This window comes from Taudactylus pleione, unplaced genomic scaffold (assembly GCF_031769625.1).
Source record: "Taudactylus pleione unplaced genomic scaffold, aTauple2 ptg000556l, whole genome shotgun sequence".
Classification (NCBI taxonomy): Eukaryota; Metazoa; Chordata; class Amphibia; order Anura; family Myobatrachidae; genus Taudactylus; species Taudactylus pleione.
This window is the reverse complement of record NW_028284958.1, coordinates 8720008-8792096: the sequence shown is the minus strand read 5'-3', so window position 1 is coordinate 8792096 and position 72089 is coordinate 8720008.

Here is a 72089-nt window from a genome sequence, read left to right as displayed (position 1 = left end):
GTGCCAGGACTATATGTAGTGCTTCATCACTTTTACTGACTGTGGTTTGCAAAGCATTGGATCACAGATGAGAGGGTTATGTATACCTTACCAGATTTTCATTCCCACCAATCAACTAGTTGGCTGGTTGGACAGATAATCCTTAGATGTGTGGCCAGCTTTAGACTTAGGGGCATATGTATCAAAGCTTGATGTGAGATAATATTGTGAGATATATATCACCAACCAATCAGCATCTAACTTACATTTTGCAGGCTGTGTTTAAGAAATGATTGTTTGGAGCTGATTGGTTGGTGATATATATTTCACAATTTTATCTCACATCAAGCTTTGATACATATGCCCCTAAATCATGTTAAAATAATCTGCCATTGCCCCTTATACTTCTTATCCAATAAATGCTATTTACCAGCTGTCTTAATACTGTTTTCTCTGAGAAAGATGAGTGGAGAGTTGCCACAAATAAGCACTTGTTGAGTACAACAGTGAAGCAAAGGGCAGTAGAGTCATCTGTTTATTTACAGAGGGAGATTCTGAATTACTGGGGGTATGAATCCTTGGCTCAGGAACTATTGCAGAAGGATAACTAGATGGCTATCTAAATTTCAATATTAAGCATGAATCCTGGAAGTTTACCTCGTCCTTCTACAATTTAGAAAATAGCAGCAACAAATAAAAAAATATTAATTAAAATGCAGCTTCAGATTTTCTAGTTAATTAATTATCAGCCATCAAAAGCAACAGAAATGGGCATATGCAAGCTTTGTTTTCTCAGTATTCGACTTCTGTCAATGTGAGTCAACATTTGTTGAATCTAGGCCATCTCAGCTTTCTGTTTAATATAAAAGGGTTTATCTGATGTTTGGTAAAAGAGGAACACAAAGATAAACTCTTATAAACTACAAAGACAGACTCTGCCCGAACAGGTGAGTGTTTATCAAGTTCCACTGACTGTTCCTCTGCCTGGGAAAGACAATGTTTATTAAGGGAAATATATAAACCTATCACATGTGTTTTAAATACTTTCCCTATCAAGTCAACAGATGCACATAATGCTATTTAGTTTAAATGTAATTTTAGATCAAAATAATTAAATCACTCAAATAGATGCAAATAGGGGTATGTGGGGTGGCTACTGGTGTCTAAGGTCAAAATGAGTGTGTGATACCCCTGGCTTCTTATTGAAACCTATGTACCTTGTAATGCTGGAGGCTGACACTTGGTGGCACTGTAGAGTGCAAGAGAAGCATTCAGGCAAGTGGGAAAAGACTTGTGGATTGCACATGCTTAAGCTGGCTACACATCTAAAGATTATCTGTCCAACCAGCCAACTAGTTGATTGGTTGGAATGAAAATCTGGTAAGGCATACAATCAGCAATTTGCTCCCAAACGCTGGAAAATGGACCAAAACTGTTGTTTGAACAAATAGTTTAGATCAAACATTTAAAAAACTTGTCTGAATGACCATTTTAATCTGTTTTCTAGCATTTAGGAGCAAATTGCTGATCATCATTTACTCCTATACGTTACCAGATTTTCATTCCGACCAATCAACAAGTTGGCTGGTTGGATGTAAGTTGGTCTAGTGTGTGGCCAGCTTTAGTGTGAGTTGAGAGACACTGGAGAGCAGGGGTGAGGTGCCACAGGTCTGACTGAGGAGAAATTGCAAGTGACGTTGCTGGAGTTGTGCCGGAATATAGAGCCACTATGTACCCACTGTGTGAAGCATTGAGGACTGCAACTGAGTCCCGGCAGTGTAGCAGAGAGAGAGGCAGTGTGTTGTTCAGTGTGGCAGCACTCTGGCCGTGGAGGATCCACGGAGGCTGATAGACTACTGAGTCTTGCTAATTGCTGGAAAGAGACACAAAATGCTATGTGCTGGAGGAAGTAGTACACTCAGGACTGAGATACATAACTGCTAGCCTGCTGAAAATACTTGTGCTCTGAGGTCTGAGATATATCTAGGTGCTAGACAGCTGAAGATATCCCTTTTCTATTTGTGAAGTATGAACAGCATTAGATTCTTACTGATTCCCTATTGTGGATTACAAATACATGCATGTAATAGGACAGTGACCACCTAACAAAAGAGTACTCCAATGAAAAGAACTCTTTACCTGATTCAGAGGTACACACAGGTGTGTGCATCTTTATGCTAATATCGTGACCAATTCTGTTCTTACTGAGACGTTCACAGGCAGCGGCTCTAATACATCTCGATGCGACCCAATGCTTGTTGCAGTATCAAAGCTTGCACCAACCAAATGGCATATGCAATCTTTCCGTCTGACCATAGTATCCTGTGCCAGTGTTACTGCATCTTTAAACATGCCCACATCTGGCTAGCCACCCCCATTACCTCCCAGGAACGCCCATTGAAATACTCGGCTCTTGCATACAATTCGGTCTGCGTCTCTCACACATATGCAGTAATCCCAACATTAGCCAACTGGCATTTCCTGCAGTTAGTGTGCACCTCGGAATCAGGCCCTCTGTGTACACCTGCAAGTAAATGACTGACCAGTCTGGGATGTTTATGGTCTTTTGCATAATAATATAAAATATTCTATTTTGCTATTTTATTATATGTGAAAGTTACTGCGTATATTCAGTATATAGAGTAATGTGTTGAAGTAGTTTAAAAAAATAAATTTTCTACCTAATAATAGTTAAAGAGGTGCTGCAGCACCCGAAGTTAAGCAGTGTACCTGGTTGCCAAGAGAAACAGTGTCGGTTATTCATCATTGTATTGGTAGGAAATGAATGCATATTTATAATTAGCTCATCTGTGGTGCATTGTAAATCATTTGCATAGTGATAATTACTTTCTACTTATTTGCTGCTTATTCTTTTTTGTGTGAAGTCCAATGTCATGTGTATGCTTATAGTTATTTCTGCAAACCATATACATGGTCCTACGTCTTCTTACCCCCTTTAATACATTTGCCAGATTATTCTGCTTATCAAGGTTATCACATATAAGGGTTTATTTACTAAGCAGTGTTAGGAGACAGAGTGAAAATTGATAAGGTGCCAGCCAATCAGCTCCCAACTGTCATTTTTCAAACACAGCCTGTGACATGGCAGTTAGGAGCTGATTGGCTGGCACCTTTATCACTTTTCACTCTGTCTCCTAACACTGCTTAGTAAATAGACCCCTAAGTAATTTTACTGTGTGCAAGCCTAGCCTCTATGCTGTAATGTGGGAAGGAAAGCCAGTGGAGTGATTGCCTACCAGAAAAGGGAAGGTCCACTGGAGCTGCCATCTCTACTGCATGGTTCCTTATATACAGGGGTTTTAGTTAAGTTCATGCCAGCCACCCGTAGCAATCCTGTCATTGTGGATAATCTCTATCCGCTTGTCCCCAGTTCTCTTCAGCCTCATCTCCCCTTGTATCTATCCTGCCTCATGCTCTCGTGTTTCTGCGGCTTCAGCCATGCAGTGTCATTCCAGATACCCCGGTGTTTCTCTAGCTCTGGCCTGCCTCCTTCTGTCTCCCTAGCCTCCCAATGTTTCTCCAGCTCAAGCCAGCCTCCCTCTGTCTCTTCAGCACCCTAGTGTCTCTCCAGCTCCAGACAGACCCTTTCTGTGTCTCTAGCATCTATTGTCTCTCCATCCAGCATACTTCTGTCTTTCCAGCCTCCAAGTGTCTCTCCAGCCTTCCAGTATCTCTTCAGTTTCAGCCAGGCCCATCTCACTCTCTAGGCCTCCAGTGTCTGTCCAGATCCAGCCAGTGCTCTTCTGTCTCTCCAGCACTGCAGTGTCTCTCCAGCTCCAACCAGCCCTGTAGTGTCTCTCCAGCTCCAGCCCCCACATCCCTCTGGCTCCAGCCCACAGACCCTTACCCTCTTCTGGATCTTCAAGCTGCTCCTCTTTGCACCACAGCACATCTGCCTTTCAGCAGGGCAACGTGGCATCATGACATCACAAGCGCCATGTTGCAAATCTTCTGGCACCGCCAGTGGTTGGTGCAGTAAAGTTTTTTTGTTTACTGTGACCTCACAGATGGATCCATCTATAACCGCTTCCTGCACTGCTGCTTTGATCAGCAGGGCACAGGCAGCGGTTATAGATGAATTTATCTATGTGCCCCTTGTAACCCTCTTTCAGCTCTCGTGACAGCTGGCTCCTGGAGGCCACTGCCTCCATTGCATCCGGGAGTTCCACCACTGTATGTATACCTAAGTTATCTGTGCCCACACTTCCACCTTGCGGTACCACAGGTGCTCCTCAGACTTCAAATTCTAGAAGACACCAAAATTTTCTTTCTAGGTCGATGAATTTTCACATCAGCAGCCTATTGCAAAGGTTTAGCAAGCTTGACATGTAGATTAATAACTGGTATAAATGAGAATTGTGAATAAGTAAGTGAAATCTTGGCCAAATTTTCTGTAGATCAGGTTTTATTGCAGAAGGTGAAAAGGGCGGTGGTACAATCTTCCAGTACCACATTTGCTTTGCCATTCTATGGATTTTTATACTTTAATCTATCTTTAAACTCTACGTTTAATATAAATATATTCTCTTTAGAAACGTAACATATAATTTTGACTGCAGGAGAAATGTGATTACAGTGTGCAGTGTAGTAGCTGTTTAACGCTCAATTTTCAAATGTTTTCAATTCCAGAAACAAGCAGTGATCTGTTATGTGATGCAGGAAGACACAAATACCTTTTATGTCAATTAACCTCCTGGTTGTTTATAATGTACAATGTACAATGGGCCTGATTCAGCAAGGATCACTGATGCAATTTCTGCTGTGAAAGTATGCTAATAATTGCAATCGCAGAGCAGTCGCATGGACAACATGCAGACGCCCACTTCCCCTCTCGCACATCCGTAACACCTTGCAATCCAGCCAAAACATCGGTAACATTGAAGTACAACAGAGCCACTCGCACATTTAAGGCAGGTCTGACCCTACCACTAACTTGCTGACCTTCCTGCACGCAGTGAGAGCTCAAGCTGTGCATGCCATCGCAGTGGCTAATTTATGCATTCATGCAACGGCGTTCAAACGCACTGGCACGCCTGCATTTCTCCGACCAGCCCCCCCATCACCACCCCCAAACGGTGTTTCCTGTCAATCACTCGGCAATGGGTCAGCATAGTCACTGCGATCACAGTTCCAATCGCAGTGAAGCATTCGCACATGCGCACTGCAATACATACACATGCGCCGTACACAACAATCGACTGTCTACTTTAGCAGTTGCAATCCTTGCTGAATCAGACCCAGTGTACAGTTATCTGTCTTTATTAAAGGACTAGCAACAGTAACCTGGACACTAAAGAATAATGATAGGATTTACAGTTTGTAAGTTATATACTTGACTGATGTGCTCTAATTTTGGTAAATATATGTTAGATGTGCACAAAATTGTACAATTTGGGAGCCATACAATCCTATCTAGCTCTCAGCAGGATCTTCAAAGAGACAAAGAAGATGTATATCCATTGGCAATAACAGAAATGAATGCCAAAAGCTAAGCACATTGTGGCTGATGCAGCATTGAACTAAGGGCCTGATTCAGAGCCGCTCGCTAGCAAGCAGCTGCTCGTTGCAGACGATGTTCGCTAATGTGCACATGCGTGTAGTTCGCAGTTCGCATGCGCAAACTAGTACGAGCAATCGGAATTTGCGCGCTCGCTCTGCCATGACTGCCCAGTGGAATGAGTGACAGGAGAGGCCATTTGAGGGTGGTTACATGGCAGGGCAGTAGTAACGGGGGAGTGGAGTTGCGGACGTAGGCATTTCAGAGGCGTGGTTGATTTTTACACTGAACTGCTCGCAGTGCTTGCGGTAGGGTACAGTCAACCACAAGTGCTGCGGTCAGATCCGATGGTTCCCGATGTTCTGATAGTTGTATATACTTCCTGGAGATGACGTATTATTTATTATTATTACCAGTTATTTATATAGCGCATACATATTACGCAGAGCTTTACAGAGAATAGTTGACCATTCACATCAGTCCCTGCCCCAGTGGAGCTTACAATCTATATTCCCTATCACATGCACACACACATACACACTATGTTTTTATGTTTGGAGCCAATTAACCTACCAGTATATTTTTGGAGTGTGGGAGGAAACCGGAGTACCCGGAGGAAACCCACGCAAGCACAGGGAGAATATACAAACTCCACACGGTTAGGCCCGTGGTGGGAATCGAACCCATGACCTCAGTGCTGTGAGGCAGTAACGCTAACCATTACACCGTCTGTGCTGCCCCCACATATGCTAGTGGGCGTATGCTAGTGGGCGGCTAAAGACAGGTTGGTGGGCGGCTATAAACACAAAGTGATCACTCGCCAAGACATAGTGGGCATGCTTATATCTTTGCTGTGTGAGCGGATGCCTTGATGTCACTTAGCTGAATTTCCATACGCTGGGAGCGAGCGGCCGCATCTAGCGAGCGGATCTGAAGCAGGTCCTAAGTCTATTTGCATGTTTTTAGTTTGCATATGCTCCAGAACTAATGCAAACTGATGATGAAGACAGTTTTGAAAAATAGTGTATTAAGAGTGGTGGTCTAGTAGCAGAGATGTGTACAACTCACGGGTTGGGTATGGCATCCCAATGGTCAGAATCCTAACGGTCGGAAAGCTGGCAGCTAAATCCCAATGGTGAAAATGCAGACGATTTTCAGTACGTATTCTCAGGCTAGCCCTAAACTCAAACCTAACCCCCTGCCCCCCGCAGCAGCCTAACCCTAACCCTCCTCTTTGGCACCCTAACCCTCCCCTCCTGCAGCCTAACCTCAACCATCACCTCCCACAGCCTAACCCTCCCGTCCCACAACATAACCCTAATACTTACCGTTTGAGGTTGTCAGTATTTCGGGATAGTGCACATCGGGATTCTGACTGTTGAGAAGCTGAACACTTCACCAACTCACTATATGGGTGAATGTACAAATGTAGTAATGCAGGACAAGTTACGGCCCAGTTACATTCAACTCCCATTGTCTACCCGGCTCCTGAGATTTGCCCAGTGGCTATATTAGTGTAGATAAAACTCATGGTGGCCAATGCAGTCACAGATGGAGCAAAACCAAATGAAGAGACAAAAGAAGAGACAGAAGCGAGGAATGCGGTGATGACTTCACATATAGATGCTAAGATAGATTGCCAATGTTTTATAAAGCATTATAAAGTATTATTATAAAGTATCGTATTATAAAGCTTTACTTCTCAGTAATATTACAGAAGGGACTGTGGTCTATTTACTGACTGACTAACAGCCTGTAGCGCAGCTTGGTTAAACCAGTGATAGATTTTAGCAACACCGGAATTACCAATCTGTGGCTCTTTTTGGTGCCCCAGAGAAAACCCTGCACCACATCTAGGGATTCTCTCATACACCGCCAGCCTAATGCTGCCCGGAAGGGTCGCAGTATGTTGCATGCTGGCCGCACATGAGGACTGTAATTTGATTTGGGGGCGTGAAGCAAAGCCTTCCAAATTTACAGGTTCCCCTTTGTCTCTATATTCATGCATTAAGCTGTCCCCATAGATGCCTATAGGGACAGTGGGAAGCGGCACTTAATATGGGAGATGACATTTCTTCCCTGGTGACCCTTTAGTAAGTCGAGATGAGTTGAGAAAAGCCCTTTCTCTAGTAAAAACACAGGAGAAAGGAGTTTTCTCTGGTTAATAAACAGACCCCTATGGCTACTGATCTCCTTTTGTTTTCTGTATGCTAGTGTCAGGGACCTCAGCCAGTATCCCTAACTGGGGGTGCAACTCTGCTATAGATAGAGCACTGTAATTTGAATACCTTGCTTATTTTACTGCCATCACCAATGGTACTTGCTTAAAAAGGGGCTACCGGTCCCCTAACTTTATAACACAATTGCGCAAGCTTGGCAACCTGATTCCCACTCAGTTAATCAGTCGCCCCCTGCTTCTGCAATTTACACATTTATAGTGTAACCTCTATCCCAATTGTGCAGGCTCGACATCACAGATGACCACACAGTTCACCAAGACACATCCTGATTCTAGCACTAACACTAGATATAGCGTAGCCCTAGCAGTCTAATAATCTATTCAAAGACTGGTGTTTGGAGCATATATGAAATAAACTAATAAAGTATACTTTATTTACAAATGAGTACAATGCTTAGTTAAAAAGAATGTTACAAAGTACATACATGTATTACAAACTACAAACATAAAGGAAAAACTTACTAAATAACACGCAGCTTATCTATCTGGAAGGAACGGTGAGAAATGCAGGATAAACGTCAACGTGACATTGATCCCTCAGTTTGAACCAAGAAGAAAGGGTTCTCAAACCTTTTATGAGCTTTCTTCCCCTCTTGTGGTGTCACCACCCAATATTTGCTGACTGGCTGACAAGCTAATTAAAACTGGGGGATCCCAGCATTACCCAAGTAACATTTTAACCTATATACAAATAATTGTGCATAACTTCCCCTGTACAAGGATTACCTATAATATGGGGTGTTCACAGTAATCCTCCTTATTTTAGCTGTGGGATTGTTGAGATGTTCCATATCTTGGAAACAATACATTGATTGCAGCAATGTGTATATTATTCGCCAAGTTCGAAGTTATCATTGAGCCACCTTAAATATGAAATGTCTTTAATCTGGCTATATCTAATTACACCTTAAAGCCAGACTGAAGACACTTTTGATTGGCTACTCTTTGTTTTAAAGCCCCCTTCCCCCTCAAAGGGGCTGTGCAATCTACATGTCCTGGTGACAAAGTTACCATAATTGAATGAACATATTATAGATTGGAATGGGATTGAAATGCCAGCGTCAGCCCGACAGGAGGAAATCCCGACAGCGGCAGGTAAGTTACCTAACCATCCCCTCTCCCCCCCCTAACCCTCTCTTAGGAGTGCCTAACCCTAACACTCCCGGGGTGGTGCCTAACCCTAAGTCCCCCCAGGGGTGCCTAAACCTACCCCCTCCCCTGCACCCTAAACCTAACCCTCCCCCCCTAACCTCGCCCCAGCAGCACCTAACTCTAACCCCCCCTTCCTCTAGCCCAACCTTAACCCTCCCTGGGGGGGGGTGTCTAAGTCACCCTGGGGTTGCCTAAACCTATCCCCCCCGCGTGACAAAGTGCTATGGACGGCCGGACTCACCTCGAACGGTCCGGCGTCCTTCAGGACTCCGGCGTCGGGATGAAGATAGGAGTCAGTATTTCGACGCCTATCTCCTGTCCCTTGCCAGTCTTCTGCTGTCAGGATATAGACCAGCAGCATTTAGTCCGCCGGTCTAATAACTACATCCCATATAGATTGGCTCTATCCCAGACAAATCTGCTCAGGATTTCCTGACTTTGTAACAAACTAGTGGAAAACTTGGCCTGGCTCTTAATTCAGTCAGCTGGGCTATTATGCCACAGGATACACAACCTAATAAGAGCAGTCAGATTTCCTGCTCTCAAATCCCGTACAGTCAGCAAACCAGTTCCTCTTTGACTTTTAATTAACCAACTATCTACACATGAAAGCTATAACTCGCCATATCATAATATCTATATTTTTCTACAGCTAGCATTCAACAAGCACTACCAAATTACATTTATTATCTGTGTAGTACATAAAATAGAACGACGTTAAGGATAAGGGTTAGATATACTCTAGAATTAATTTCTACTACAGTGTAGTGTAAGTGGATGGTTTTTGTCATCTTGATTCCCATCTTTTCACAGGTCAGTAAACTCTCTGCCGGTTTCCTGCAGTCCTTTGACACTTAGAACCCCTTCTACTTTCTATGGATGGTATCAATCTCAGCTTATTTATTTTCTCTGCTTTCTTCACAGCTGTTGTTATTTCACAGTTTCTTTTCCCAACTTCTCTAGCTGACACATCAGAGGGCACAGCAGTGTGAGTTCTGTCACAAATGATTAAAGTTCACTGGTTTCTACAAGGATTTTACCAACAGGGCAGAACTCTGTGCTCCAGCTGAAGGACTAATGAACAAATACTAATGATACCAGTTTTCTTTTCCCTCTCTTTACCAAGAGCTCTACATAGAATCCCCTCTTGACTTGGCTTATTTATACTTTTGTAACCTAAGGCATTTCTCAACTTTGCTTTTTGTCAGTTAAACTGATAATAATTTTACTAATTTGCATAGCATTGTGCTAACCTCAATTTTTATGTAACAGAAAACAAGTTGGTTTTGTCTATTACTTACATAAACATCTTTTAAGGTTGATTTGGTGCTGAAAAACAAGAATCAAAGGAAGAACAACAAAATCTTCCATTAAACTTTCCTTTGTTACTTATACCCCTTTTACACCAGAGCAAAAACCTGGGTTTTTGCTGGGTCTACCCGGGTCGCAGCTCAGTGTAAAAGGGTCCCTGAAAAATAACCTGGGTCAAGTGAACCTGCAATCCAACCCAGGTAGCTACCAGGGTTGGACCCAGGATGGACCCAGGTAATGGTGCAGTGTAAATGGTGCAACCCAGGTTATCTGACCTGTATCATGCCTAAAATGAGCGGATTGGTGGTTGTCGAGCATTCACCTCCCACTTTTTATGACCTCACAGGTTTAGCAAGGCAGACCTGAGTTCAGTGTGAACAGGGCTAACCTGGGAGTAACCAAGATCAAAGGTGCAGTGTAAATGGGTCTGACCAGGGTTGGAACCATGTCCAAAAACCCAGGTCGGACCTGGGTTTTTGGTGGAAAAGAGGTATTATTCACTGTCATTGTAAAATTACCACCAGCTAGTTTTCCCGTTAATAATCTGTAGTTTAGGAATGATTTTCCCCATTTTTTACCCTTACTTTTAACAAATTTATATATTTTTTGCCAAAAAAAATGTTAGTGTATTAATTGATAGTTTCAGTGTAGTCATAATTGTTTAGTAACTGGGTCTGATTCAGAAATAGACACAAATCCCATCGTGACTGCGATTCCATACGCAGCGGACTTGTGAAAATATTCTAAAACTTATTTGAGAAAGACACAGTTGCAATTGCCATGTTTTGATGGACATTTTAATGTCTGATGGTATTCAATGGTGAAATGCTTTGTGCACAGCGGCGGATTAGAGACATAGCCGGTGGGTGTCACAGTAGGAAGCTCATCGGCTGCGGCATTGCAGTCACACTGCACAAGAAGACGCAGTCACCACTGCATTAGTGTCCACCTCTGAGCCAGTCCCAAATTACCAACCAGTCAGCTTCTACAGTAACTGTCAGGCTGTAACAGGCTGTGCTTGAAAAATCTTAGTTAGAAGCTGATTGGTTGATACTTTATGCCTCTCTAAAGCTGGGTACACACTGAACGATGTGTGTACCCAGCAACCTCATCAGCCATAGACCCGGCGGGGGTGTCGGCATTGGCAAGTGCCGGCAACAATGGAACGACGGCAGGGGGAGGGGAGCGGAGCGGAGCCATGCTGCATTTGACAGCATGACATCGCTAAGGCATTCCCAGATTGAGATGCAAATACAGATGACTGGGGATGTCGTTAGCGACTCGCGGGAGCACGCATAGCGAGTGATCTACTGCGTACACATTGGACGATAAAACAAATTTGTCGTAACAACGACAAAATCGTCTTGTGTACACCTTAAGATTTAATAAATATCTCCCATAGCGTTCATATCTCAGCTGGATTAATCGGTGTGCCCAAAAATGATCCAATCAATTGCTGTCAACCTTTATAGACACGGAAATACATTTGTGGCTTTTTATGGTCTTGAGGTTATTTTATAGCACGTTTTTTTTTTTTTTGCATACTTCAAGCACTGAACAATGTTGTTGCATTTTTATTTGCTTTTGAGGACTGTATAAAATCTTTCTAAAAGAACATTAAACTTTGTTAATTGTGGGTGTAAGCTCCGATGGACTGCAGTTACCGGCCTTCCCTGTGTCCATTCTCCATGCCGCCTAACACCTGGAGAACTTCGGTGGGGCTCTTGCAGTGGCTAAGAGTATAGAGCAGTGATACCCAACCACGGTCCTGAAGGCACACTAACAGTCCTAGTTTTAGTGATATCCATGCTTAAGCACAGATGATTAAATCATGGCTAGCCTTAAAACCTGGACTGTTAGTGTGCCTTGAGGGTCGTGGTTGGGAACCCCTGGTATAGAGAGGTGACAGGGCTGTGCTGTCATCTGAGTACCCAAGCACTCGCGCTGCTAGCTCTGGCAGCCATGTTTTCTGGAGCTGAAGCTTTCTTCTGATCTCTGCAGCAGCAGTCCATTACTCTCTCCTTGAAGTGGCGATATCCAAACTTTCTTGACCTGATAGGAGCTGCCCAGCTTCTATAGCCTGCCAGAGCCTCCTACCTCAATGCACCTAGTGGAATCACCACGACTCAGTGGCCAGGAAACCTCTACTCACCCACCAACTGTGCTCCTTGGGATCCTTGGCAGGCCGCCTGCTTGATTCAGCTTGTTAGACCCTGCTGCAAGGACACTGGAGACTGAGGTGCTGAGAGTCCTCAGCTGTTTTACTCCTCCATGCACCTTGGAACTGTGACATCACATATTTGCAGGAAATCAGTGACCCACAGTGGGACCTTTTCCTATATCTGAGTACCTTTGCAGCACTTGTCACCACTTTTACTCTCACTTTAACTAACCACCCCTGGGGTGCCACTCCATACTACCCTCTATGTGCTTGATTACAGTACTACATCCTAGCCTCACTGGACCATGGACCTTCTTACTAATTATTTCTAATTTGACTGCCTGCCAGATGGCTGTATAGATTTCTTTTATCCATTTACCTGGAATGCAGCCTCTGCAAGACTCTCTGCTGGACGTGCCCTTTGCTCCAGCAGACTGAAATATTTTAGCTTGTAATTGGCAAAGGATAGGAAATGCCCACAGATAGCAACTTAAGGAGGCTTTGTGATTGCTCCCCTCATTTGGGCTTATGTCCACTAAACTCTCAGGTAGGGTAACCTCTGATTGCTAATCATTCCTCTCCAGTCGAAATGGCTCAGCCCCCTCAACATGGCATTTTCCAATCCCAGGTTGTCCAACTAAGAAGCGAAATTGGAGAAAACCTTGCTCACATCAAGGCGCTCTCCACTAAAAAAGATCTACAGACAACCAAGTCTAGAGTTTCTCCTGATACAGATATCTTGCCTTTACTCACTTGGGCTGAAGTGTCTCCATCTCAGAGGATGAAGCAGCATCTGATGACCTTTTCCACAACTTCGGGGCACAGTGCCCCAGCAGACTGTGGCCGTGAAAGCCAAGCAGACCAGAATGGATATCTCCGGCAACAGTTTCCACTGCAGGGTCTACCTGTGGATATTCATTTGCTGGGTCCTATCCATGCTCTCAACATGTTCCTTAGAGTCCAATCTCCTCTCTACCTCCTTGACCAAATAGGTCTGACCTACTGGCAAGATTTCACTCTTCTACCTCATCCTCCTTCTATTCCTTCATGCAGAGAACACTGGTGAATAGTTCAATAATCTAGAAGGCAGTCCAGTGACGATCTGTCCTTGCCAGATACACCTGAAACTCATTCTACTTTTTAATGTGTTTTATATGCCTTATTTGCTCTCTTTTGTTTTGGCTTTATCAAGCCTTTCTGTTGGTCTGTTTTTCTCCCTGTCTACTAATTATGCATTTCCGTATGCTTTCATTCAAAGACTCACTTGATATGTTTATTCCTGACTAATTGGGATACCCAGAATTGCCCAGGATGAAGACTGGACCCTGAAGTACACCAGCTGCCTTAATTTTTTTACCTTGTCCTTGTCTATACCCTGGATAACTATGCAAATTAGGAGTAAATGACAGTGCAGGCAGGCATATTCTCATACCGTTTGGAATGGGGTATATCAGGAGCAGAGAACAAATGGTGTGCTGTTTGCCCAAATGCTGTGCAGTATAGAGACTTACTGTTAACACCTGAGGGATTCCTGCAGGACACCCTCACAAAAACACAAATACAGAAAAGGGTGTCTGTGCTTTGTCTGCCATTCCCTCATCTAGCCAACATAGGCTATTGCACTGATGGTAATAAATAGGGGATGTTGCTGACAGCCACACAAGTATTGATTCCAATTGCAGGCAGCAAATGGTAAAATTGAAAGCAGTCCACAGCAGGGCTGTTGTTACATTTACTCCCCAGCCTGGTCATGAGCCGTCGGAGTGGTGCGACCTCAGGGAGACCCTGGAGTGTGAACTCAACTGGTATAAGTGAGACACAGGACTGTGGACTTCGTCAGGAGACCCCTGATCTTATACACGTTACAGTGATCAAGTTGTGGGTGCACACAGCCCTCATATCGGGGAAGCCGCTTATCCCCATTTGGGTTTTTTTATGGTGACTATATATTAAAAGACTGTTTCTATACCCAAGATCATCGTTACACACTTAGGTGATCAACATTGTGCAAGACACACAGAGGAGATTAACGCTCCTATACTTTCCTCCAAATACCTGATTTTGATACATTTGAGACACACTGTGTTTAAGTTCTAATAATTCAACAATATTTCAGTCATATTGAGTCACTATTTGCCACAGGATTTTGGAAACATGTTTTATGTCTCTTGAATGTACATGTTTTAAAGTTGAACTGCAGTTCATTTATTTGTTTAATACATTTTTATGATACATTGTTTTACAACCTTGGGGATTGTGTATAGTTACTAGCGCAGCCACCCTTTTCTGAATATATCAGGAGCAGACTGACTTACTGAACAGAAATCATTATAGCATTTCAGAAATCACTGCAGAACAGTGGAGGTGATTCAGTTGTGGACAGATATGCTATAACAGCTGCTAACATGGCAACAGCTGTGATAGCTGTAATATGGTAATGCAGCAGGAGGAGTCAACGCCTCTTGCATGCGTTACTGATCCGAGCTACATCCAAGGATGCAGCATCGGATCATCTGCGATCTCTTCGGCTGGCAGAATATCCATGGGGTCACCCAAGCCGGCCGCCGTAGATAACCGATTTAGATTCTGGCCTTTCCACTCCTCCGCAACGAAGATGACGAAGTTCAAACCTAGGCAAAAACCTAATCTACACCACCTTGCCAACTTTGGTGGAGCTAGGTACAAAACTCTGGTCTTGCATAAAGGACAAACAGACAGATAGACAGACAGACACACACAGACTTTGGGCAGAATTTACAAAGCAGCGGCTTCTGTAAGCCGCTGCTTCCCGGCGGGTTGCAGGTACATATTTAAAATGGCACCCGAGTCAGTGTAAAGGCCAGCATGCTTTACACTGACTCTGGGTGCCGTTTAAAATATTCACCTGCAACCTGCCAGAAAGAGTGGCTTACAGAAGCCACTGCTTCGTAATTTTTTCCCTTTCTCTCTAATTATATACTGTAGTTAAATATCTATATATAGACGGCTCACGAGCGGGGCTCTCTTGCCCCATGTGCTTTTCTATCCCTTACTATTACTTTTGGCACCTGTTTTGGGTGGAAACAAAGAGTTCAGGAGTACAGCAACAGAGTGATAAAAATGACACACACAGTTTAAGTTAATTAAAAAATTATTTATTGGTACTTAGCTTTGATTTCTAATTAACTGTGATAATGGTCCAATACTTCACAATCACATTCGGGAGCCTCGCCCTACACAATAGGCCGGTAGGTACATCGGACCCAGCACTTTCTGCAGTCAGTCGGGGAGACACAAATTAAAGGCTACCAGACTTCCGCGTTTCACATCTATTTATAGGGCGCCTAACAAAGACCGGATACTATATACCTTATTAGGTCATAATAGCAAAAGGATTTCTTGTTGAAGCAAGAAAAGATAACTCCTTTGTGGGGCACTCTTAGTCAAGAAATAAATATAAGTATATTATTGTTAAGAAATGGTGATGAATATTAAAGATATCAACTTTATTAGTATACTCTTAAAATATATAAACAACATTAATCAAATGATATATTTATTCAATAAAATACAAAATGACAAAAAGTCCATAATAGGCTCTAATTGACTGATAATTAGGCGAAAATAGTTCATTTTGTATTCTATTGAATAAATATATCATTTGATTAATGATATAAAGTTGATATTTTTATTTATTTCTTGACTAAGAGTGCTCCACAAAGGAGTTATCTTTTCTTGCTTCAACAAGAAATCCTTTTGTATTTACTGACCTTGACTCCGGGGTGCACAACCAACCTGAGTTTTGATTTATAATAGATTTTTTTATCTACATAATTACAATATTGTTGGTTTTCTTCATATTTTCATTAATAGAAATTACATGTCAAATTCAATCCTGTGCAGAACCTTTTTCCCACCTTCCCCCCTTCCTTTATATAAGGTCATAATAGCACCAAACCCTTGACTACCTGTACTACTTATTTGAGACTTTGATCACTGTTGCAGCAATGTTTATATACCATAAACTTGTCCTACATCGTCTTGTACTGTAATTCACTGTTTTCCAGCTCAATTGTTTATGTACTAAGGCGATGCAGAACCCTTGTGGTGCCATAGAAATAAAGTATAATTATATATAATACTCTATTGCAGAATACCCTAATCACTTATTTTTGCCCAAGAAATGGTCCTCTAATGGACCCTGAGCTGATATTGTTCTGGAGTGGTTTTTCAATTTACATTTTTTTCTCCATGTTACAGTTTGCATTATTTGTGTTAACCTAGTTTTTGTTTATCTTTCCTTGGATTTCCTTCTTTCCTCATCTTTTTCCTTCATGGTCCACCACTGCTCACTGTAAGGCATTGAAATCCCTCACCTTAGAGCCATGTGTATCCTCTGCTATTCATAATCTGGCAAAGTGGTTCTTAGAAGGTGCCTGTTTTTACTCTATCCCTTAGTTTTTGAGTCTCTTTGAGGCAACATGTAATTCATGAATGTTTTCATTTGAAACTGTGTTCACGTCTGTTTTCCTCTATGGCTCCTATACCCATTGCTCTTTGTGGACCCTCCCTATCCCCTCTTCTCAAATCCGTCCATGCCCTCACATCTGTTCCCATAATTTATGTACGTTTATGTATATATTATAGATGTGCTCAGACTCTCGCATTTTGGTTTTGGATCTGAATTCGTGTTCTTGTTTTGGTTTTGCAAATCCACCCGCAGAGCAGCGGCACAAACACAAGGCAGTTCAAAAGACTAAAGTACATCTCTGAAACATTGCTACACAGCAGTGGCAGACAGGATGGAAGTTTAACAAACTATATGACCAGATAGAAACCAAGAATGTTTTCATTAATCAAAAATAGATCAGCTGCCCGATGGCAGTACAGGGAAATGGAGGTGGAGTATGTATGTAGTGGAAGGCAGGTAAAGGAAGGAATAATTGATTAATTAGTACATTTAAATTGTTTGATTAACAAATAAAATTTATGAGGGATGAGGGGGGGTGGTATGGCCAGCGGGTCAGCCTACTAATATTTGTTTTTCTTCTCTAACCCTTGTCGGGATTCCTTGGCTATTAACATTGTATTATTATTATTATTATTATTACTATCTTTTTAAAAATATGTAGTAATGTAATAGAGCAATAACAAATAAAAATGCTTGTCTATGCAAAAAAACATCCCCAATGCCCCCCCAAAATACAGCCTATTATAAAAAGAAAAGTGGTACAAGATGGATTTTTCTTTGGGAACTCGCACTGACCCTTATGTTTAATATTAAAACGGACAAGCACAGTTTAACAAACCAAGCACTCCAATGACAGGGACTGCCACTTTTGTGGCTGAAGTCCTTTGTTTGGGCCCCCAAAAAACAATATTTTCGATGGAGTACCTCCGATCATTAATGAGAAGATTGATGTTGAGGGTGTTTGCAGTGGAGATTGCATGTGCTGGTCCAAACTGATGGAAACTAATACTGGACTGCCCATTATTATCTTACAAATTATTATAATTTTGTTAAATAAGTTGCATGAACTCACTGCAAATGCCGTAACAGGGAGGAAGTGTCTAGATGGTTACCTACCTCTACTAACTTTGGCCTCAAAAATGGTACAGATGCCTTCACAAATGTCAGGATTTGGGTAAAAATAATTCCACACCCAAGAGGTGGCTTTTCTGGTCTTATGCACCGGCATGACAATGGCTTTCTTTTTATCAGAAGGAAGAACTGCTGCCACTGATGGCTGACTTAAACAAACAATATCCTCATTAGCGTGACTTAGTACACAAATGTACCCCTCATCCTCCTGTTGCCATCCATACTAGCATCCTAATTTTCTATTAAGCCACCTTCTTTACTTGTTCCACTCATCCCCACATTTGCAGAGGGTGCAGAAATGGTAGAAGGAGGCTTCTCTACGAGTATAGTTTTAGAAATGTGAGACTCACACATAGCACCCGTGGACACACTTAGGGGCATATACAATTGGGCATGAGGTGTAGCGAGTTAAAAACCTAGCGCACCTCATGCCCATTTCCAGAATACTGTGGGTATGCATGCTCCCGCTACCTGCGGTATTCAATAAAAAAAGTAGTGGACGCGGGGTTTTCAGCTCTGGAAACCCCGCGCTGAGTAAAATGCTAAAAAAACAAACCAAAAAAACAAATACCTGGCAGGGGTTCTCCGCGGCTCCCAGTGGCTTCCCCTCTCTTCTTACTGGAGAGGGGGCTGCTGGGAGTCCCTGGGGATAATGGGAAGAGCAAGGGCTGCTGGGAGATGTTGTTCTCCCAGCACCCATTCCAGGGGGGCCACACACACCACTCCGGGGGTCACACAAACACACACACACACATGCACACACACACTCACTCATACACACTTACATACAGCACACACACTGACATACTCACCCTGCTGCAGAAGACCCGCTCCCGATGCTGGATGCAGAAGAAGATGCAGAAGACAGTGCTTCGGAAGGTGAGTAATTAAGGACTAATTAAGCTAATTAGATACTTCCAATTGCTCAATTAGTCCTCAGGGGGGGTGCTGCGGGGGTGTCAGAGCAAGTCCCGGTGATTTTTCCTTTATTCATCGATTTTAGGAAAAATCATGCTTGCTCATGAAGTATGTGAAAAAAAAACCTTCTGGTGTGTTTTTTTTAAAAAAAACACGCACCTAATAGAATAGCAAAAAAACCGCACCTGCAGGAAAAACCTTGCAGGTGCAGGTTTTTGCTATTCTCGCACACAATTGAATATGCCCCTTAGACTCTCCTCAGGGATTTGATGTTTCTGAACATAGGGATGAGAGACCTAAAGGTGGTCTCATCAAAGAAAAAAGTCCTCTTTTGTCATTCATATGAAATATATGTCTAAATATTAAAACATTTAGATAAAATAAACATTGATCAGGCACATAAAACACAAAGCATAAAATATTTAATGTGGTGCAGAGAAGCATGCAGTGTCCAGTAGTACATATATAATTTTAGAGAGTACACTCTAGCATGCACTTACTTTATGACAAAATTATTTTTGGGTAAGTCTCCCTTTTAATTCTATCCATCACATGCACCTATGTCATACAGGGATAATCTCTTGATTAAATCATATGGCTTTATTCAGATGTTTTTATATTGTTCTTCATAGAAAAAAAAAAGTTTTTGCAAACATCTGTCTCTAGATATATAATTTCTTTGAGCAAAAAGTTAAATATATGAACAACTAATCTTCTAATAATTGACACTTATTTAACGCTAATCGAACCAAGAAAGTGGTGTGATACTTGAGTTAAAAGTAAGTTAGGTTGAATTTATGTACTGTATACTAATTATAATCCTGACAAGAATAGATGTCAGAAAACAGTTTTTTTTTCACAATAACTAATAATTATCCATCCATCAATCTTGATAGTTCATTAAAAGGATAGTGTAATATACTCCTAATTTTAGTGCCAATAACGTCACCCCAAATTATGGAGGCCAATCCCAGGATCAGGATTGGAGGGATTCAATTCCATTTTTAGGCCAAATCCCACTGATGCCGATCCTGGGATTGGGCGTAAATATATATATTTTTTAAATGCCGGGCAGCGCTGAGCACCTCCAGCAGAGTGCTCAGACGCTGCCCGGCTCCCACTTCTCCCGGCTGGCACTGCGCAGCGTGATGTGAGGACAGAGGTCATGCTGCACAGTCCAATTGCGACTGGACTGCCCAATGACCCACAGCTCTACAGTACACAGATGCTGCCGTCACCGAACATCCCACCGCTAAGTCACTGTGGGGGCTGGGCAGGGGCTATTTTTTTTTAAATCAATTTTAATGAAACACCATACATGATAAACAGAAAAAAGAAACATAAGTGTTAGATTCTGTTTTCAAATGTAAAACCGGAATTATAACGTTCTTAAGGATAATACAGAAGTCATCACAATAATACAGAATCAGTAAAATTAGCAGAACATAACAGATTAAATCATCCTATAACACTGTAGTAGAGGTCCCAATTCAATTCAACAGAAAATGGGAGACATGAGTCATGAGGCGAGACAGAGAACCCAGCAAATACTAAATAGAAAAAATAACAAAATAAAAATCCTTCTATAGATTCTACTCAGGATTCCAAAATAATCGGAAGGTCCTTAGATAATTCACGGAGGTTATACCATTGAGTATTCTTATGTTTCCTAAAATCAACATAGTTGAGATATAACTCTTCTAGGTGTAAAAAAAATTAGAGACACGGATTTCCTTTTCCAATGTGGTTTTTACCCAATCCATGTTGAACACATGGAAAAGCTTCTCCTTAAATAAGTTCAAAGTAGAAGGGGAAACACTTATCCAGGCTTGCAAAATGGCTTTGCGGGCAACTGCGCTGATTATCAATGATAATTTTTTACAGCCTTTTGTCACCCTCTGACCCTCTGGTAATATAACAAATAATGCCAACTCATTAGTAAAAGGAAGATAATTCACTAAATTATCTAAAGCTGGGGTAGCCAATCTCGGTCCTCGTGAGCTACCAACAGTTCATGTTTTCCAGACCACCTAGCAGGTGCACAGGTGTATTCATTACTAACTAACACATTTGAAAAGATCCACAGGTGTGTCACTTGTGGTTCTGTTAGGAGACCTGCAAAACATGCACCGTTGGTTGCTCTTGAGGTCCAGGGTCGGCTACCACTGATCTAAAGCGTATTTAGAAACTTGTAACCAAAACATTCTGAGAAGATGGCATTTCCAGAAATAGTGATATAAGTTAGCTAACGGAGAATGGCATCGTGGACATGAGTGCGACATTGACATTCCAGCCCTAACTGTCTGTGAAGAGAGAAATATGCCTTGTGAAATATATTTAGAAACATTTCCTGGTATTGGGCCGCTGGGAACAATTTCCTAGAGGTGGCTAGCATTTTATTTAAAGTATCACAGGAGAGAGGGAATGTATATTGTCCATCTACTCATACCATTGCGTATTTCAGCGTGATCAATTCGTGTTATCAAGAAGGAGTAATGAACTGACAGTGCATGACTAGGCGTTGGGGGAGACTAAAGCATCTCATCTAAAGGGTTATCCCAATCAATATCAGAAAACCATTAGTAATTGAAGACACTTAATATTTTGCTTGCATGTATGCAAAAGTGGGTAGGAGCAGAATGTAGGGAACTTTTCTATCGCTTGAGAATTGGTTAAGGGTCATTTAGCATGCCTATCTAATAAGGCATCAACTGTTTTCAGACATTCTCTCTGTAGTTTAGTAAAAGGGAAAGATGCAAAGTCATGTGGAATTCTGGATTCCCCAGGAAAGATGTAAAAATTGATTTATGGGGATTGAATTTATGTTTATGTCATATAATGGGGGATATGTATAATTTTTTGCAAAAAATTCCCGTAATTTTTCGACAGACATCGTGTGTTTTTTCTTTAGTTTTTTTCGCCATATGTATGAAAAGTTTTCGAAAGTTAAAGCAGAATCGATTATCTACCTGAAATCCGAAGTTCTTCGGCAATGTGAAAAAGAACTGCATTGTAGGTTTTTTTGCCTTTGGAAAATAATAGCAACTGCGCATGCTCATTCTTAGATTCATGCGTGGTGCACGTAGGCTAACAAGACCATTTCGAACGTGGGTGGCGAACCAACAATATAAAAATATAGGTCCCAACATATCTTATTGTTTTCTATAATAAATACAATTAACACATATATAATAGTATAACATTTTTTATATTTATACGCACTGTGATAGAAGCACTGGAGAAGTGTGGAATGGCTTCTATGTGTGTCCCAGGTTCCTGTCCTATGTGTTTTAGCTCCCAGGAGAAGGCTATTTTACAAACAGGTTTGAGTGTCGGCTTTTGGTAAAAGCCGAAGAATGGCTCCTGGGGGTGTGGATGTGAGAGAGAAGGGAGGGCTCCATCCACAGGGCCGTTTCAAGTGTTAGGCCTTTCAGCCTGAGAGCAGGCTAATGAGTGATTACACCTGGAAGTGACTCATAAGAGCTATGTAATGCCTTGGTGCAGTGTCTCACACCTGGGAGAGCTGAGACAGATAAGCACATGTGTGTACTCACTGTAGAAGGCAACCGAGTAAAGGCTCTGTTAGATTCTAGTAGCCTGGTTCACTTAGGAAAGCTGAACATGTGAACCCCTTGAAGCATAAGGGGAAAACTGTTGGTGTGACCTGTATACATGGGGATACTCAGTATTATATTACTGCAGAAGTGAACATCGAGACACCATGTGGTTCCAGGATAGTCTCTGTGGGTTTGGTACATGGCTTAATGTATGATGAAATATTGGGGAGAGACTTTGCTCACTTCTGGAAGTTGTGGGAAAGCCGATTTTGAGGTAAATCACCCTGACCCGTTTGAGAAGATTACTGATGTAGTAGCCGAGGAAGTTTCCTCAGGTTCAGAGATGCTCCCTTTTTCTAGTATGATTGGTGAACTAGAGAATCCAGGGGCGTGATGGTGGCTCGCCAAGTGATGTGCCTCCCTCTGAGATGGGAAGTGTTAGTGAGCCAGTTGATCATCTGCCTGATTTAGAGGTCAGAAGAGAGGGCTTTGCCGTAGAGCAGTTAAATGACCCTACTCTGGTAAAAGCCAGGAAGAATGTCAAAGTGATCGATGGTAAACCCATAGACCCCGATAGTCCTCTGTCATATCCTTACATGGCAGTATGTCAGGATTTTTTGTATCAAGTGACTAAGAAAGGGGAAGATATTGTGGAACAATGAATAGTTCCCTAAGCATACAGAAGTACAGTGTTAGATCTGGCTCATGGTCATATAACGGCAGGCCACCCGGGGGTGGAGAAAATCACTGAGCGGATTTTGCAGAGGTTTTTTTGGCCCGGGGTCCATAAAGAGGTATCTGACTTTTGTGCATCCTGCACTGAATGTCAGTATCATGCTTCCAGACCACATTTTAAAAGTCCTCTAGTCCCATTACCTATTATAGAGGTGTAATTTGAAAGAATAGCTATGGATTTGGTTGGACCCATAATGAAGTCTGCCCGGGGCCATCAATATATTCTGGTGATAATGGATTACGCTACCAGGTACCTGGAAGCGATACCATTGCGCAATACGTCAGCCAAGTCTATTGCTAGAGAGTTAGTCCATACTGACTGACCAGGGTACCCCATTTATGTCAAAAGTCATGAAAGAGTTATGCCGCCTGTTCAAAATTGAACAATTAAGAACTTCGGTCTATCACCCCCAAACCGATGGTTTGGTGGAGAGGTTTAACAAGACGTTAAAACATATGCTAAGAAAGGTAGTCGACAAGGATGGTAGAGATTGGGATTACTTGTTACCTTATTTGTTGTTGGCCATAAGAGAGGTTCCCCAATCCTCCACCGGGTTTTCACCTTTCGATTTGTTATATGGGAGACACCCAAGGGGGTTACTAGACATTGCCAAAGAGACATGGGACGGGCAGTCCAGTCCGTATAAAACAATTATTGAGCATGTTTCACAAATGCAAGAAAGAATTGCTGCTGTGGTGCTGATAGTAAGAGAGCACTTGGAACAGGCCCAACAGGCAAAGCAGAGGGTATACAACTGCAATGCTCGGTTATGCAACTTTGCTCCTGGGGACAGAGGACCTCATTCAGAGTCGGTCGAAGCGGCCGCACGGTCGTACGGGAAAAGTGGCCGGATATGCTAATGATTCCCTCGCAAGTTGCGTCCCTAAGTTCGGATCGGTAGCTGGCCGACCAAAGGGAGGAAGCGGCCGGAATTTAAAAAAATACGCCCCCTTCTCGTACGCATCTCTGGGCATATAAGGATCCATCGGAACTGGTCGTAGAGCTTAAGGTTGACCATACCCTCTCTTAAGCTCTACGATCATGTCAGTGTAAAAACCTCCCATGTCACATGTGCCATGACGCTACTTTGTTAATTATGCACTCCCATAAAACCGTATGCACTCCCATAAAACGCCGTTCGCATAATTAGGCACGCCTGTGTTCGGATCTCCACTCCCCCGTTTTCAAGCACCTTCCCCATTTACCACCCACAAACGCCTCAATCTGTCACTCAAACAACCGACCTGGCTGTGTTCAAGGAGAGAGAAATTTCTGATCATAGCGGCTAGTTTGCGCACGCGCATTGCGAATTTACGCATGCGCAGTATAGCGAACATCGGTGGCGTACGACTGTGCGGCCGCTTCGATCAACTCTGAATGAGGTCCAGAGTCTTGGTGTTGGTTCCCACATTAGAAAGTAAACTTTTGTCTAAATGGCAAGGACCCTTTGAAATCTTAGAAAAAGTGGGGCAATTCAATTATAAAGTTTACCAGCTGGGGAAAAGAAAGCCAGAACAGATATACCATGTAAACCTTATAAAACCCTGGAAGGATAGAGCAGCACTGTCAGCCGTCCCAGCCCCTCCAGTAAACCCAGGGCCTGTGGTTCCCGAAGTGACAGTGGCAAAAACCCTGTCAGCAAGTCAACAGCAGGAAGTTAAGGAATTTCTGATCAGAAAAAGGGTGCTGTTTTCTGACATACCACGGGAAAGTCTGAGCAGTCTGCGGAATGAATCATCATGTCAGTGGTGGTCTGTTCATTTTTTGGGGATTATACTATGTTTTATTTTATGTTCTATGGAGTTGTAATAAAACACACATACGATTACTGTTGGGACCTTGGAGCTTATTCAGACCAGATCGTTAGCTCTACGAGCTCGCAACTGGGTCGATGTTGCTCCAGTGCGCATGCGCACGACGGATCCGGCTCTGTCATGCGCATGCACGAGACCCAGCTAACGACGGGTGATCCGTCGTTAGGGGTCTCGCAGCAGACGGGGCGAACTGTTGATGTTGAGTGACAGCTCGCTCCGTCTGCTGGGCGTACCAGGGGTGTGCCCGGCCAAACTAAGGCATTCCTGTCTGAATGCTTGCCGTTTGGGGGCGGCCCCACTGACATCATCAGTGATGTCAGTGGGGAGCTTCCTGCTCAAACAGAGCAGGAAGCTCCCTGGGGCTTAAGGTTGACGAGACCCTACCTTAGAGTCTTGTCATAAGCCCAGATGGTCGCGATGGTCTTGACCATCGCGACCATCACCCTTAGCGGTCGTTAGAGCTGTGGGTGTTAACCCACAGCCTAACGACCGACATTAAGGTGGCTGTTCAGGATGCAAGCGGCTGCCCTGTTTCAGAACGACCGCTTGCAGCCTACGACCACCTCTGAATGAGGCCCCTAGTGTGGAGTCATTCTTCTAATGACCAGATAAGATATTTCATTTAATTTGGTATGGGTCCACCTATATCCTTTGGGTCTCAGTGGTGTAATTTTCAAATGATTGCACTATGAGGCATCCTTGTCCTTTTACTTCATTTCAGATTTCTTGCCCATTTGGATGAGGAGCTTGGCCATCCAATACGACTGGATTTTCCTATGTACTACAACTTGCATTTTATGAACTTTGTATGACTTTTATTGTTACCATTGTTAAAGTGCCTGATCTGTCTGTCTGTCTGTCTGTCTGTCTCTCTCTCTCTCTCTCAATCTATATATGTATACATACAGTCAGGTCCTTAAATATTGGGACATTGACAGAATTTTCAGATTTTGGCCTCTATTCACCACCACAATGATTTTGAAATGAAACAAACAATATGTGCTTTAACTGCAGACTTTCAGATTTAATTTGAGGGTAATTACATCCAAATCGGGTGAACGGTGTAGGAATTACAACAGTTTCAATATGTGCCTCCCACTTTTTAAGGGGCCAAAAGTAATGGGACTATCAACTGAAAAGCTATTTCATGGACAGGTGTGGGCTATTCCCTCATTATTTCATTATCAATTAAGCAGGTAAAAGGTCTGGAATTGATTCTAGGTGTGACATTTGCATTTGGAATCAGTTGCTGTCAACTCTCAATATGAGATCCAAAGAGCTGTCACTATCAGTGAAGCAAGCCATCATTAGGCTGAAAAATCAAAACAAACCCATCAGAGAGATAGCGAAAACATTAGGTGTGGCCAAATCAACTGTTTGGAACATTCTTAAAAAGAAAGAACGCATCGGAGAGCTCAGCAACACCAAAAGACCCGGAAGACCATGGAAAACAACTGTGGTGGATGACAAAATAATTATTTCCCTGGTGAAGAAAAACCCCTTCACAACAGTTGGCCAAATCAAGAACACTCTCCAGGAGGTAGATGTATATGTGTCAAAGTCAAAAATCAAGAGAAAACTTCACAAGAGTGAAAATAAAGGGTTCACCACAAGATGTAAACCATTGGTGAGCCACAAAAACAGGAAGACCAGATTAGAGTTTGCCAAACAACATCTAAAAAAGCCATTACAGTTCTGGAACAACATCCTATGGACAGAAGACACAAAGATCAACTTGTACCAGAGTGATGGGAAGAGAAGAGAAGGAAAGGAACTGCTCATGATCCAAAACATACCACCTCATCAGTGAAGCATGGTGGTGGTGTTGTCATGGCGTGGGCTTGTATGGCTGCCAATGGAACTGGTTCCCTTGTATTTATTGATGATATGACTGCTGACAAAAGCAGCAGAATGAATTCTGAAGTGTTTCGGGCAATATTATATGCTCATATTCAGTCAAATGCTTCAGAACTCATTGGACGGCGCTTCACAGTGCAGATGGACAATGACCCGAAGCATACTGCAAAAGCAACCAAAGAGTTTTTTAAGGCTAAAAAGTGGAATGTTATGCAATGGGCAAGTCAATCCCCTGACCTGAATCCGATTGAGCATGCATTTCACTTGATGAAGGCAAAACTGAAGGGAAAATGCCCCAAGAACAAGCAGGAACTGACGACATTTGCAGTAGAGGTCTGGCAGAGCATCACCAGGGATGAAACCCAGTGTCTGGTGATGTCTATGCGTTCCTGACTTCAGGCTGTAATTGCCTGCAAAGGATTTGCAACAAAGTATTAAAAAGTGAAAGTTAGATTTAGGATTGTTTAGTTTATCCCAATACTTTTGGCCCCTTAAAAAGTGGGAGACACATATAGAAACCGTTGTAATTCCTACACCGTTCACCTGATTTGGATGTGATTACCCTCAAATTAAATCTGAAAGTCTGCAGTTAAATCACATCTTGTTTGCTTCATTTCAAAGCCATTGTGGTGGTGAATAGAGGCCAAAATATGAAAATTCTGTCAATGTCCCAATATTTATGGACCTGACTGTATATATATATCGCTCCTACTTCATGCAGACTTTAATTTCACATGAGTTAAACCTACACTTTATTCCTTTGTTTTTAGGCATATCTCTTTTAATAGGCAGCCTAATCTCTTATATATTACAGGAATGTTCACATGCTGCATGCTGTCACACATGTATTTGTATGATGTTGCCCCAAACGGGTTTCTGTTTTGCTACTTGTTTGTACAGCCATGGCCAAAAGTTTTGATAATGACACAAGTATTGGTTTTCACAAAGTCTGCTGCTTCAGTCTTTATGATGTCAATTTTCATATACTCCAGAATGTCATGAAGAGTGATTGGATAAATTGCAATTAATTGCAAAGTCCGTCTTTGCCATGACAATGACATTAGGGCACGATTCAGACCCGCTCACTAGGCTGTGTTCGCATGCAGCCAGATGATTTTGGCAATCTACACATGCGCAAACTAGTCTATGCGATCGGGAAGCATTCGCTCGCTGCGCATAGACAGCTCGCTAGCTAGAGTGACAGGACAAGCCGTTTGTGGGTGATGACAGGGGATGATCCATGAAAACAGAGGAGTGGTGGTGCGAACGCAGGCATACCTGAGCGTCTCAATGCCATTTCAGAGGCCTGCATAATTAAGACGCAGCATCATAGTACATGTCACCTGGCTGAATTTTACAGTGAAGCACTCGCAGTGCTTGCGGTAGGGTATGGTCAGCCACAAGTGCTGCGATCGCTACTAATGGTACTTGATGGTACCGATGGCTGTATACACTTCCTGGACATTACGTGGGAAAGTGGGCATCTTAAGACAGGCTGGCGGGCGTCTGCATACACAGAGCAATCACACGCTAAGACATAATGGGCATGCTATTTACTTGCCGTGGATTGCGGATTTGCATACTTTCGCTGAGTGCGAACGCATCTAGCAAGCGTGTCTGAATCGAGCCTTTAATCCCAAAAACATTTCCACTGCATTTCAGCCCTGCCACAAAGGACCAGCTGACATCATGTCTGTGATTCTCTTGTTAACACAGATGACTGTTTACGAGGACAAGGCTGGAGATCACTCTGTCATGCTGATTGAGTTAGAATAACAGACTGGAAGCTTTAAAAGGAGGGTGGGGCATGAAATCATTGTTCTTCCTCTGTTAACGATGGTTACCTGCTTTGCACAAAAAGGGCTTCACAGGCAATGATATTGCTGCTAGTAAGATTGCACCTAAATCAACCATTTATCAGATCATCAAGAACTTCAAGGAGAGAGATTCAATAGTTGTGAAGAAGGCTTCAGGGTGCCCAAGAACATCCAGCAAGCCCCAGGACCGTCTCCTAAGGTAGATTCAGCAGCAGGACTGGGGCACGGCACCACCAGTGCAGAGCTGGCTCAGGAATGGTAGCAGGCACAGTGAGGCGAAGACTTTTGAAGGATGGCCTGGTGTCAAGAAGGGCAGCAAAGAAGCCACTTCTCTTCAGGAAAAACCTCAGGGGCAGACTGATATTCTGCAAAAGGTACAGGGATTGGACTGTTGAGGACTGGGGTAAAGTTATTTTCTCTGATGAAACCTCTTTCAAATTGTTTGGAGCATCTGGGAAAATTCTTGCCCAGAGAAGGAAAGGTGAGCACTACCATCAGTCCTGTGTCCTGCCAACAGTAAAGCATCCTGAGACCATTCATGTGTGGGTTTGCTTCTCAGCCAAGGGAGTGGGCTCACTCACAATTTTGCCTAAGAATACAGCCATGAAAAAAGAATGGTACCAAAACATCCTCCAAGAGCACTTCTCCCAAACATCCAAGAATGGTTTGGTGACGAACAATGCCTTTTCCAGCATGATGAAGCACCTTGCCATAAGTCAAAAGTGATAACTCAATGGCTTGGGGAACAAAACATCGAAATTTTGGGTCCATCGCCAGGGAACTCCCCAGACCTTAATCCCATTGAGAACTTGTGGTCAATTCTCAAGAGGTGGGTGGACAAACAAAAACTCGCAAATTCTGACAAACTCCAAGCATTGATTAGGCAAGAATGGATGGCCATCAGTCAGTATGTGGCCCAGAAGTTGATTGACAGCATGCCAGGGCGTATTGCAGAGGTCTTGTAAAAGAAGGGTCAACACTGCAAATATTGACTCTTTGCATAAACAATGTAATTGTCAATAAAAGTCTTTGACACTTATGAAATGCTTGTAATTTCAGTATACCATAGTCACATCTGACAAAAAGGTCTAAAAACACCGAAGCAGCAAACATTGTGAAAACCAATACTTGTGTCATTCTCAAAACTTTTGGCCATGGCTGTATTTCATTTTTGAAAACCAATAAAGATAATTTGCATTAAAAAATTGACACTGACAGACAAAATCAAATAACAAAATGAATTGAACAAAATTTTCTTTCCAAATGACTTATTTGTTACCATGTAATGACTTTTTATTGTGACTCTTGGGTGCCCACCAAATATTATCATTTCTGGAACATTTATTTGTAAAACACTCATAAACCCTTTTATGTTAATATCTATCAGTGCCATATTGGAACAAAATATACAGGCTTTCAATACAATTATTACTAGAGAAAGGAACGTGCTATAGGTGTTATTATGGAAAGAGCTGAGGTTTTCAGCAGGGACAAAAATACGTGATGAGCAGCAAATGTGATATTTTCATATCTGGAATTATAAACTGTGGATTCTAGTTGTTTCAGTCTTACACCTCCAGCACTTGTGTGGTTTATGTGTTCAGAGAGCCACCACTGTGCTGTATTTGTAATTATGTGAAGTGTTTGCAGCTTAGCAGCAGTAGTCTGATTCCTGCCAGGTATAACTGAAAACCGCAACAGCTTAATTTATAAATATAATAACCGTTTTGTACCCTACAGAAACTTCAGATATAAGATTCTCAGTTTAACGGCAACAAGAAGTTCAACAGTAAAAAAGAAACATAAATATTAATCATTACTATGATTATCATTCTACAAAATGTACATGTTAAAATCAGTGAATAATATGTTAAAGTGAAAGCAAAACATAAGATTTTTGTAAGGCTCATTATGGATTATCATATGTGGATTATATAATTATTAAGATGTTAATTGCACAGACACAAATGTGCTATCTACAGTATGCAAGCCATTCAGTCAGGCATGACCTATTTGGTCATTTTAACCACATTACATATATTGCACTTTTCGTGGGTCAATCCTGACCAATCAAACTCAGACAGAGCCAAATCAGAATGGATCTGTCAGTAGGGTGTGGATTAACAGAGAGAGAGTACAAAGGTCGACAGTGTCTAGATAGACACCGGATGATAGACAGTTAATAGGTCGACTGGGACAAAAGGTCGGCATGGATAAAAGGACGACACACTAAATGTCGACATGTAAGAAGGTCAACAGCTACAAATGGTCGACAGTGTCAAAAGGTTGACTCAGAAATGCCTGACACATGATTTTTTTGTTTTGTTTAGGGTTAGGCACTTACAGGAGAGTTAGGCATGAGGAGGGAGAGTTCTACCAAACTGGTTGGGTACACAATCCCGGCGCTGATAATGCCAGCGGTCAGAATACCAGCAGTGTAATCCCGATGGTGGAAATCCTGACGCAAGCAAGTATTCTAACCCTTCCCCTAACTCTACCCCTAACCCTCCCCTCCTGCAGCCTAACTCTAACCCTCCCCTCCTGCAGCTTAACACTCTCCATAGTGCCTAACCCCAACCCTTAACTGTAGTACTCACCACCAGGGCTGCCATCAGCAAATTGTGGGCTGACAAGATAGGCAGGGCCCGCTGGGGGTGGGGGTGGGGGAGAGGTGGGCGGAGTTACACTGGGGTGTGTTTAAAATTATAAATTCACACACACAGACCAGAATCTATATATATATATATATATATATATATATATATATATACTGTATAATATAAATAAATCAACATCGGGCAGTAAAAATTATCATACAAACTCGGCACTCACTTGCTTTTCAAACTGCAACGCCTTTGAATACAGGGAATGTTGGTTCCAAAATATTGCAATAATTTGTAAAGCTGACCACCACTTCATGTTCATTCCCATCTGACCAGTCCCTACACTGATTCTCAGATAAATGATCTTGGTCTGCCACCTTTGGCTCAAGTTTGCATACATTTTAAATATGAATATGGGTCCTGGCTTAAAGAGACAGGACCACACCCAGGGATATCAGTTAATAAGCACCTGACAGACAAAAAAAGTTTGTCTTACATTTGAAAAACAGGGTGCCCTAGCAATATATATATATATATATATATATTTATTAGGGATGAGCGGGTTCGGTTCCCTGAGAACCGAACCCACCCGAACTTCGGGGATCCGGGGCGATCCGAGCTCAAGCTCAAGCTCGGATCTCCCTGTCTGCCCCGGATCCCTCTCCCGAGGCAAAACCTCGAGATCTGCTGTCGGATCTCGAGGTTTTGCCTCGAGCGGCCATTTAAAAAAAAATGCCTTTGCCTTTAATGGGCAAAGTGCTGATTGGCTGACAGAGCCGTCTGTCACGGCTCTCAGCCAATCAGCATTATGGTGCTCATTTGCATGTAGCACGGACTCGTGAGATCCGTGCTACATGCATCTGTGTGACTGACAGTGACACAGAGCACAGATGGGTCAGTGAGACCCGTCTGTCCTGCTGTGTATTTCAATGACACAGATGCACGCACGGACCAGGAGATCCATGCTACTTGCATCTGTGTCATTGACACAGAGCACTGACGGGTCCGTGAGACCCGTCTGTGCTGCTGTAGTTAAAAAAAAAAAAAAAACCTGTGTAAAAAAAGAAAAAAATGGCGTGCCCCCCCCAAAAAAAGAGCAACCAGCCCCGGGCATTAGTGACCCAGTGCTGGGTGTGCTTAAATACAGGGGACAAACGACGTAGGGGTCCCCTGTACTTAAGCACAACCAGCACCGGGCTAGTCAGAACCAGCGCTGGTTGCCAAAATACGGGGGACAAACGACGTAGGGGTCCCCCGTATTCTGCGCAACCAGCTCTGGGCTCTGATCCGGTCCTGGTTCTGGAAATACAGGGGAAAAAAATTAGTAGGGTTCCCCTGTATGTTCCAGAACCAGCACTGGACTTTTTCTAGTGGGGGGCTGATGCCACAGCCAGGGGAGCCCTTTCACCGGGCCCCCCAGCCGCAGCATCAGCCCTGACCGCTAGTCAGCCCTGGCCGGGGATTCCTGGAGAGCTGGGGACCCCCCCAATAAAGGGGTCACCCTCTCCAGGGCACCCCAGGCCCAGGCTGATAGCCCGGGGCTATCCCCGCCACCCCTGGTGGCGGTGGGTGGCGGGTTGATTGTGTGGTGTGGTGTAAATAAAGAATATCAAACATTGTCTTTACAAGTAGAACTGCAAGTCCCAGCTAGCCTGCCCCGCATGCTGGTACTTGGAGAACCACAAGTACCAGCATGCAGGGCATTAAGGGCCCACTAGTACCTGTAGATCACCTGTAAAAAAATTTTTAAAAAAAACACAGGACACACACACCGTGACAGTATAAGTTTATTAAACATACATACACACACGTCGTTTTTTTTTTTTACCACAGCAGCACAGACGGGTCTCACGGACCTGTCATTGCTCTGTGCCAATCACACAGATGCATGTAGCACGGATCTCCTGGGTTCGTGCTACATGCAAATGGGCACCATAACGCTGATTGGCTTCCTGTCTGCCACTGCAGTGCCACTCCTAGATGGGCCACGTGTTTGTGCCGCCCACTTGTATCGCTTAACATAGTCATCCAGCTACCTCGGTGCAACCTTTTGGCCTAAAAACAATATTGTGAGGTGTGAGGTGTTCAGAATAGAGTGGAAATGAGTGGAAATTAATGTTATTGGGGTTATTAATAGCGTAGGAACAAAAAAAGGCCCATTTTATGTGATTTTAGCAGTTTTTTTTATTTTTTAAGAAAAAATCCTTATCCAAAACACAAAACCCAGAACCCAAAACACGGAAGGGTGGTTTTGGCAAAACCAATCCAGATCCAAAACACGAAGAAAGATCCAGATCCAAAACCAAAACACAAAACACGAAAAGTGGCCGGTGCACACCCCTAATATATATATACATACATAAAATACACTGAAAAGGCCAGATCCACATAAAAAGCCCGAAGGAAGTAGAAGTGTAGGACACAGGGCAGGGAAGGCTGGCTTCACTAAGGGGGGAGGTACAGGGCAGAGAAGGCTGGCTGAACTAGGGGGGGGGATGCACAGGACAGAGAAGGCTTACTGAACTGGGGGGGACTGGGCAGGGAAGGCAGGCTGACTAGGGAGGGGCAGGGAAGGCTGGCTGGACTAGGGGGGGCACATGGCATGGAAGGCTGTAACGGAGGGGGGGACGCAGGGCAGGGAAAGCTGACTGGACAAGGGGCGGTGGCATAGGGCAGGGATGGCTGGCTGTAACAGGGGGGTGGGCAGGGAAGGCTGGCTGGAACAGGGTAAGCTCAGGGAGTACCTAGTTTAAACGGTTGTTCAGCTGTCCGCGCTGGTGCAGCCAGCCAGGTAGAATTAGCGCTCCTTTTAAAATATGGAGAGAGATGGGGCCCCGAGTGGCAACAGTGCTGCATCGGCAGCCAGGGATGGCAGGCAAGGAGAATTCATATACAGCGTTGACTGGCATTTCAATAGCTGGCCATGACCCAATCACAGCCCGCAAACCGGCAGCCAATCAGCTCCGGATTGGCTGCCGTTCCACGATCTCAGACTGGCTTGCGTCCACTGGTACTGATTCATTGTATAAATTCTCCCTGCATCCCTGGCTGCCAGTGTAGCACCACTGCAACCTGGGCCCGTCTCTATCTCCCCTCCCTGCGGGCCCGGTACTCGAGGCCCGGTGGTCCCCCCCCTGATGGTGGCCCTGCTTACCATCGGAATCGCAGCCATCTGGATTCCGGCGCTGGGATTCTGTCTGCCGACATTGTCTGCGCCGGGATATTGACTACATCCCTACCAAACAACAGAACAGTACATGTCTATTTATAGTGGGTTCAGCGGGTTTCCCAAGTCATCTTGGTGAAGCGATGAGTGAGTGTCTTACCTCACTACTTATTTGCAGCGAAAATCCCTCCTCAAGTATGTAGTAAAGGGATGTTATATATATGCAGTTGTTTCTAACAGTAACAAAAGCTAACTGCAGATTTCACAAGTAACAGAAATTAAAACACCCTTATATAATATGCCAGAGTATCTGCTCTTTAGGGGTTTATTGTTTTCACTGGTCTTTATCTAACCACATACTGTAGCACTTTTTTCTTAGGATTAGGATATACTAATCTTAACTACTTATTAAACAGTTAATACATATTAAAAACACTGATTTGCATATGATTAACCCTAGGAAAAACAGCACTGTTAATATTCTTCAGGTACAGTTCTCCTCCACTAGGTGGCATAGCCTCTCCTACAACTTATTAACACAATGGCCAGGTCAAAGCAGCCAAAGGGATTCCAAAAATAGTTACTGTACCATAAGCTGTAGTCAGAGGCTTCTCCTTGAAATGGAAAGCGAGAATCCATTTAATGTGTATTATTAAAACCTATATTCCCACATATTCCCACATATAAACTGTGAAATTGTTCCTGCATTGGTATGTAGAACAAACTTCCTGCATTCACCTATAAAAGCCCCTTTTTTTACAGAGTGCAGCCAAAAGCAGGTTACATATGAGACAAGATGCACACACTGAACAAATACTGTAATAACACTTATAGGTAATGGAAGTATAGTACTGTATGCTGTGGCATAAGTTCATCCCAGACGCCCGGAGGCAAGTTATAATTTGGTGCCCCCTCCCCCCCCCGTCACAGCCGCTGACACTGTAATGTAGCAATATGCATGCAGACAGGCTATAGATAGATGAAGGCAGCAGCTGATGGTCTGGCACGGAGCTCTCCACTAGTGTATGGTGGCTTCTCAGGTGCCGGGAAGGGGTGCCATGTATTGGGCGGCCGTGACGGTACACTCTGGGTACATAGTTACAGTCCTAAGTGGGGTGAATATGTTGTGGACAAGGTGCCCCTTCAGAGCTGGAGCCCAGCAGCAGGTGCCTCCATTGTCTCTCATAGTTCTGCCCCTGATGAACTCGCAGACAGCACAAGAAATATAATAACAGTAACAATAAATGAGTTGGGGCAGGCTGCATATATCATATCATATGAGTTGGGACAGGCTGCATATATCATATCATATGAGTTGAGGCAGGCAGCATATATCATATGCTATGAGTTGGGGCAGGCTGCCCCAACTCATAGCACATGATATATGCTGCCTGCCCCAACTCTTATCATATCATATAAGTTGGGGCAGGCTGCATATATCATATCATATGAGTTGGGGCAGGCTGTATATATCATATCATATGAGTTGGGACAGGCTGCATATATCATATGATATGAGTTGGGACAGGCTGCATATATCATATCATATGAGTTGGGGCAGGTAACATATATCATATGATACGAGTTGGGACAGGCTGCATAAATCATATGATATGAGTTGGGGCAGGCTGCATATACAGTATCATATGATATGAGTTGGGACAGGCTGCATATATCATATGATATGAGTTGGGACAGGCTGCATATATCATATGATATGAGTTGGGACAGGCTGCATATCATATGATATGAGTTGGGACAGGCTGCATATAATCATATCATATGAGTTGGGGCAGGTAGCATATATCATATGATACGAGTTGGGACAGGCTGCATAAATTATATGATATGAGTTGGGGCAGGCTGTATATGCAGTGTCATATGATATGAGTTTTGACAGGCTGCATATATCATATGATATGAGTTGGGACAGGCTGCATATATCATATGATATGAGTTGGGACAGGCTGCATATAATCATATCATATGAGTTGGGGCAGGTAGCATATATCATATGATACGAGTTGGGACAGGCTGCATAAATTATATTATATGAGTTGGGGTAGGCTGCATATACAGTATCATATGATATGAGTTTTGACAGGCTGCATATATCATATGATATGAGTTGGGGCATGTAGCATATATCATATGATATGAGTTGGGGCAGGCTGCATAAATCATATGATATGAGTTGGGGCAGGCTGCATATACAGTATCATATGATATGAGTTGGGGCAGGCTGCATATATCATATGATATGAGTTGGGACAGGCTGCATATATGATATCATGTGAGTCGGGGCAGATGGAATATATCATAAACCATAGTCAAGCCAACAGTCAAAATACATTCTAGGGTATGGGTAATGGCAGAATAGTCAAATAATCTAAGGTCAGATGGTGTAGTCAAACAATCATGGGTTAAAACACTAGCACGGCAGAGCAAAACAATATCAGATAACCTGAACTCTATAACTTGCAGTTTGTGACGCCTCTGATCCCATTATAAAGCACATGATCTCCAAGCAATCTTTCATTGCCATGTGATGATGGACTTGTACTAGTGGCAGGAATGACATCAGGCAATTAAGTCAGGATGCAGTGGAATTACTGATATTAGGGAAAATGGAATGGAATTTTGCAGTGAGTTTTTAGGTTGCAGCAAAGTGACTGCAAAATTGCCTAATGTAATACTCTGCGATTTGCAGGGTGCCAGCCAAAACTGCTGATGATATGCTGCAAGTTTTAAATCTACACATCAATGTTAGTTTGGGCTACTGCAGCATTTTATATAAATAAAAGTGCAAAAAAAATTCCTCTAGAGAACTGGGTGCAGTTTTCTAGAGGATGGAACCTAACTAAGCTATTCTTTACTTGTTCCTTCATTCCTGGATTGATAATAGACAGACAATCAGGAGTTTTGTTTTATCTTCAAAATAAGAAACAGACAATTTTATAATTACAGTCTATAGCGCCAGTAATTTCTGTTGTGCTTTACAATCAAGGCCTACATCAGACTATGCAATTGTCTCTGTGTTTTTTTTAATTAACATTTTTTTTTATTAACCTGGTACCCATAGCCCAGGCATACCAGGACAAGCCAATTTCATTTCAGCACTGGGCCGCTTATCACTGGTAATATGGATCTGCTCAGCCTCTAAAGAACCAGACTAAGGGGTCTATTTACTAAACTTTGTTAAGAGATATAGTGAACGGAAATAAGGTACCAGCCAATCAGCTCCTAACTGCCATGTCACAGGCTGTGTTTGAAAAATGACAGTTAGGAGCTGATTGGCTGGTACCTTATCTCTGTTCACTTTATCTCCTAACAAAGCTTAGTAAATAGACCCCTTAATGCTGAATAACACAGAACTGTTGCAGTGTGAAGCCTTGGAATTGTGCTTCTATGGGGAAGAGGTATAGCTGCAATACTCCCAGAGGTGGTAGCCACGGAATATTCTGAGGTGCTTAACACAGTAGGCACAAATGCCAAAAGCACACCATTTCCAAAGAAGTTGGAAAAAAGAGGTCCATATTGGTGCACATACACACTGACTGACTAAAGTTTAAAATGTAACCTTTATTTAAATCTATTCAAATCGGTGGTCGGTGCCGGGGTCCATGTTCTTGCACGCCGGAGGTGCACAGAAGGGGTGTGGCTTCATCCTGCAAAGCCACGCCCACTCATGGGTGCACTCTTGGGGGCGTGGCTGCATGTCACGTCCCCCCGTCCTCACCATTCAATGGGCTGCATGTCACGTGCCCCCGTCCTCACCATTCAATGGGCAGGGGAGAGGCTAGGCTGCCCGGTAGCTGCTGTGCTGCTCCGCTGAGTAATCTCGGCTCTCACTGCAGTGTGGCTGGGTGCTCGGTGACACCATCCAAGGGGGTGACACCAAAATAGCAGAGCAGCTCTGCTATTATGGTGTCACCCCCTTGGATGGTGTCACCCTGTGTGGCGCGCACCCCCCGCACCTGCCTTGTGATGCCAGTGATTCAAAAAATTAAATGTATGTGCTCAAGCAAGGGAAATAAAGTTAAAACCAAAAAAAGTGAAGAAAAATCTTTGAATAAAATTGTGAATTAATATAAGAACCAAGGGGTCTCCTCCATTATTTGTCTGTTTATTATTTATTGTTGTTTTCTTAGGGATCGGTATGATTTACCCCGACAGTGTATGAGTTACCCCAGCGGAAGCCCGGCAGAGGTGAAGATGCCGACTATGCTACAGGTAAGTATAAACTAACCTAACCCCCCTAACCCTAACCCTTCCTTAGGGGTGCCTAACCCTAACCTCCCTCCCAAGTGCCTAACCCCCCTCTAAGTGCCTAAACCTATCCCCCCTTCCCCACTGCCTAAACCTAAGTCTCCCGGGGGGGTGCCTAACCATAACCCCCCCTTCCCCTAGCCTTAATTTAACCCTCCCGGGGGGTTGCCTATCCCTAAGTCCCCCCTGGGAGCCCCTAACCTAACCCTCCCCCCCACGGCTGTCCGCGCCCGGCTTACCTTCAATCAAGAAGCTGGGCGTCGGTCTCCCGGCATAGGTAAAATGACAGGAGCCGGGAGCTCGACACCTGTCATTTAACCCTTGCCAGAATTAGACATTCGGGAAGCTGGCGGTCGGGATTCCGTCCATCGTCTTCCCGACTGCTTCCCGTTTTCTTATGATGGTGATCATGTTGATCACCAGATATTAAACGATGATGATATCTTATAATAGATCCAGACCTGGATGTAATTGGGCAGCAGACAACATCGCGGCATTCATAAAAACTGAGCCACAACAGTGACTTATACTTAAAGCCATCCATTATATTTAAGCCATATAGTATTTCACTATTTCGCTTTATTGATCTATTACTGATCAATAAAGATTGGGAATTAATGACTATTTGTGATACAAGGTTATGGAAATGGATGTAATACACTTTAGGTATATGAGCATAATCATGTGAACTTGTAGGAGATGACGAGAATAATAATTGTCTTTAACTGAATAGAAGTACAGGTTGAGTCTGCCATATCCAAAATGCTTGGGACAGAAGTATTTTGGATATCGGATTTTTCCGTATTTTGGAATATTTGCATACTATAATGAGATCTTGGAAATGGGACTCATATCTAAACACAGAATGCATTTTTTGTTTCATATACTGTACACCTTATACACACAGCATGCAGGTAATTGTATAGACTATTTTTAATAATTTTGTGCATCAAACAAAGTTTGTGTGCATACAGGAAATTAATTTAGGTTTCATATACATTTTATACACACAGCTTGAAGGGAATTTTATCAATATGTTTAATAATTTTGTGCTTTAAACAAAATTTGTGTACACTGAACCAACAGAAAGCAAAGGTGTCACTATCTCAGTCATGCTCCCAAAATTCTGTATTTCGGAATATTTGGATATTGAAGACTCTACCTGTATATCTATCTTCTGCAAACTTCCTTCCTATATATCTTAAAATCACGAATAGATTTCAAGATATCAGATATATATTTATTTCTCTCTCCCAGCACATGAGATTATCGGTAGACAAAATTGCAACAAGAAAAAGAAATTGTTGCAGTAAAACAATACATCTTGTGACAACATTGTAATTTTTATTACATAGTTGCAATTGTCATCACAACAGGGATTGCTGTAAAATATATCAGTAATCTCTTTGCAGACTTGTTGGATATTAAGACAAGTCTCTGTAATAAACAGAATAACGGCATAGGATTGGGTTGGCCAATAAAGTGGAAATTTAAACAGAATTTATTTGTAATGATAACTAAAAGAAAACAACACTAATAATAAACAGACAAATAATTGAGGAGACCCCTTGGTTCTTATTTTAACTAGGGGTGTGCACCGGCCACTTTTCGTGTTTTGTGTTTTGGTTTTGGATCTGGATCTTTCTTCGTGTTTTGGATCTGGATTGGTTTTGCCAAAACCACCCTTCCGTGTTTTGGGTTCTGGGTTTTGTGTTCTGGATCTGTATTTTTTGGGAAAAAAAAGCATAAAAACAGCAAAAATCACAGAATTTGTGGGTTTCTCTGCTCCTATGCTATTATTAACCTCAATAACCTTAATTTCCAATCATATCCAGTCTATTCTGAACACCTCACACCTCACAATAGTGTTTTTATGTCCAAAAGGTTGCACCGAGGTAGCTGGATGACTATGCCAAGTGACACGAGTGGGCGGCACAAACACGTGGCCCATCTAGGAGTGACACTGCAGTGGCAGACAGGATGGCAGTTTGAAAGACTAGGCCCCAAACAGTACATAATGCAAAGAAAAAAAGAGGTACAAGATGGAATTGTCCTTGAAGCCCTCCCACCCACCCTTATGTTGAATAAACAGGACATGCACACTTTAACAAACCAATCATTTCAGCGCCAGGGTCTGCCACATGACTGTGGCTGAAATGTAATGGTTCGTTTGGAATCCCACAAAACAAGCTGGCAATTAATCTGTCCCTGCACAAACTGGCTCTACAGAGGCAAAATGTCATCCTCATCCTCCTCATCCACCAATTCCTCACTCTCTTCAGTGTGTTGTGTAAACACTTTCCTCACAGAGTATTAATTCATCCCCACTGGAATCCACCACCACAGGTCCCTCTGTACGTTCTGGAGGCTGGTCTCCCTGGAAGAGTTTATAATTCATTTTTATGAACATCATCTTCTCCACATTTTGTGGAAGCAACCTCTTATGCCTTTTGCTGACAAGGTTCCCGGCTGCACTAAACACTCTTTCGGAGTACACACTGGAGGGGGGACAAATCAGGTAAAATAGAGCCAGTTTGTACAGGGGCCTCCAAATTGCCTCTTTTTCCTGCCTGTACAGGTACGGACTGTCTGACATGCCTACTTGGATGCTGTCACCGATGTAATCCACCACCATTCTGTCAATGGTGACAGTATCATATGCAGTGACAGTAGACATGTCAGAAATTGTTGCCAGGTCCTTCAGTCCAGACCAGATGTCCAAACTTGGTCCTCCCTGCCCTGCATCACCACCAGCGGGTTGCTTAGGATACCTAAGTTTTTTCCTGGCAGCCCCAGTTGCGGGAGAAAATGAAGAAGGAGCTGTTGATGTGTCACGTTCTGCTTCAGCTGACAGTGTTTTCACCAGCAGGTCTTTGCACCTCTGCAGGCTTGTGTTGGCTGGAAAGAGAGACACCACATAGGCTTTAAACCTAGGATCGAGCATGGTGGCCAAAATGTAGTGGTCTGATTTCAACAGATTGACCACCCTGGAATCCTGGCAAAGCGAATGAAGGGCTTCATCCACAAGTCCCACATGCCAAGCGGAATTGCTCCGTCTTAGCTCCTCCTTCACTTTCTCCAGCTGCTTCTGCAAAAGCCTGATGAGGGGAATGACCTGACTCAAGCTGGCAGTGTCTGAACTGACTTCACGTGTGGCAAGTTCGAAGGGCTGGAGAACCTTGCACAACACGGAAATCATTCTCCACTGTGCTTGAGTCCGGTGCATACCCCCTCCTTTGCCTATGTCATAGGTGGATGTATAGGCTTGAATGGCCTTTTGCTGCTCCTCCATCCTCTAAAGCATATAGAGGGTTGAGTTCCACCATGTCACAACCTCTTGCTTCAGGTGATGGCGGGGCAGGTTCAAGAGTGTTTGCTGGTGCTCAAGTCTTCGGCACACAGTCACTGAATGGTGAAAATGGCCAGAAATTTTTAGGGCCACCCAAAGCGTCTCTTGCATGCCCCTATCACTTTTCAGAAAATTCTGAACCACCAAATTTATTGTGTGAGCAAAACATGGGATGTCCTGGAATTTGCCCAGATGTAATGCCCGCACAATATTGGTGGCATTGTCAGATATCACAAATCCCCAGGAGAGTCTAAGTGGGGTAAGCCACTGGGCGATAATTTCCCTCAGTTTCTCTAAGAGGTTGTCGGCGGTGTGCCTCTTACTGAAACCGGTGATACACAGCGTAGCCTGCCTTGGAACGAGCTGGCATTTCTGAGATGCTGCTACTGGTGACGCTGCTGTTGTTGCTGCGTAAGGTGATACATCTACCCAGTGGGCTGTCACAGTCATATAGTCCTTAGTCTGCCCTATTCCACTTGTCCACATGTCCGTGGTTAAGTGGACATTGGGTACAACCGCATTTTTCAGGACACTGAGGACACTTTTTCTGACGTTTCTGTACAGTCTCGGTATCGCCTGCCTAGTGAAGTGGAATCTAGATGGGATTTGGAACCGGGGACACACTACCTCCATCAATTGTCTAAATCCCACTGCACTAATGGCGGATACCGGACGCACGTCTAACACCAACATAGCAGTCAAGGCCTCAGTTATACCTATTGCTTCAGGATGACTGCTGTCGTACTTCATCCTCCTCGCTAAGGACTGTTGGAGGGTCAATTGTTTAGTAAAAGTAGTGGTGTTCCTACTTCCTCTCTGGGATGATGAATGACTCCCAACAGTAGGCATAGCAATGCAGGATCCTCTGGAGGAATCCCGAATAAGAGAGTCAGTCATGCCAGTGACATGGCCTGCAGGACTACTTCCAGTCCTGACTAAGGAGGAATTTGACGAGGAGGGAGATGACGGTGTGGTTTGCAGGTGCTTGGATACAACAGGACAAAGGGATTTAGGTGTCCCTGGACTGGTTACAGTCTTGACAGTAACTTTTTATGAACGAGCAGCAGGTGACGTATAAGGGAGGATGTTCCTAGGTGGTTAACACCCCTACCCCTACTTATTTCACCTTTACATATGGTACATATGGCAAGATAGTTGTTGTCCGGATTTGGATAGAAATATTGCCAGATCAAAGAGGTGGAATGTTTGGTCTTCTGCCCAGGCATGACCGTGATGGGCTTTTTCATCCCACGGACAACAACTGTCTCCCCCGGAGCCTGATTTAAACAAACCACATCACCATCAGAATCCTCCTCGCCAACTTCCTCCTCAGCGCCAGCTACACCAGTATCCTCATCCTGTTGTACTTCAACAGTAACATCTTCAATTTGCATATCAGCAAGTGGACTGTGGGTGCTCCTTTCAGCATTTGCACAGGGCGTGCAAATGGTGGAAAGAGCCACCTCTTCCCGTCCAGTGCTGGGAAGATCAGGCATCGCAACCGCCACCACACTTGAACTCTCCTTGGAGATTTGTGATATCTTCTTAGAATGCACAGTTCTTCACTGTGCTTTTGCCAGCTTAACTCGTTTGATTTTTGTAGCGGGAGGAGGGCTTCCATCGTCATGTGAAGCTGAACCACTAGTCATGAACATAGGGAAAGACCTTAGCCGTTCCTTGCCACTCCGTGTCGTAAATGGCATATTAGCAAGTTTACGTTTCTCCTCAAATGATTTAATTTTTTTTAAAGTAATTTTCCTGAACTTTGTCATTTGGGATTGTATGTGCCCTCTACTATGACATTGGGCATCGGCCTTGGCAGATGACGTTGATGGCATGTTATCGTCTATTTCATGACTAGTGGCAGCAGCTTCAGCACTAGTAGGAAGTGGTTCTTGATCTGTCCCTATTTTATTTTTATCGGAGACAGTTTGGTCCTCCATTTATGTTTTATTGACATATACATGCAGCTAAGGCGCACACAAACACAGAAAATATTTTTTTATTTTTGATGGAGACTAATTTACTTTGTGGGTTACACCACCCTTTAAGAAATGAGCCAGTTGGCTCTTTACTTATGGGACACAGGCGCACGCTTGGCGCTGCTCCTTTGTTGATGCACGTGCAGCTACAGTGCACACGATTCACAAATACAGAAAAAAAGAATTTTTTGTGGAGCGCACTTTGAGGGTTACACCACCCTTTAACAGACAGATGCACGCTTGGCGCTACTGCTTTGAGGATGCACGTACAGTGCAGACAATTCTCAAAAAACACAGAAGAAAATGTTTTTTTTGTTGGAGTGCACTTTGGGGGTTACACCACCCTTTAACAGACAGATGCACGCTTGGCACTGCTGCTTTGAGGATACTCGTACAGTGCAGACAATTCACAAACACAGAAGAAAATGTTTTATTTTTGTTGGAGTGCACTTTGGGGGCTTACACCACCCTTTAAGAGATGAGCCAGCCGGCCCTTTTCTTATGGGACACAGGCGCACGCTTGGCGCTGCTCCTTTGTTGATGCACGTGCAGCCACAGTGCACACAATTCACAAACACAGAAAATAATTTTTTATTTTGTTTGGAGTGCACTTTGGGGGTTATAGCACCCTTTAACGGACAAGCCAGCCGGCCCTTTACTTATGGGACACAGGTGCACGCTTGGCGCTACTCCTTTGTTGATGCACGTGCAGCCACAGTGCACACAATTCACAAACACAGAAAATATTTTTTTATTTTGTTTGGAGTGCACTTTGGAGGTTACAGCACCCTTTAACAGTCAAGCCAGCCGGTCCTTTACTTATGACACAGGCTCATGCTTGGCGTTACTTTGTTGATGCACTTGCGGCTACTGCGCACACAATTCACAAACACAACAAATTTTTTTTTACATTTTTTTGGGAGTGCACTTTGGGGGTTACAGCACCCTTTAACGGACAAGTCAGCCGGTCCATGATTTATGACACAGGCACACGCTTGGCGCTACCTTGTTGATGCACGTGCGGCTACTAAGCAACACAATTCACAAACACAGAAAAAAAAATAATAATTTTTTTGGAGTGCACTTTGGGGGAGCACCCCTGATGAACAGATCACCCCCTGGACAACACTACAGCACCCCTCTAGGGCTACAGCCTTTATGGGACACTGCACAACACAGTCCAGCCAGCCCCTATAGACTTTGGAGTGGACTCAGCCCCTATGGACAACTGACTGCACAACACAGCCCAGCCAGCCCCTATGACAGCAGCACAACACAGCCCAGCCAGCCCCTATGGACAATAGCAGCACAACACAGCCCAGTCAGCCCCTATGGACTAAGTGGACACAGCATCTATGGACAACAGCAGCACAACACAGCCCAGCCAGCCCTAACTCCCACCCTCCCTCTTCACTGTAGACAGCCGGAGTGAGAAATGGCGCCGACGCGGGGACCTTTTATAGAATCCAAAACCCGCGAGATACGGAAGGCGGGCTGATGACATTTTGCCTTGATTTCAGATCCGAGTCAGGCGGGAAAAGTTGAGCCTGACTTGGATACGACCCGGATCGGGGGGGCTCGGGGGGGTTCGGATTTCAGAAATCCGAACCCACTCATGCCTAATTTTAACAATTTCTATTTAAAGATTTTTCTTGACTTTTTTGTTTTTAACTTTATTTCACTTGATTGAGCACATACATTTAATCATTTTAATAGATTTAAATAAAGGTTACATTTTAAACTTTTGTCAGTCAGTGTGTATGTGCACCAATACGGACTTCTTTTTTCCAACGTCTTTGGAAATGGTGTGCTTGATGTGTATTTCTGTGGTTGCACCCCCTTAAGAAATATAATAATAAAGATATTTTAATTATCATCATATATTAGATACTAGAAGGGGTTCTACTGTTTGATTTTGGATTATAGATACATAATATTCCAGTTCAGTGAGATACTTTTCTTTCCCACAAAGTGTTGGATTTTAGTGTATGTCACAAAGTACGCAGATGAGTTGGCACTGTTTGTAAAGTATGTAGCATGCAATAAAGTACACAGAGGTGTTGGCAGGGTCGAACTGGCCCACAGTGGTACAGGGGAAATCCCCGATGGGCCCCACTGCCTGCGTGCCCCAATCGCTGCTCTAATGCCAGGTTCCAGACCATGTACTCATATTATACATTGTTACTCTATTAGAGGATAAGTTACCTGGTAGAGCAGGAACATCGATGAACATGAGTGCTTGGTTTGTTTCAATAGAAACTACACCAAGATCTGCTCGACTGCCAATCAAATTTAGCAGTTGGGTTAATATGTACACTACCGTTCAAAAGTTTGGGGTCACCCAAACAATTTTGTGTTTTACATGAAAACTGACTTTTATTTATCAAATGAGTTGCAAAATGAGTAGAACATATAGTCAAGACATTGGCAATGTCAGAAATAATGATTTTTATTTGAAATAATAATTTTGTCCTTCAAACTTTGCTTTCGTCAAATAATGCTCCTTTTTATAGCAATTACAGCATTGCATACCTATCGCATTCTAGCTGTTAATTTATTGAGGTAATCTGAAGAAATTTCACCCCACGCTTCCTGAAGCACCTCCCATAAATTAGATTGGCTTGATGGGCACTTCTTGTGTACCATAAAGTCAAGCTGCTCCCACAACAGGGTGGGGTTGAGATCTGGTGACTTACTGTAGCTGAACACTCCATTACAGACAGAATACTAGCTGCCTGCTTCTTCCCTAAAAAGTTCTTGCATAATTTGGAGGTGTGCTTTGGGTAATTGTCCTGTTGGAGGAGGTAATTGGCTCCAATCAAGTGCTGTCCAAAGGGTATGGCATGGCATTGCAAAATGTACAAATCTCCCACTTTACCAGCACCAAAGCAGCCCCAGACCATCACATTACCTCAACCATGCTTGACAGATGGCATCAGGCACGCTTCCAGCATATTTTCACTTGTTCTGCATCTCACAAATGTGATCCAAACACCTCAAACTTTGATTCGTCTGTCCTTAACACTTTTTTCCAATCTTCCTCTGTCCAATGTCTATGTTATTTTGCCCATATAAATCTTTCCCTTTTATTGGCAAGCCTCAGATATGGCTTTTTCTTTGCCAATCTGCCTAGAATGCCAGCATCCCGGAGTTGCCTCTTCACTGCAGATGTTGACACTGGCGTTTTTTGGGTACCATTTAATGAAGCTGCCAGTTGAGGACTTGTGAGGCGTCTATTTCTCAAACTATAGACTTTAATGTACTTTTTTTCTTGCACAGTTGTGCATCGGGGCCTCCCACTTCTCTTTCTACTCTGGTTAGGGCATGTTTGTGCTGTTCTCTGAAGGGAGTAGTACACACCGTTGTAGGAAATGTTCAGTTTCTTGGCAAATTCTCGCATGGAATAGCCTTAATTTCTAAGAACAAGAATAAACTGTCAAGTTTCTCATGAAAGTTCTCTTTTTCTGGCCATTTGGAGAGTATAATTTAACCCACAAATGTGATGCTCCAGATACTCAACTAGCTCAAAGGAAGGCCAGTTTTATAGCTTCTCTAGCAAGCAAACCCATTTTCAGCTGTGCTAACATAATTGCACAAGAGTTTTCAAAGATTTTCTAATCATCCATTAGTCTTCAAATGCGCTTAGCAAACACAATGTACCATTAGAACACTGGAGTGATGGTTGCTGGAAATTGGCCTCTATCCACCTATGTAGATATTCCTTTAAAAAACAGACGTTTGCAGCTAGTATAGTCATTTACCACATTAACAATGTAACGAGTGTATTTCTGATTAATGGTATCTTCAATGAAAAAAAACAGTGCTTTTCTTTCAAAAATAAGGACATTTCTAAGTGACCCCAAACTTTTGAATGGTAGTGTATATATATATATATATGGGCCCAGACACTGTAATATTCATGTTATCTGCAAGTTGTGTCCTTCTCTATAGTTTGGCCAAGCCTCTGTGGTGGATGGCCACACCCCTTAAGCATGGGCCCCTACCACTGCAATCCCCTGGTAGGCCCTTCATAGCCCAGTCTGACGATGGTTGTTGGTACTGGTTGAGCAGTGTGTAAAGTACTACAAGGTACAGGCATGTGTTGACACTGGTTGTACAGCATATAATAAGGTACACACAAGTGTTGGCACTGTTTGAACAGGGCATAGAGTGCAATAGGGTATAAAGAGGTGTTGGCACTGTTTGGACAGTTTGTATTGTGTAACAAGATACACATATGTGTTGGCACTGTGGGAATTGCGCATAGAGTGCAACTAGAGGCACGGATGTGTTGGCACCATAGGAACAGAACGCAGCATGCAACAAGAGGCACGGATGTGTTAGCACTGTGGGAACAGCACGTAGCAGCAATGAGATGCATGAAGTGTTGGCACTGTGAGAACAGCACATAGCATGCAATGGGATACAGAGCTCATATCAGACAGCAAGTGTACCAGAGTACACACATCCACACAGAGGGTAAATGCAAAAAGGTGGCATTGGTGCAACCAAATACCCTAGCAGAGTCTAAGACCCCCCAAGATACTTCACCAGGAATCCCCACAAGAGGATATGGACTTTACTCAGTGAGGGCCCAGTTTAGCTGGTTTCCATTGTGAAAGCAATAGAGTACTTACAGTAGCTGGTATGAGGATCTGTCTGGAAACATTACAGGTGGAAATGTAGGTTTGGATGTGCTGCTGTACAGGAAACTGAACACCAGTGTCTAAACAACATTGGCAGAAAATTATACCAGAAAGCACAAATGTAGAACACTATAGATACTCAGGCACTGGAGTACTGCACTGAGCAGGTTCTTATAGTGGCTGACTGATGGGTGATTCCACACATGAGTCATCATTGCTGGGGGTTAGTGTTAACATCTGAGTGAAGTGTTATGTCATATCTAGTCTGAGGATGAGCCCTGCTGGGATTTGTTAAGGATTCTCTAATTGGGAAGGCCAGCAATCAGTGATTTGTTGAGTATTGGATTTAGGCTAGTTATCCATGACTACTGGTACTGACATGCAGAAGGGGAGAGAGGGGACTATATTTTTTTATATAATTTAGTTTTCCCATGGTTTGACATTTTAGATACAGTAGTTGCTATGACAGAGAAGTTATTTTGCTGCATTTCTTTTTTGGCGAGAATAATTGTAGGTAGACATTTGGAGAGATTGACCAGAAGAGGTGTGAGGGAATGGGAACAAGGGTGCGAGGGGAGAGGAGGGGAAGTGAAGCAGAAAAGGTGTTTGAAGGTGGCAAAGAGTTGCTGCGGTTGGAGGATTGGGAGGAGATAATGGTTATTAAAGAAGTGGTTAGAAAGGCCAGGAGTAGTAGATGACTGCAACATGAAGGTGGTATAGGAAGAAACAGAGTAGAACTCTAAGGAGTAGAAAGAGGGGAGGGTCCAGTTTGCAAGACATGCAAGATGACCACATCGCCTCCTGATCATTCACCAAGCCTGGTGGAGTGGGTGAAAAATAGGCCCCCATAAGAGAGAGCAGTTGCAGAGGTGTGGTTTAGGAGGTTAAGAGAATTAGAGATTAAAAGGTAATGGAAGGGGAATGGGCACCTTTGGCTGAGGGTAGTGGGTTTGGCAATTTATGAGCCAGACCTAGGCTGGGGGAGTGACTGGAGAAGGAATATGTTAATAAGGCAATAAGACATGTAAGCAAGGAGAGAGTATGTGATGGTAGAATTGTAAGTATAGTGGTATACAAGGAAGGGAGGAAGAGGGAAGCGGAGTGAGACCCAGAACACAAAACAAAATATAACATAATAAATAATATTTAATTAAGGGTTACCATACTAGCACATAAACAATACACAAAGACTATTCCTACAAAAACTACTATATTAGCCTACTATAAAAAATAGGAATGATGATACAACCAAAGAGCCCAGATGCCATTAAACCTTTTCTCCCTAGCTTGTAAGCCAAAATGCATACCCATTCACTATATTCATAAAATACTATAACCATGGCATGGCACTTTGTAGGACTATGAAATCAAGAAGATATACAATTTTTAGTAGTATCAACATCCATATGATGATCTTGCATTACAAATCTTGTTATGTGTCTCTTTGTTCTATATTTTTCTCACACTGCCAGCAAAAACCCGGGTTATTTCAAGTGAATGCGCAGCAACCCGGGATATTGCTCAGTGTGAAAGGGCCCTGTTGAAATAATCCATGTCGAGCATTTGAACCCGGGTAACGAGCATGGTAGTGCACGGGTTCAAACTGGCTCACGGTGCAGTGTGAGCGGGTAACCCAGGTCGATGTGACCCAGCACCTGTTCACAGCATAGGAAGAGTCGGCGCTTGGAGATGATCTCAGTGCCAGCTCGGCACGTGGCAGCAGTGATGTCAAGACAGACCGCCAGACTTAAAGGGCTCTCAGCTGGGTCGCACCCGGGATGGACACGTGTACAAAATTCCAGGTGTGACCTGGCATGGAGGAATGGAAGGGGTATCAGAGACACTGAGGTCCCAGATGGAATCCTCTTTCTTTCATTGATACCTTCTTGCAGAGTTGTTTTCTCCTATTATTATTTATTGTCCATTATATTTTCATTCACTTTCAAAGCATCATTTCCTTATCAGCTAGCTCCTCTTGTATTTTTTACTCTGATTCATCAATAATTACAACAATTCACTATCCCCAATCCATTGGATTTCATTATGTTATATGGGATTTTTATGTTACTTCTTCCTCCAGCTGCAAGTCCAGAAAATATGTATATTATCCTCTTCCTCGGGTGGCAGACATAACTATCAGGATGTTCTGGGACTCAATGTCTTTTAGTTGTGTTTCCTCAGCATTTCTTTATTTAATACTTATGGTACTTTCCACAATTTCTGCCTTAACCTTCTCCTCATATTATATTTCCATAGCAATTACTGCCAAATCAGAGGCAAAATCTTCAAGATCAAGATGCAAAAGTGAAGCTATTATTATCTGCTTGGTTGGAGCTCATAGGTCAATACAGTCTGTGCATATAAGAGGAAAACATGCTCTTGTACACTCGATAATGAAGAGATTTATAGCTAGAAACACTCCTTATAGAAGAGACTCTACTAATGCAGTTTCCAGGATCATCATACATGAGGATATATAGGGCTATACTTCTACTTTGTGGCACATTATATGTGAATTGCACTAAGCATGGTAAAGAGGGTGTATTTGCTCTTTATGGAGCTCATATAGAGGCATATTTAATTAAGTGCGAGAATATCAAAAATCCCGCACCTACAGGGTTTTTCCCACAGGTGCGGGATTTTTGCTATGCAATTAGGTGCATGGTTTTTTATATTTTGAGCATCGGGAGTTTTTTTTTCTCGCAGAGCACGACTAATTTTTCCTAAAATCCATATTTTTAAGAAAAATGATTGGGAATTGCTCTGGGACCCCTGCGGTACCCCCCCCCTTCAATGACTAATTAAGCAATCGGGTGTATCTTGCTTTCTCAGTGTCAGGGACCCTGTCTTCTGCAGTAGCGGTGTGTGTAAGTATGTTGTGTGAGTGTGTAAGTACGTGTGAATGTGTGTAGTATGTGCGAGGATGTGTATGTGTGTAAGTATGTGTTAGAGATGAGTGGGTTCGGATCTCAGAGATCCAAAACCACCCGAACTAAGGGGATCCGAGTCAGATCCGAGTTGGCTCGGGTTTTCCCGCCTGACTCGGATCTCAAAACAAAGCAAAACTTCATCATCCCGCTGTCGCATTCTCGTGGGTTTTGGATTCCATAAAAGTCCCGTGATGGCCGCCATTTTTCATTCCGGCTGTAGAGAGTAAAGAGGGAGGGAGCTGGGAGCTCTGCTGCGCTGCTGTGCATGCTACAGTTGTTGCTTTTAATGTCCATAGGGGATGGCTGTTGTCCATATAGGGGCTGGCTGGCTTCTGTGACTGAGTCAATAAGGTTGTCCTGTACATTCATAGGGGCTGGCTGTCTGTTGTCCATTATATAGGGGCTGGCTGGCTCGCTGTTTTCCATATATAAGGGCTGGCTGCTGTTCTGTCCATAGGGGCTGGCTGTTGTCCTGTCCATAGGGGCTGGCTGGCTGTTGTCCACTCCATAGGGGCTGGCTGTTCTGCTGTGTTGTCCAGCGGGTGCTCTGTCCATAAGGGGTGCTCTTCACCCCAGTGTGAAGAAAACAAATATATTTTTTATGTGTGCGTGTTAGCCACACTTGTCATCAGCCTAGGTGTGCAGGGTTGCTGTGCTGCTGTCTGTCAAGAGGCTGCTGCCTCTTTCAGGGGTTCACCTCCAGTGTGAAAAAAACAAACAATTTTTGGTGTGTGTGCGTGTTAGCCTGCCACACCACCAGTGAAAAAATAAGAACAAGTTATTGTGTGTTCACCACCAGTGTGAAAATAAAATAATTTTGTGGTGTGTGTGTTAGCCTGCCACACCACCAGTGAAAAAAAAAAAAATAAATTTGTGTGTGCATTTAGCCACACTTGTCATCAGCCTAGGTGTGCAGGGTTGCTGTGCTGCTGTCTGTCAAGGGGCTGCTGCCTCTTTCAGGGGTTCATCCCCAGTGTGAAAAAAAAACAGTTTTTTGGTGTGCGTGTTAGCCAGTTACACTACCAGTGAAAAAATAAAAACAATTTATTGTGTGTTCACCACCAGTGTGAAAATAAAAACGATTTTTTGGTGTGTGCGAGTTAGCCTGCCACACCCCCAGTGAAAAAATAAAAAAATGTTTTTGTGTGTGCGTGTTAGCCACACTTGTCATCAGCATAGGTGCACAGGGGTGCTGTGCTGCTGTCTGTCAAGGGGCTGCTGCCTCTTTCAGGGGTTCACCCCCAGTGTGAAAAAAAATAAAAAAATTGTGTGCGTGTTAGCCACACCTGTCATCAGCATAGGTGCGCAGGGGTGCTGTGCTGCTGTGCGGTCAGTCAAGGGGCTGCTGCTGCTGCCACTTTCAAGGGTGATCTTCACCCTCCCCAGTGTAAAAAAAAACATTTTTTTTGTGCGCGTTTTAGCCTGCCACACCACCAGTGTTCAAATAAAAACAATTTTTTGTGTGTGCGTGTTAGCCTGCCACACCACCAGTGTTCAAATAAAACATTTTTGTGTGTGTGCGTGTTAGCCTGCCACACCACCAGTGTGCAAATTGAAAAAAATTTTTGTGTGCTTGTTAGCCTGCCATACTACCAGTGTTCAAATAAAAACAATTTTGTGTGTGCGTGTTAGCCTGCCACACCACCACTGTTCAAATAAAGACAATTTTTTTTTGTCTGCATGTTAGCCTTCCACACCACCAGTAAATTAATTAAATCAATCAATGTGTTTTTTTTTCTGCGTGTGTTAGTGTGTGTGTGTGTGTGTACTCACTAGCCATGGCATCACAAATGCCTCTGCTGAGATTTGCTTAAACATTTTCAAAGGTGAAAAAAATAGAGGATATGGTTTACAACATGGAATAAATCAGCTAAAACTGTGTTCTCTGAACATAGTGTCCCTTCTCCCTACCCATGGCCCCTCTACCTGACTTTCAGTGAGTCAGAGGGGCAAATCCATGCAACCATATTCCCAAGTGCAGCTGCTCTTCCTGTAGCCCAGGTCAGAAGATATGTAGTGGGTGTGGTGATGATATGGACTAAAATGGAGCTCACATCCACTAAAGTGGACAATGAATCCCCAATCTAACAGGGAGCGCAGCTGTAATTTATACACAACAAAGTATGATATGAAGATATAGGCTTGGGTGATGGTATAATCTGGGGTGATGTATACAGTACATCATCTTCTTCACACAATATTAATTTGTCCCCGCTGGAATCGTCCATTACAGGTGCCTCTGTAATTTTTGCAGGTAATTGATGGTAAAGGTCTTTCTCGTAGAATTTGTAGTTCATTTTGATGGACATCATCTTTTTCACATTTTGGGGAAGTAGTCTCAGGCCGATCACTGACAAGGTTCCCTGCTGTGCTGAAAACTCTTTCTGAGTACACACTGGAAGGTGGGCAGCTCAAGTAAAGCAAAGGCAATATTTTTGTGTAAGGGCTTCCAAGGGGTATATTTATTTAATAAAGTTTCTAAATATGAAAAGTGTTCATGTTGCCCATAGCAACCAATCAGATCCTGTCTATCATTTTCTACAATGCAATAGAGAAATGATAACAATATTTCTGATTGCTTGCTATGGGCAACATGAACACTTTTCATTTTTAGAAACGTTAGTAACTATACCCGCATTTTTTTCCTGCCAGTAGTTATTGATATGTATCTCTTTCTCTTCAGATCTGTGTCCGTTGGGAAGAAAAAACAATGTCTTCATCCCTTCTGGGATGAAAATCCACTCCCAGCAAGCAGGCACGGCGCTCAAGAATTCCCAAGAAAGATACAACATAAGACTCAAGCTGCATACACACACAACGATTTTTTTAATGATTATCGTTAAACGATATCGTTTAACGATAATTGATGGCAAAAATCGTTCACTTTCTGAGTCAAACGATGAATGATTATCGTTCATGCGCGTTCACGTTTGTAGTTTGTCGTTTGTAGTTTGTCGTTCAGTCAGACTTGTCAACTCAACGATTTTCATTAAGGGAATATGCAAAAATCATTTGTAGTTCATAAAAATCGTTCATGACATTTAGTAAATGAACAACTTTAGTAAACGATTTTAGTAAATTTTTTCAAGGGAAAAAATCGTTTACTCAAATCGTTCATTAAAAAAATCGTTGTGTGTGTATGCAGCTTTAAACCTTAAACTGAAATGTTGCATTTGCTACTCTGTTCCGCTTGTTTACATATCTAAGTTATATGGTTAAGAGGACAGTGGGAACAACGGCAGTTTGAAGGCCACTAACTAACTCTGTTCTTTTAATGTCCCTGTACAGGTTGGGAAATGTCTTTATGGAAGGTTTGCAAAGGGTTATTTAAGTCAATTGTTTCTGGAAAGCACTCCTCCTGGTCCCCTTCTGGGAGGAAAATCCACTCCTAGCCACAGAAGCAGGCGCAGGATTCTCAAGAAAGACACAACGTAAGGCCTAAATCAGGGGTAGACAACCTCGGTCCTTGAGAGCTACTAACAGTTCATGTTTTCCAGACCACCTAGCTGGTGCACAGGTGTATTCATTACTCACCAATACATTTGGAAAGATCCACAGGTGGAGTTAATTATTACAGTTGTTGATCTGGAAAACATGCACTGTTGGCAGCTCTCGAGGACCAGGGTTGGCTACCCCTGCCTTTAATCATAGATCTTATGCTTGAGGCCACTAACTAACTATGGGCCTGATTCAGAGCTGAATGCTCTGACCAGAGCACTCGCTCTGAATCAGGGCCGTCCCAGCTAAATTTGGAGCGGCCTCCTGGCCGCTCGCATAGCTGTGGGTGGCCACCCACAGCTTATGCGAGCGGAAAAAAAGATGGTCGCGATGGTCAAAGACCATCGCGACCATCGGGCTTGCGATGAGACCCTGCGGTAGGGTCTCGCTTCCGCAAGCCAAGGAGTGATTTTGGCTCTATCAGAGCCAAAATCACTCCCACTGACATCACTAGTGATGTCAGTGGGGCCGGATGTCAGTGGGGCCGGACTCAGTGATGTCAGTGGGGCCGGATGTCAGTGGGGCCGGACTCAGTGATGTCAGTGGGGCCGGACTCAGACGGTAGGCGTTCCCATGGGAACGCCTCCGTCTGGCAGTCATGCCCCCGGCACGCCCACCAAAGGGGACGTGCTGTCAATCAACATCGACAGCACGCCCCCTTTGGTGCGAGACCAGGAGCGACGGAGAGACCGTCGCTATCCGGGTCTCGCACATGCACGCGATGAAGCTCCCTCCGTCCTGCGCATGTGCAGTGGGGCAACATCGACCCGTTTGCTAGCGTCCTTTGCTCGTGAATGGGTCTGAATGACCCCCTATGTTTTTTTAATGTCCCTGTACAGGTTGGGAAATGCTTTTTCATGTGGAAAGCACTACTAGAAGTCTTCCTGGTCCCCTTCTGGGATGAGAAAATCCACTGCCAGCAGCAGCAGCAGCCATGCTAAAGGATTATTCTGTGGTAAGGACTGATGTGAATGTATACATTTTTTTTTTTAAATGCCTTTTCCCCTCCCCTTCTCACTCATAAATTTTCTTCGGAATCAAAAACTGAAATTAAATTTACTACCAATCAACCCCTCCAGTCTCTGCCCTGCCTTCAACTACATACATACTCCAACTCCCTCAGGCCACTCTTGAATAATAAACGTGTTTCCTGATGTACCATGTTTGAAGTTGAACTGCCATGTGTTTGTGCCACCCACTGCTGCCGCTTAGCTTAGTCAGCCAGCTAGCTTGGTGCAAATTTTGGGCTTAAACTGGATGAAAACAATATAGTGAGAAGTGAGGTGGTCAAATTTAACTGGAAACGAGTGGAAATAAATGTTATTGAGGTTAATAATACTGTAGGAACAAAAACAGGCCCATTTTATGTGAATTTGTCTGTTTTTATGATTTTTTAAGACAAAATCCAGATCCAAAACCAAAACCGAAAAACAACCATGGAGGTGGGGTTTTGGCAAAACCAATCCATATCCAAAACCAGGGTAGATCCAGATCCAAAACCAAAACACGGGGGTCAGCGCAAATATCTAGTATGTGTGAGGGCCTGTGTGAACCCCCCATGTGTGTGAGCCCCCCCCCAGAGGCAGCAAAAGGGAGAACTACATCTCCCAGCAGCCACCTCCCTTCCACGCAGCACCCTCACTGCCCAGCAGCCCCCTCGCCTCCCAGCAGCACCCTCCCCAGTGCAAAGATGAAGGGGAGATGACCAGGAGCCGTAGAGACCACCGGACTGGTAAGTATTTTCTCGCACCGCTGGGTTTTCTAAGCAGAAAACCCAGTCTGCTTTTTTTCTATTGATATCATGAATATTGGGAGTGCACATGGCCGGGCAATCCAAAATTTGTCACGAGGTCCGGGAGGTTTTTTGCTGTTCAAACCTCGCTTCTAATTAACTATGCCCCATAGAGCTGGATTAAATTTACAGCAAATATTTTATCTATATGTAACCCCCCTTCAGTGTGCGGTGTGGTACATAGGTGCATTTGGAGTGATACACCTCCTATTGCCTCAGGCTAGCTCTCCAGCGTATGGGCAATACCTGAGAAGGGGGTCCCTGACCATGCAGGCTTTATAACAGTCACACATATAGTATAGATACAGGTATAGATACACACATGCAGCAACAGTTCTTTTGAATAACTTGGGCGCCAGACCTTCTCTTATAAAAATAAACCAATTTATTTCTCTCCTCCTGCACATGACTTTACAGGACAAGAATATGGTTACAGCAGCTTCTCCTCTCCCTCCAGCTCATATACTTGGCATGTAAGATGGTATATGACAATCTTATGGATATGGTTACATTACATCACACTCTTCTTCACCAGCACAGTCTTTAAGCACAGTCACAATGAATGCTTTGCATTTTACCCACACAGGTCCACCTGACCCTTTGCTGGCTGGTGCCTGTAGTTCTCCACTTCATATGTGCAGGTCCACCTAGCCCTTTGCTGGCTGGTGCCTGTAGTTCTCCACTTCATACGTGCAGGTCCACCTAGCCCTTTGCTGGCTGGTGCCTGTAGTTCTCCACTTCATACGTGCAGGTCCACTAGCCCTTTGCTGGCTGGTGCCTGTAGTTCTCCACTTCATATGTGCAGGTCCACTAGCCCTTTGCTGGCTGGTGCCTGTAGTTCTCCACTTCATATGTGCAGGTCCACTAGCCCTTTGCTGGCTGGTGCCTGTAGTTCTCCACTTCATACGTGCAGGTCCACTAGCCCTTTGCTGGCTGGTGCCTGTAGTTCTCCACTTCATACATGCAGGTCCACCTGGCCCTATGCTGGCTGGTGCCTGTAGTTCTCCACTTCATACATGCAGGTCCACCTGGCCCTATGCTGGCTGATGCCTGTAGTTCTCCACTTCATACATGCAGGTCCACCTGGCCCTATGCTGGCTGGTGCCTGTAGTTCCACAGCTTTGCACACATCTCACATAACTTATTTTGCACTCTGCCTCTCCTTTGTCTCTTCTAAGACAATATACAGAGTGTCTCATACCCAGTCTGCCTCTCTCTGCTCCCCTTCTCTTTCACATGGGACAGCAATATACAGACTTTTCTATTGCAGCTATCAGACTCTCAGCTGCCGCCCATCCCTATCCTACAGGAATGGCTCCTATAGCCACACTGCTACCACAGTGACCCCCCCTTTAATGGCTGCTGGGGGGCTTTTATGCATAAGGGACTCCTCTGGTACCTTAACAGTAAAAGCTCCTGGGAAATTCCTCTTCCCCATCTCTTCAACACATATACTTGCGTCTCTTACCCCTCTCATGGGTGCTGAACACTTCACTGGGCGGCTCACACTGCAGGCTTCCAGCTCTTTCTCTGTGGACTCTCACAGACTTTATCTCAGTGGTCTCACTCCAGACCTATTTCTCCTTTGGCGTTAGATGGGCATCGTGGCAGTCACCACGGCCCCGCCAATCTCCCCCTGCCAGGGGAGCACAAGGGCTACATTTCTGCTTCCAGCTCTGAAGCTTCCCAAAGATGTCTGCTCTCTCCCAAATTCTTCTTCCCAACTCCCTTTGTTCTCTCCCCCTCCTCCCTCTGCTCTGCCAGCTACACACCCAGTCTTCCCACCCCTGCGTGTCTTTCTCTCCAGCCCCTCCTTTACCTGAAAACTGATCCCAGGGTCTCAGGCATGTAATATCTACAACAGGAAGCAAGCTTTGACACTGAGAGGGGTGTATTTACAAATACCATCCCTTAGAGGGTGTTACATATAGCTTCCATAAACAATCTGCAATATTCATAATTTGCAGAGTGACAGGAATCCTATTATTGTGCTTATTATGTATATTCTGCTATTTTTTCATGAATCGTACAAATAGTAAAACATATGGTAATGACATATATTGTGTATTATAATGTATTACAGTGGGGAATCCCCATGCAAAATCCCCACTATATGACTAGAAGTGATAGACTCCTAAATTAGTTCATATCAAGGCACTTTAAGAAGAAAGTTGTTATTAATGGTTAATTATATTAACCCCCTTTTTCATGGATACCAGGACTTAAGCTGGGTACATAGCTGATGATACATGTGCACTGTACACGCTGCACGATCTGGCTAACAATGGTGCAATGTCTCCTTACATGCTGCACATTACAGCACTGCATTATTCGTTGCATTGTCCCATCTGCAGCGCAGCGCAGCACGGCAGATGGGATGATGCTATGAGCGGACATCAGGAATGACGGATTGGGTGTACACACTATACGATGTATACAATATATATCTCTCGGAATGATATATCATACGATACATCGTATAGTGCAGTGGTTCCCAAACTGTGTGCCGTGGCACCCTGGGGTACCTCAGGGCACTTTCAGGGGTGCCTTGGGTTGGTGGTCCAATACCAAATAAAATTATTTTTAGTCAGTGTGATAGGAAAAACCAGTGCTAATGATTGCCAGTCAAAAAATATGTGGACAGAAAGAAGCACAGCCCTGTCAACCACCACATTACTGACCCTAAGGGTGACATATAAGTGCAATTTACTACATTTAATTTTTGCTGAATTTCTCAACTTTTGGCCAAGGGATGCCTTGGAAAAAATGCTGATACTCTAGGGCACCATGAATCGAAAAAGTTTGGGAACCCCTGGTATAGTGTGTACCCAGCTTTAGTTGAACAATAAAGTGGAGAAAGAGTGTACTGGTATGTGTCAGGGGGTAGTTTTTAAACCGGGGTGTGTGTGTTTTTTTCACTTCAGTTCTCCTTGGTGCACTACAGGTCCCAGAATGCCCTAAATACCATGGTATGCTGGAGCTTGTAGTGCTGTACATGACAGCATGCACAACCAGTGTCGGACTGGGATATGAATGGCCCACCAGGGGAATGCAGTGGTAGGGGCCCATTCTTAAACAGTGTGGTCATCCATCAGAGGGGGTGTGGTCAGCCACCACAAATGCTTGGCTAACCAATGGCAAATGTTGTTATAGTTTCAATTGAAGGGAACCGAGCCACCATGCTGACCAGTGTTCATGGTAACTGACTGTCTAAATGAGTAACAATCTATAATTTGAGGTCTGGAAGCTGACACCTAGAGGAGGGGGGTGGGTTCACAGGCAGTGGGGCCCACCGGGGATTTCCCCTGTACCCCTGTGGGCCAGTCCAACCCTGTGCACAACCAATTAAAAACAGCTTGGGTATGATAGGACCTGTAGTGCACCAGGGAAAATGTGATTTTTATCTATTATTTATCTAATTAACCCACACTCAACTCAGATTGGTGGAGTATAGCCCTAGTGCCAACAGCACCTGATCCCTAGCAAAAGAAACCCTGTGCTGACCAGCTTGAGCCCGGTTAATACAGATTTTATTTCTATAGTACCATCTGTCCTGACTGGCAGAGTCTAATGTTGGTTGTGGCATTTTTTGTCTATCCTATTGTGACAGTACCAGCCTTGTCTATGAGCACAAAAGGGGAGTATGTATGACTGCTTCTCGCAGAACTGACGCAGCAGGGAGATATGCCTCCTCAATATGAATATAGACAGAGACATACTCCAGACGCCTCTGCTTTTGGCCACTGAAGCCTACTTACTAGTTTATGCTAATGTAGGTATCAAAATAATCTATGTGATTATCCATTTCTACATATGTATGAGCCATCTGATATGACCAGTCAGAAATGCCCACTGGGCGGCTGCTGGAATATAATCTCAGGTTAGTTGTGCACATGTGCGTATGAGACCTTGTGATCCAAAATGCTGTCGATCATACGCCTTGCGAGCAGGAAGTGGCTTCAGAGAGTTGATTGACATGAAAGGCCGTTTGTGGGTGTTGAAGGGGGTGGTGGTCTAAAAACGCAGGCGTTCCTCACCGTTTTCAGGGCGTTTTAGGGGCGTACATAAATTTCCTGCTACGACCGACATAGAAGGCCGGAAGTAGTAAAACATCACTCTGCGAGCAGGTTAGAGGCCTGGCTGATCGTACAGCTTGAGGTTGGGTATGTGCTCTCTCAAGCACCAAAGTACAATCGATACTATCGAATGTGACTGATGTTATGTTTGATGTTTCTATTTTGGGCCACACAATGCAAGCAGCTAATAATCATTTGTTGTTGCTAATAACACTGCTAATTGGCTTGTAATTAGGGGTGTGCACCGGCCACTTTTCGTGTTTTGTGTTTTGGTTTTGGATCTGGATCTTTCTTCGTGTTTTGGATCTGGATTGGTTTTGCCAAAACCACCCTTCCGTGTTTTGGGTTCTGGGTTTTGTGTTTTGGATCTGTATTTTTTTGAAAAAAAGCATAAAAACAGCTAAAATCACAGAATGTGTAGGTTTTTCTGCTCCTATGCTATTATTAACCTCAATAACCTTAATTTCCACTCATTTCCAGTCTATTCTGAACACCTCACACCTCACAATAGTGTTTTTATGTCCAAAAGGTTGCACCGAGGTAGCTGGATGACTATGCTAAGCGACACGAGTGGGCGGCACAAACACGTGACCCATCTAGGAGTGACACTGCAGTGGCAGACAGGATGGCAGTTAGAAAAACTAGGCCCCAAACTGTACATAATGCAAAGAAAAAAAGAGGTGCAAGATGGAATTGTCCTTGGGCCCTCCCACCCACCCTTATGTTGTATAAACAGGACATGCACACTTTAACAAATCAATCATTTCAGCGCCAGGGTCTGCCACACAACTGTGGCTGAAATGATTGGTTCGTTTGGGCCCCCACAAAACAAGCTGGCAATTAATGTGTCCCTGCACAAACTGGCTCTACGGAGGCAAGATGTCATCCTCATCCTCCTCATCCACCGATTCCTCACCCTCTTCAGTGTGTACATCCTCATCCTCACAAAGTATTAACTCGTCCCCACTTGAATCCACCACCACAGGTCCCTCTGTACGTTCTGGAGGCTGGTCTCCCTGGAAGAGCTGATAATTCATTTTGATGAACATCATCTTCTCCACATTCTGTGGAAGCAACCTCCTACGCCTTTCGCTGACAAGGTTCCCGGCTGCACTAAACACTCTTTCGGAGTACACACTGGAGGGGGGGCAACTCAGGTAAAATAGAGCCAGTTTGTACAGGGGCCTCCAAATTGCCTCTTTTTCCTGCCAGTACAGGTATGGACTGTCTGACATGCCTACTTGGATGTTGTCACCGATGTAATCCTCCACCATTCTGTCAATGGTGACAGTATCATATGCAGTGACAGTAGACATGTCAGAAATTGTTGCCAGGTCCTTCAGTCCGGACCAGATGTCCAAACTTGGTCCTGCCTGCCCTGCATCACCGCCAGCGGGTTGCTTAGGATACCTAAGTTTTTTCCTGGCAGCCCCAGTTGCGGGAGAAAATGAAGAAGGAGCCGTTGACGTGTCACGTTCCGCTTCAGCTGACAGTGTGTTCACCAGCAGGTCTTTGCACCTCTGCAGGCTTGTGTCGGCCGGAAAGAGAGACACCACATAGGCTTTAAACCTAGGATCGAGCACGGTGGCCAAAATGTAGTGGTCTGATTTCAACAGATTGACCACCCTGGAATCCTGGCAAAGCGAATGAAGGGCTTCATCCACAAGTCCCACATGCCGAGCGGAATCGCTCCGTCTTAGCTCCTCCTTCACTTTCTCCAGCTGCTTCTGCAAAAGCCTGATGAGGGGAATGACCTGACTCAAGCTGGCAGTGTCTGAACTGACTTCACGTGTGGCAAGTTCGAAGGGCTGAAGAACCTTGCACAACACGGAAATCATTCTCCACTGCGCTTGAGTCAGGTGCATACCCCCTCCTTTGCCTATGTCATAGGTGGATGTATAGGCTTGTATGGCCTTTTGCTGCTCCTCCATCCTCTGAAGCATATAGAGGGTTGAGTTCCACCGCGTCACAACCTCTTGCTTCAGGTGATGGCGGGGCAGGTTCAAGAGTGTTTGCTGGCGCTCCAGTCTTCGGCACGCAGTCGCTGAATGGCGAAAGTGGCCAGAAATTTTTCGGGCCACCCAAAGCGTCTCCTGCACGCCCCTGTCGCTTTTCAGAAAATTCTGCACCACCAAGTTTATTGTGTGAGCAAAACATGGGACGTGCTGGAATTTGCCCAGATGTAATGCCCGCACAATATTGGTGGCGTTGTCAGATATCACAAATCCCCAGGAGAGTCTAAGTGGGGTAAGCCACTGGGCGATGATTTCCCTCAGTTTCTCTAAGAGGTTGTCGGCGGTGTGCCTCTTACTGAAACCGGTGATACACAGCGTAGCCTGCCTTGTAACGAGCTGGCGTTTCTGAGATGCTGCTACTGGTGACGCTGCTGCTGTTGCTGCGTAAGGTGATACATCTACCCAGTGGGCTGTCACAGTCATATAGTCCTTAGTCTGCCCTGTTCCACTTGTCCACATGTCCGTGGTTAAGTGGACATTGTGTACAACGGCATTTTTCAGGACACTGAGGACACTTTTTCTGACGTTTCTGTACAGTCTCGGTATCGCCTGCCTAGTGAAGTGGAATCTAGACGGGATTTGGAACCGGGGACACACTACCTCCATCAATTGTCTAAATCCCACTGCACTAATGGCGGATACCGGACGCACGTCTAACACCAACATAGCAGTCAAGGCCTCAGTTATACGTTTTGCTTCAGGATGACTGCTGTCGTACTTCATCCTCCTCGCTAAGGACTGTTGGAGGGTCAATTGTTTAGTAAAAGTAGTGGTGTTCCTACTTCCTCTCTGGGATGATGAACGACTCCCAGCAGCAGCAGCAACAGCAGCAGCGGCAGCAGTAGGCGTAGCAATGCAGGATCCTCCGGAGGAATCCCGGATAGGAGAGTCAGTCATGCCAGTGATATGGCCTGCAGGACTACTTCCGATCCTGACTAAGGAGGAAATTGACGAGGAGGGAGTTGACGGTGTGGTTTGCAGGCGCTTGGATACAACAGGACAACGGGATTTAGGTGTCCCTGGACTGCTTACGGTCTGAGCCAAAGTTTCTGAACTTGACAGTAACTTTTTATGAACGCGCTGCAGGTGCCGTATAAGGGAGGATGTTCCTAGGTGGTTGACGTCCCTACCCCTACTTATTTCACCTTTACATATGGTACATATGGCAAGACAGTTGTTGTCCGGATTTGGATAGAAATATTGCCAGACCAAAGAGGTGGAATGTTTGGTCTTCTGCCCAGGCATGACCGTGATGGGCTTTTTCATCCCACGGACAACAACTGTCTCCCCCGGAGCCTGATTTAAACAAACCACATCACCATCAGAATCCTCCTCGCCAACTTCCTCCTCAGCGCCAGCTACACCAGTATCCTCATCCTGTTGTACTTCAACAGTGACATCTTCAATTTGCATATCAGCAAGTGGACTGTGGGTGCTCCTTTCAGCACTTGCAGGGGGCGTGCAAATGGTGGAAAGAGCCACCTCTTCCCGTCCAGTGCTGGGAAGGTCAGGCATCGCAACCACCACCACACTTGGACTCTCCTTGGGGATTTGTGATATCTTCTTAGAAAGCACAGTTCTTCGCTGTGCTTTTGCCAGCTTAACTCTTTTGATTTTTTTAGTGGGAGGAGTGCTTCCATCGTCATGTGAAGCTGAACCACTAGTCATGAACATACTAGGGATCGACCTTAGCCGTTCCTTGCCACTCCGTGTCGTAAATGGCATATTGGCAAGTTTACGTTTCTCTTCAGCTGATTTAAATGTCTTTTTCAAGGTCATTTTCCTGAACTTTGCCATTTGGGATTGTATGTGCCCTCTACTATGACATTGGGCATCGGCCTTGGCAGACGACGTTGATGGCATGTTATCGTCTATGTCATGACTAGTGGCAGCAGCTTCAGCACTAGGAGGAAGTGGTTCTTGATCTTTCTCTATTTTATTTTTATCGGAGAAAGTTTGGTCCTCCATTTATGTTATATCGATTTGATATATACGTGCGGCTAAACACAGAAAATAATTTTTTTTTTGGTTTGGACTGGAGTGTACATTGTGGGTTACAGCACCCTTTAACGGTCAAGCCAGCCGGCCCTTTACTTATGACACAGGCGCACTCTTGGCACTACTTTGTTGATGCACGTGCGGCTACTGCGCACACAATTCACAAACACAGAAAATAATTTTTTTTTGGTTTGGACTGGAGTGTACTTTGGGGGTTACAGCACCCTTTAACGGTCAAGCCAGCCGGCCCTTTACTTATGACACAGGCGCACGCTTGGCACTACTTTGTTGATGCACGTGCGGCTACTGCGCACACAATTCACAAACACAGAAAATAATTTTTTTTTGGTTTGGACTGGAGTGTACTTTCGGGGGTTACAGCACCCTTTAACGGTCAAGCCAGCCGGCCCTTTACTTATGACACAGGCGCACGCTTGGCACTACTTTGTTGATGCACGTGCGGCTACTGCGCACACAATTCACAAACACAGAAAATAATTTTTTTTTGGTTTGGACTGGAGTGTACTTTCGGGGGTTACAGCACCCTTTAACGGTCAAGCCAGCCGGCCCTTTACTTATGACACAGGGGCACGCTTGGCACTACTTTGTTGATGCACGTGCGGCTACTGCGCACACAATTCACAAACACAGAAAATAATTTTTTTTTAGGTTTGGACTGGAGTGTACTTTCGGGGGTTACAGCACCCTTAACGGTCAAGCCAGCCGGCCCTTTACTTATGACACAGGCGCACGCTTGGCACTACTTTGTTGATGCACGTGCGGCTACTGCGCACACAATTCACAAACACAGAAAATAATTTTTTTTTTGGTTTGGACTGGAGTGTACTTTCGGGGGTTACAGCACCCTTAACGGTCAAGCCAGCCGGCCCTTTACTTATGACACAGGCGCACGCTTGGCACTACTTTGTTGATGCACGTGCGGCTACTGCGCACACAATTCACAAACACAGAAAATAATTTTTTTTTGGTTTGGACTGGAGTGTACTTTCAGGGGTTACAGCACCCTTTAACGGTCAAGCCAGCCGGCCCTTTACTTATGACACAGGCGCACGCTTGGCACTACTTTGTTGATGCACGTGCGGCTACTGCGCACACAATTCACAAACACAGAAAATAATTTTTTTTTGGTTTGGACTGGAGTGTACTTTCGGGGGTTACAGCACCCTTTAACGGTCAAGCCAGCCGGCCCTTTACTTATGACACAGGCGCACTCTTGGCACTACTTTGTTGATGCACGTGCGGCTACTGCGCACACAATTCACAAACACAGAAAATAATTTTTTTTTAGGTTTGGACTGGAGTGTACTTTCGGGGGTTACAGCACCCTTAACGGTCAAGCCAGCCGGCCCTTTACTTATGACACAGGCGCACGCTTGGCACTACTTTGTTGATGCACGTGCGGCTACTGCGCACACAATTCACAAACACAGAAAATAATTTTTTTTTGGTTTGGACTGGAGTGTACTTTCGGAGGTTACAGCACCCTTTAACGGTCAAGCCAGCCGGCCCTTTACTTATGACACAGGCGCACGCTTGGCACTACTTTGTTGATGCACGTGCGGCTACTGCGCACACAATTCACAAACACAGAAAATAATTTTTTTTTAGGTTTGGACTGGAGTGTACTTTCGGGGGTTACAGCACCCTTAACGGTCAAGCCAGCCGGCCCTTTACTTATGACACAGGCGCACGCTTGGCACTACTTTGTTGATGCACGTGCGGCTACTGCGCACACAATTCACAAACACAGAAAATTATTTTTTTTTTGGTTTGGACTGGAGTGTACTTTCGGGGGTTACAGCACCCTTAACGGTCAAGCCAGCCGGCCCTTTACTTATGACACAGGCGCACGCTTGGCACTACTTTGTTGATGCACGTGCGGCTACTGCGCACACAATTCACAAACACAGAAAATAATTTTTTTTTTGGTTTGGACTGGAGTGTACTTTCGGGGGTTACAGCACCCTTAACGGTCAAGCCAGCCGGCCCTTTACTTATGACACAGGCGCACGTTTGGCACTACTTTGTTGATGCACGTGCGGCTACTGCACACACAATTCACAAACACAGAAAATAATTTTTTTTTTGGTTTGGACTGGAGTGTACTTTCGGGGGTTACAGCACCCTTAACGGTCAAGCCAGCCGGCCCTTTACTTATGACACAGGCGCACGTTTGGCACTACTTTGTTGATGCACGTGCGGCTACTGCGCACACAATTCACAAACACAGAAAATAATTTTTTTTTTGGTTTGGACTGGAGTGTACTTTCGGGGGTTACAGCACCCTTAACGGTCAAGCCAGCCGGCCCTTTACTTATGACACAGGCGCACGCTTGGCACTACTTTGTTGATGCACGTGCGGCTACTGCGCACACAATTCACAAACACAGAAAATAATTTTTTTTTTGGTTTGGACTGGAGTGTACTTTCGGGGGTTACAGCACCCTTAACGGTCAAGCCAGCCGGCCCTTTACTTATGACACAGGCGCACGCTTGGCACTACTTTGTTGATGCACGTGCGGCTACTGCGCACACAATTCACAAACACAGAAAATAATTTTTTTTTGGTTTGGACTGGAGTGTACTTTCGGGGGTTACAGCACCCTTTAACGGTCAAGCCAGCCGGCCCTTTACTTATGACACAGGCGCACGCTTGGCACTACTTTGTTGATGCACGTGCGGCTACTGCGCACACAATTCACAAACACAGAAAATATATTATTTTTTTAGCACTTGGGGGGAGCACCCCTGATGGACAGAGCACCCCCTGGACAACACTACAGCACCCCTTTAGGACTGGGACACTGCACAGGACTTTGGAGTGGACACAGCCCCTATGGAGAACTGACTGCACAACACAGTCCAGCCAGCCCCTATGGACTTTGAAGTAGTGGACACAGCCCCTATTAACAACAGCAGCACAGCACAACACAGCCAGCCCCTATGGACTTTGAAGTAGTGGACAACAGCAGCACTACACTACACTACACTACACAGCACTAACTCCCACCCTCCCTCTTCACTGTCCACAGCCGAGTGAGAAAATGGCGCCGACGCGGGTACCTTATATAGGATCCAAAACCCGCGAGACTCGGAAGGCGGGATGATGACGTTTTGCCTCGATGTCAGATCCGAGTCAGGCGGGAAAAGTCGAGCCTGACTCGGATCGGACTCGGATCGGGAGGGCTCGGGGGGGTTCGGATTTCAGAAATCCGAACCCGCTCACCCCTACTTGTAATTGATTCAGTTGCGTTTGCATTAGAGAATAATAAGAATGAATAGATTTCATGTGGATGGCTTATTCTATGCGTTTTTTGTTAATTTTTTATGTAATTTGCACACAATACAAGCGGCCGCAACCATCAGAAGAAAATTAACATACAGCGACTGACAATGACTGACAACGATTGACTCGATCACTCGCGAGCTAGAGGAGGTGCATTGTTCACATATGGGTGTCACTTTGGTTGCGACCGGCCGTGCGATTGCTTCCTTTTTCAGTTTTGCGGTCGTTAGGCGTACGACCGAGCGGCCGCTTACGACCGACTCTGAATGAGGTCCACTCTCTCTCTCTCTCTCCCCCTCCCCCTTTTGCTGCAATAAGATTTTTAAGTATGCCGGCATAAGTTTCTACCAGGTTTACACACTGCGGGGTATATTTACTAAAGGTCAATTTCAAATCGATCTGAATTGATATCAGCATCGATGTTGTGTTTCTGAGGCTAAATCACACATTTACTAACGCTTAAAAAAGCAAATAAAATGTGTCTGTAAACGTGTGATTTAGCCCCAGAAACACAACATCGATGTTGATCAATTTAAAATTGACTAAAATTGACCTTTAGTAAATATACCCCAGGATATGATTTTTGCCCATTCTTCCTAGCTCCATGTGAGTCTAACTTTACCCCAAAGCAGGACATCTACATTGTACCCCACTCACTCCAAGAGTAAATATGCCCTATTCCAAACCATTACCACCTAATGCAAGAGAAGGGCAAGTACCCTAGAACCCCCAGAGGAAAAATTTCCTCCCAGGAGATCAAGTTGGATAGTTGTTCCGCCAGGTAATATATTCTAAGAGGCCTTGGATCTGGTCAAGGTGCTTATTTTAATCTTCGCACTCTTATCCTCCAACATGAAGGAGGATATCAGACTGTTAAGCAGCTGACTTAATTATAGACAGGAGAGTGCTGTAGGACATACAAGTATTGCAGCTGTACAGTCATTTAAAGAGGTTGATTTGGCCTGTCACAAGTCAATGGGAGTTTTTTCCACACATTAAAACTAGTTTTGAACAAGTCAGTCATAGGGGCATATTTAATTGAGTGCGAGAGTTAGCAAGGAAAAAACCTTGCACCCCTCGCGCCCAATTTTGGATTACCGCAGGTATGCGCGCTCCCGATACCCGCAGTATCCCATTTAAAAAAAATGTTGCAGAGTTTCCAGAGCTGAAAACCTTGCGCCGCGTGATAAAAATAGAAAACAAATCTACACTTATCTGCCTGGGGGTCTCCGGTGGTCTCCGCATCTCCCGGTAGCCTCCCTTCCATCTTCTCACTGGAGAGGGGGCTGCTGAGAGTCCCGGAAGCTGTGGACAAGTGGTACTGGTCAAACTAAGGATTACATGACTGTGACAGCCCACTCGGTATCGTCTTCAGCAGCAGCAGCAGTATCTAACTCACAATGCCAGCTCATTCAAAGGCAGGCTACTCTCTCTATCAACTACTTTACTAAGAAGACTTCTGGTTTCAAGATGTTGGAAAAACTCATGGATATGATAACAAAATGGCTTACCTGCTAAGACTCACAATAAATTTGGTGGTTCAGAATTTCTTAAGAAATGTAAAATTACATGTCCATGCAGGACATGCTGTCTGTGACCCAGAAAAATTCTGAAAATGTTTGGCATTCAGCAATGTAGAAGATCACAGCAGCTGCACAACCATTCCAAGTGCCATGCCACCAAATGCAAAAAGAAGTAGTAACCAGGTGGAATTGTACCCTTTATATGCTTCAGTAACTAAGGAAACAGCAACAAGCCAATCAAATGTACACAGCAAGCCAAGACAAAGGGACTGGAGGTGGGGGGGTTTACCTTAGTCCAGCACAGTTTAGAATACTCTCCATTATATGCAAGCTACTGAAACCATTTGAAATTGTAATCAATGTAGTGAGCTCAGACACTGTCAGCTAGAGAAGCTGAAGGAGGAGATGACAAAGTGATTCTGATAAGTATGTTGTATCAAGTTCTTTATTTGCTTCACCAGGACCAAAGGGTTTGCAACATCTTGAAATTGGATCACTACATTTTGGCAACCATGCTTGATCCTAGGTTTATGTTGTAGATAATATATTTTTTTCCAACTGACATAGCTCTTAAGAGATGCAAAGAGCTCCTTGCGAGCAATTTGTCAGCTAAAGTGGCACATAACATTTGAGCAACATCTCCTCATTCAATTTCTCCTGCAAATACTGCTGCCAGAAAAAAACTAAGCTTTTCTAAGAGACCCACTGGTGTTGATGATGATAATGATGACGATGAGTCAACTCATCGCACCAGAGTGAAACACCATTATGACATCTGGTCAGGCTTAATAGAATTGACCACAATTATTGACATTTCTACCATGACTGATACAGTAAGCGTCAATAGAATTGTGGAGGATTATTTGACAATGTACAAATTAGCATGTCACACAGTCCCTTTAAATACCGGGAGGATAAAATAGGCTATTTGGAGCCCCTTGTACAAACTAGCTTTGCTTTACTTAAGCTCCCTACCCTCCAATGTGCATTATGATTCCTAATTTAATGTTTAGTATAGCTGGATACCTTGTGAGCAATCAACGTACAAAGCTACTTCCATAAAATGTGGAAAAATTGATGTTGATAAAAATGAACTACAAATTCTATGAGGAAGGCCTTTGCTGCCAATTACAAGAAAGTACAGTGCCGTCTGTAATGGTGTATTCCAGTGAGGATGAGCTAATATTGTGTGATGATAATGTCAACACTGATAAGGGTGATGATGTTAATTATATCTTCCAACTGTGGCAAAGATTTACAACACTATTAGCTGTCTTAAGCCCATTAATTGCTTGTTTTATACGGGCCCAAACAAACCAAGCACTTCAGCCACAAAAGTAGCAGTCCCTGTCACTGAGGTGCTTGGTTTGTTAAACTGTGTATGTACTCTTTAATATACAACATAAGGGTGGATGGGAGGGCCCAAGGAAAATCCCATCATGCAGCAATTTCATTATGGACTTTTTTTTACCTTGCTGTATTGATGTAAAGACTAGCCTGCTACTCCATCTCCATTTACCTGAACTGACCAGAGACCTGTGATTTGCTGGTTACAGAAATGTATTATTATTATTATTATCTTTTTTACTAGGCTGTTATTCTGTCTTGAAACATCTGTATTGGCCCAAGGCCAACCATCACCAGCTTCTCATTCAAGCATATACGCCCCGTTTCCTGCAGCTTCTCCACAGATACAGAGTAGTTTAATCAAATCACATAATTAATAATTATTGACTTTGATTAGGCTGTTACTCTGCCTTGAATCCTAAGGCCTGTGATTTGCTGTTCGGATTCAGTTTTAATCTAATTTAGATTTTGGAAGCTTGTTTTTAAATAGTGTTTTCCATGTCTCCGATTTTTGTATAGTTATTTTAGTACTGTAATCAATCAGTCAATCAATCAATCATTTATCTGCCTTCCATTAAATACTCCACTTCCATTTACCTGTGCTGGCCTCGGGCCTCTGATCTAGTTCTTGATTAATGAAACATTCTGTAGCATCATATAGTTTATATTAAACTACCTTCCTGTCTGCTGCTGTTTGATGCCTATCTTAAATCCTGTGTCAGGCTTCCCCCGTCGAGATTTAGCCTGACGCCATCCCGGTTGCTGGTCTGCTAACTACATCCCAAATGACAGTATTGGCAAAACCTATTGTTTTGATAGGTGTCAGCAGTGTACGATGGAGGTCAGTCCAGATGGCAGATAACTTAACCAGGGTTGTTGGTTTATTAACCATCAGATTACGGATTCAGGGCAGCACAGGGTTAATGCAAGTATGCACATATAGTAGTT